The 72,089-nt window shown below is 40.0% G+C and overlaps 1 protein-coding gene across 1 annotated transcript; it reads left to right on the top strand.

Moving 5' to 3' along the window:
* Window positions 1-7,414: 7,414 nt before the first annotated feature.
* Window positions 7,415-42,565, top strand: DISP1 (dispatched RND transporter family member 1; the record flags this gene model as incomplete). The annotated part of the gene is made up of 7 exons (XM_081997220.1): window positions 7,415-8,002; window positions 26,503-26,532; window positions 29,389-29,512; window positions 30,768-30,895; window positions 31,330-31,427; window positions 33,423-33,520; window positions 38,921-42,565. Exons 1-7 carry the CDS (start codon window positions 7,497-7,499, stop codon window positions 42,563-42,565), a joined length of 4,629 nt encoding a protein of 1,542 aa, XP_081853346.1. The 5' UTR covers window positions 7,415-7,496.
* Between the last annotated feature and the right edge of the window lie 29,524 nt (window positions 42,566-72,089).

The raw sequence follows: 72,089 nt of genomic DNA on the forward strand, positions 1-72,089 counted from the left end.
CGTTCAGAAAGCGGGAGGACGTAGGTTTAACAGACTAGTGTGTACCTTCAGTTTATTTACACGAAAACGCCGCTTTGTAATGCAAGTAGACTCCTGGGCTTGTAAAAGACTACAGCTGGGTAGAAATGCCGGAGAGCTTAAAACAGGACCCTGCTACCGCTGAAGAGCCTGGTGAGAAAGGAAAACACCCCCCCCCCCCCCGACTCGACTGCCAGCTATTTCAACAGATGTGCTGTTATAAAAATGGTATATGTGTCTTCTCCTTTGGCCTTTGTAAGCGCAGCTCAGCAAATGGGAGACTTAAAACTGATGTACGCTTCAGAAATGAAGCAGAAAAAAAAAATCGGTTCTTGCATATTTAGCTTTCAAAGACAATTATTGTTGGACTGCTGGTGTAAAACTGCTTTGCTATATTTTCTGTAGCTAAATGCAAAGAATGCTCTGCGTTTATCGAATTGGTGCGACCGCTGGTCTATACCTGCTCGATGTGCCCTGGCATTCTCACCGGGTGTTTTGCTTGCTTAATATACAGTAGGTATAAAATTATGTTAGTGTTTCTATTAAAATATGAAGAAAAAATGCTATTATTAGAAATAGATCCTTTAAAGATGTTCAAATACAGCTTTTAAGTTTGGACAGAAAACAAAAAAACTGCTTTTAAACAGATGGCCGAGAGGTTTCTTAACGTCTTACATGACACTAACATAGTTAGGATGATGGTAGGAATAGCTGGAGGTGTGTCCTAAAAGTGTTGCTTTTGTGTCTCTTTACAGCTGAAGTAATTTAAATCTTAATTCCACAGGACAATGAAGTAAAGACCTGTAGAACTTTCAATGCAGGTAATTCCTTTTACATCCAGAAAGAGACATATTTTGGTTTTCCCCACTCCGTGTAAGCAGGATTAGAGCTATTGTGGATCAGAGTATTTAAATTACAAAACCTTAAATGTCTTTCATATGGTAATGGAAAGTCAGTAAGTTGTGTAAATAAGATTTAGTGTGATGACAGTGTCCCGGTTGTAAGCAGCGTTTGGGTTTTTTTTTAACAGCTTTCTATGCTTTTAAACTGTGCTGAGCTATACCTGCTTTCCAGAACGATGCCCTTTTTTTTTTTTTTTTCTTGAAGGAATATGTTCTATTCTCATCATTTCTGTTTGTAGCTCTAGCTCTTTCCAAAACTCTGAGTATTTGAAGTTTTTTTGGCTTTTCTTGATACTTTTTTTTTCCATTTCCCCTACATATGTATGCTTATCTATTTTTTAAAATAAAATGTTAGGATCATACAAAACTTCTGCAAGAGAATTTTCAGGGCTCCTTGTTGTTTGTCTATAGTTTAATTATATTTATTATGAATTCTGACTCTAAAAAGACTATGTAGTTAAAGCACTGCAATTGATTTCTTCAGTCAAAGCCCTGCAAATGATTTCTGCAAATGGACTGCTGTTGTTTTACTGTTTGTGCCAGCAGAAGTAACTTTAGCTTAAAAGCAAACCAAAATCTGTTTCTGAAGGTCTGGAGAATACTCTTTTTTCCCACCCTTTGCAGTCTTTCCCAGGTCCCTCACCCCACAGCTGCTGCTGGTGGGTCAGTTCATGTGCCAGCTTGGCAACCCTGGCTCGCTAGTGCCCGTCTGTGGCATGAGCTGTGGTCCTGGCACGGTGAGATCTGGAAAATCCCTGTCACAGGAATTGCAATTCCCGAGCCAGCCTGCGACGCAGGAAATGAAGTCATGGTGCTTCACGTTCAGGACGGGACAGCTTCTCAGCCTCTGGGGCTGTGGAGAGTGATGGAGGAGCTACAAAATGGAGGAGGGGAAAATTTCCCATCTGAAAATCTCTTCTGCTTCATAATTGTCTTCTAACTACTACTGTATGGTAGAAGTACTTAGATTGCTGAAAATCTGCTCGTTAACAGGAAGACATTAATTGAGAAAATGGGTATTTATAGACTGTGCAGAAAATAAACTGATTGTAATGGAATTTCTCAAAAATAGGAGCTACGTTGTACCAATGCTCAAAGTGAAGCAGTTACACTAACAAGTATATCACCTAAACCGGTGTGCTGATAAAATAAGAATTAGCGAATCTTCCTGAAGATGAAATATATATATTTAAAATATACATTAAATACCTGAAAAAGAATTGGAAAGGACAGGGAAGGCTTGTTCTAGTAAGTGTCTATATTTCGTATAGTGAAAGCTTTTCAGGGAAGACCTAGTGGTTAACAGCTGAAATGGAAAAGCAAGAATCGGGGTATTGAGAGAAACCAAGCACTGCATATGAACGCATAGGAGTAAGAGCTAGAGAATTTGAAAAATGTCTAGCTGAGAGCCAAAATGGAGATCAGCCACCATGAAACATTAAAAAGCTGTTTGACTTGCTAAAGACCATTGCAATGATAGATAAGTAGAAGTCTCCCATAAAACCTGGTATCAAACACCAGGCACCACCTGTTACCCCTGTAAGCACTGAGAAAAAGCAAAGATGCAAAGAATTTTGGTGATGTGAAGGAGGAGAAAACCCTCCTTAAGAGCGGCTGTGCACTGGCTGGCACAGCAAACGAAGTCTGGAGGGGAATTAACTGAGTTTGAGACCATGTAACCCATTTGCCACATTGAAAAACTTTAGTGTCTTAAGGGACTACAAGACCATTATAATATTTCATCTGGAAGGAGACTTAATGGGTAGCACTGGGATTGTTAAATGTTGCTTATTTCAAGAATGCGCTACTTTTCAAATTCAACTGTTTTAGATGAACTTTTGACAAGAAAAGACATTTTTTGTTACTTCAGACATCATGTTCATCTCAGAACCATGATGCTTTGTAGCTTACAGGTCTGCAAGGTCCAGAAAACCTGGACTGGTTCAGCTGGCTGAGTGGCGTGAGGCTGACTACAGCTGAAAGGCTTTCGATAATTTTTAAATGAAACCTGAGTTTTGTCCTACCTTAAATGAAAAATGTAAAGTCTTATAACCCGCTTAGTTTATAACCAGCTTTTAGTTTTAGTGCAAGGTACAGATTTTTGTGATTTTTTTTTTTTTCTTATATGGTTAAAACAACCCTCAACAGTTAGCTGTCGTCTTCTAAAGATCTATAAATTATCTATACTAATATACTAGGTTATACTAAATTTCCACTACATCATTCCCTCTTGAATTTGCACTTCTATCATTCTCCATTGCAAGCATTATGAGTCCAGATGGGATTTGTTGAACCAATGTTTTTTTAAGTCTGTTTGGTTTGTTGTTTTTTTTCTTTTTTTAAAGAAACTTTAAAGCAAAGAAAAATTCTTTCAGTTGCAGCCAAAGGAACAGGTGAACTTAATCCAAGTCTAGAAAGAACACGCTAGTTGGGGAACACCAAATCCTACATAATTTCAGTGTGGTACAGCATTGCTTTATTTCCTGAAGGGCTTGCAATGCAGATGGCAGATGTCTGCTGGGTAAGCTGTGTTCATTGTTAGCTCCACAAATAATAGAGGGATTACTCCATAAAACTGTCACTAAGTAACATCGCCTCTTGCAGACCGTGGTACTTTCCAGATATGACACTCTTGCAAGCTGTTGTTTTGAGCTGCATGGCTAAAGTGTTTTCTTAGCAGTTACTGTTATCAGGTGTGCAGTAATTAAAGATAATTCTAGTTTTCTTTCCTTAGCAGTCCAGCCAGCATAATTTCTAAATAGATGTTAATGTTTAAAATACCATGTGTCCAGCTAGAGAAGTGGGATACCCAAGTGCGATGTATTAGATGTGTAGGTTAATACTTTTTCTAATTGTATTTAATCTTCTGTTAAGTAGGGCTCTCTGTGTTAAAACCTGTGTTATCTACCATCTCATTATTCAGAATACCTGTCCACTGCTTCAAAGATGTCAGATGTAAATTGGAGTAAGTCTGAGAACCCCACTGTGTTGGAGAATACCAAATCCTAAAGCGTTCTGAGGAATGCAGCAAAAATAAACTTTCAGCATTGAAAGAATTCAGAATTCTCAAAGATTGCGTTTTAAAAAATGCTTATTTTTAGATTTTTTTTTTTTTCCATGACGAACAGGTTCTTTGATTTCCCATGTCCATGTGTTGTTAAAATCTTACTGTGCTTTTACTGGTTGCATTTTAACTGGCTTACTTGTGCATCCTCTAAAGGAGAGATTCTCAGTTAACTGTCTCCTTGGGCCATTACTGTATTTCTCAGTGAGTTCCCAGTCACTGCAGTTGTGGCAGAGGAGACAAAATGCAGCAGAGAGATAGGAGTATAATCTAAGAACGTGTTTTGGTGTGGCAGCTGCAGGTGAAGTTTTGCTGTCAATGGAGTTGCAGTGGCTTGTATAGAGCATGACACAGATCAAGTACTATAGTACATGATTTTTAATACCCTCAAACATGAGTGAAACAGAACTCGGTTAACATTAGACTTGATATCAACCATCTTAGGTTTGTTTAAAAAAAGAAAAGGTACCAAACCAAATGAAAATGTACAGCCCGACTCATACTCTAGAGAATTGGTTTGAGTCCCAGTTCTTCTTAGCTGTGACTGGATCAAATGCTTAATCAGACGGCTACCTTAAGCATGCAGAGTAGTTTTGCTTACTTTAATATGGCATTGAAAGAACTTCAAGGTAAGCAGGTGCTTCCATTGCCTTGCTCAAAGACTCTGTGAAAATGGACAGAACCCAATAGTTTCTCAAGTCTTAGGAAGAAAGAAAGAATCAGCTTGAACTGTTAACATTTTTATAGCTCGAAATAGTTCATGAATAGCCTGTTCATCAGGAGAACAAAGACACAATTACATGTTGTGGTACCGATGAGTATGTTCTTTGGCTTTTCTTTGAACTCACTAGTTTCTCAAAGAGTCCTTCTGAAGATTGTGTTTAAACTGAGGGACATGCAGGTAGATATTACATCTGTTGAAAATAAAGCATTTTATCTTTGATCATATTAAACAGAGGCTGTTGAGCTGTCTGGAACAAAATTTATAACTCCCATCTTGGTGTTCACAAGAGGCACGGATCCACTGAAGGTCCCAAGCGTGTGTGTCTGTGCTGGGCTTGCCCGGCTTCCGTGGGTGTGAGCTGGCTTGCATCTCTGTCTGGCACGTGTGTGCCTTGCGCATAAATGCTTGCTTTCCTTTATAAAAGTGATTTGAAACAGCTACTGAAAACTATGTCGTGTTATCTCAATTGCTGCATGCTGCAGATGTCGTGGGTTTAAAGCAAAAGGATGGTGCATCTGTCTTTAAGAGCTGGATATTTGCAGTATCTCCATACCTTATTTTTAATTATAATGGTAGTCTGCAGAACTGTGACTTCGATCAGTGTACGGCAGCCTCAGGTGATGATATGGATCTCTCAGTCTAACTTAGAAACAGAAATGTAACGGCATCACTGTGCGGCCTATATCTTATGTGAGTGAATGTGAAAATAAGCAGCCAGAAATTCCTAAAATGCTGCCAGACGACTCGAGAAGAGCTTTCTTCACCTTGATGCCCAGCTCTCGCTCTGTCCACTTCAGCAGGCTTTGAAGCTGCTTAACCTGACTGTTCAAACACAGTGGTATTTCACATAACTAATATATCTCTTCAGACCGAAACGAAGTTTAGCCAACCACTTGAAGTTACTCTCGGTGCTCAGTGGAAAGTCCTCCATGGGCTCGACTTGCCTGGGCTAGGGGAGGGGTACCCGGCAGGAATGTGTGGAATTGGAGGCTGGAAAAAATATCCTCATCAAGCAGCATATTCTCCGGTTCTGAGCGGTTATCTAAATGAAAGTGACTTCCCAGGGCATCTGGCTGTGCACATGATCTAGAACAAATAGCAGAGGATTAATTTTCGTTTCAGAAGTGAAAGATTTAGCTATGTCTAGGGGAGATGCTGCGTGGGGGGGCTGCCGGGGGTAGCATTCCACTCTGCAAAGCACTTTTTGCTCAGAATTAGCATTCAGGCAATTAAATAGCTCAGCTGGCTGGGTAGGCTTAGCTGTCTGAGCACTCAGCAAAGGTATTGGGGAAGAAAAGGAGTCAGAAACTTCCTTGCTTATCTGTCTTAATCTGGATGTTTTGTCTTTGTGCAAAGTTCAGCGTCTGTAATGCAAGCCTTGCAATTTGGACTTGGAATGTTGTTGATGAAATTCAGTATTAAAAAGGTAACATGAAGTTAGCCAAAGCAGTTGTAATTAACTGATTCTGTTTTTCAAGCTAGTGTTGATTTATTCTTCTAAATACTACATAATTAGTGTGTGTTCTTCCTCGTTCTCCTTTCTCCTCCTCCCTCCTCCCCATGTAATTTGGGAAACAAATTCTTATCTAAGTGTGATGTTTGACCTTTCCTGTTATTTACCAAAATAATCATCTCCAACTTATTTTCAAAGCTTATTAAAACACGATTATAGTTAACATGGGAGAAACTGGCTGCTGCAAGCATCTCGGACAAGTTTTGATTTTGAGCCAAGCTCCTCAGTCACCTTTTCAGTGTTAATAGTTTTCACTTATTTACATTTTGCTTGAAAAAGATAAGACTTTAGAAGAAAACCTTTAACATCCTTTACTTACAGCACAGTGCATTTCTTAACTGCCTTTGGAATACATGTTACTCGGAAGCATGATCTTCTCAATCAGCATTAATTGAATCCTGGGATTATCTTTTTTTTTTAAGCTTGGGAAAAACATGTGGTTGTATTCTATCTTAGAATCAGAATCATAGAATCATTTAGGTTGGAAAAGACCTGTAAGATCATTGAGTCCAACCATTAATCTAGCACTGCCAAGTCCACCGCTAAACCATGTCCCTAAGCACCACATGTACATGTCTTTTAAATACCTCCAGGGTATCTTTTTAGTATGCATAACGGTTCATTTTGAGCTTTTGCTAAAGACCTAGTCTACCATCCAGAAATGTTGACAGATGTCTGCTGAAGTGTCTTGATCTATTTAAGTAAGGCATTTTAAAAGAATTTATTAAAAAATAAAAATATGCCTAATTATCAGTAGAAATTGGAGATAGGAGATTACTGAAACCAGCACATTAATGATTATTAAACAATCTCTACTGCGTGGTCCTGTCTCCTGCTGGATTTCAAAGCACACAGCAGATTGCAGTGCAAGGTGTGAATGGTATACAGTTTATACCGAAATCTCTTTTCATAAACAGTGGCTATTACTTAGTCTCATGCAAAATTATCTTCTTCCTGTCCATCTCAACCATTACTTGTTAGCTGTGCCCCAGAGGCTGTCAAATGTCTATTCATTTGACTTATATTTTGGTTTAATCACTGAGAGTTTATGTAACTTCACTCTTCTTGTTGAACAAGTGAAAGTCCTTCAAAACACTCCTGACACTGTGTGTGACTCCTTTCCATTTCCCTGTGTTGTGAAAGATGAAGATGAGAGAGGAGCTTTACTCATTTTTATCTATAGTTATTTATGAGCATCTGAAAACACCGCAGCTCTGTAAACTTTGCTTTATTTGTTTCTTCAGGAACATCGCGTATCCATCAAGAACGTGGAGCATGGCTATGAGCAACGTCAGTGACTCTGTGGTTCTGAGCAATGGCAGCATCTTGTCAAATGCTACTGGCCCAGCTATCGTTGCAGCTAATGAAGGAGATGTTGCGGTCCAACAACTCCCAGTGAAGGAAACGCCAAGAACAAAAGCGAGTCCAAATGGCTGCCTGCAACTTAATGGTACAATCAAACCATCCTTTCTGCCTTTAGACAACCAAAGAACTCAGCAGATGTTGTCGCAATGCTGCCACCTTTGTCCATACCATCATTCCTTAAGTAGCCATAATAACAAGCAAGAATGTCATTCAGTGGTTGGCAGCTCAGCACCATCTCCTATGACTTCGTGCTGCATGCAGCCGCATACTGAGTATTCAGCATCTATTTGCCAAAAACACACCCCCATATATCAGCCTGCCTGCTGTCTTCAGCCCTCCCCATCCTTCTGCCTTCACCATCAGTGGCCTGACCATTTTCAGCATCAGCCTGTGCAGCAACATATAGCCAGGATAAGGTAAGTGGATTGCATTGTTGGTTCTCAGTATGAGTAACCTTTTCCATAATTATTTCATTTTCTTAGAAAAGCAGAAAATCAAAAAGGAAGATGACAAACTATGACAAACTAATTGTAAACTTCTGAGCGTATCAGGGTGGGACAAATATGTAATGTGGAAAAAGTCAAAGTGAATAAAGATTTTTTTCCTTAAGGTGAAAGCAGATGAAAATAAAGATAATAATACAAAGTGCAATTCAGCTTTCCCATGCCAGTTATTCCTCTTACAAATGGAAAAAAATCTTAGTTGTTGGAACTGCTTACAACCAGACATGTTTTTTCCACCCCATACTTGTTTAAATGTTAAGTAAAGATGAAAACTTTCATGTAATTTTGTATGCAAAGGTATGCAAGAGGTTGAGCAATTACAGAATCAGTCAGTCATACTTTTCAAACTGTCAAAATGGGTGCACTAATTTCACTGGGGGTTTTTTTGCTGTGCAGCAGGACTGTTAAATTTCATCTGTATTCCATAGTCTTGAGGGAAGGAACAAATGTGGGTCTTTGTTCTTACTCTAGAAAAAAGAACAGTGCAAAGTTCTTCCAGATATGGTATAATAACATTTTCCATAGCACTTCACAAATAAAAAGACTTTGTTTGAACTGCTTTAATGAGGATCTTGTGCTAAGATGCTTTTTTTCATCTTGCATTTCCTCACTATGGTGTACATTTGTACATAAATGTACGTAACCTATAAATAATGATTTATGGTAAATGTTCATCTTACTGTTAGCAGTCAAAGTCTAAATTGGAGAGATATGGATTTGATGGGTGGACTGTTCAGTAGATGAGGAGTTGGTGGGATGGTTGCACCCAACCAGTTGGTTGAATGGTCGCATGGTAGCGGTCAATGGCTGAATGTCCAGATGAAGATTGGTGTCCCTCAGGGGTCCATGTTGGGACCAGTACTGTTTAATATCTTCATCAATGACATAGACAGTGGGATCAAGAGTGCATCCTCAGCAAGTTTGCAGATGACACCAAGCTGAGTGATGAGGCTGACACGCCTGAGGGACAGGCTGCCAGTCAGGGGGACCTGAACGAGCTCGAGGAATGGGCCCCTGTGAACCTCATGAGATTCAACAAGGCCAATTGCAGAGCCCTGCACCTGTGTCGGGGCAACCCCCAGTATTGATACAGGCTGGAGGATGAATGAATCGAGAGCAGCCCTGCCGAGAAGGACTTGAGGGTACTGGTGGATGAAAAGCTGGACATGAGCTGGCAACGTGCACTCACAGCCCAGAAGGCCAACCCTATCCTGGGCTGCATCAACAGCAGTGTGGCCAGCAGGTCGAGGGAGGGGATTCTGCCCCTCTGCTCCGCTCTGGTGAGACCCCACCTGGAGTCCTGTGTCCAGCTCTGGAGCATTCAGCACAGGAAAGACATGGACCTGTTGGAGCGGGTCCAGAGGAACGCCTCCAAAATGCTCAGAGGGATGGAACACCTCTCCTATGAAGAAAGGCTGAGAGAGTTGAGTTTGTTCAGCCTGGAGAAGAGAAGGCTCTGGGGAGACCTTATTTGCGGCCTTCCAGTACTTAAAGGAGGCTTCTAAGAAAGATGGGGACAGACGTTTTAGCGGGGCCTGTTGTGATAGGACAAGGGTTAATGGTTTTAAACCAAAAGAGGGCAGATTCAGGTTAGCTCTAAGGAAGAAAGTTTTCACAATGAGGGTGGTGAAACACTGGCTCAGGTTGCCCAGAGAGGTGGGAGATGCCCCATCCCTGGCAACGTTCAAGGTCAGGCTGGACGGGGCTCTGAGCAACCTTATGTAGTTGAAGATGTCCCTGCTCACTGCAGGGGGGTTGGACTGGATGACCTATAGAGGTCCCTTCCAACCCAAACCATTTCATGATTCTATGAAAGTAAGGATACAATCTGACCTTTAAAGCATCTGTAGTTATTAACTCAACTATCTACATTAGCATACTCTACATATCCCTATGAAACAGTTACTGGTTTTGTTTCTGGACTTATAGCTAAGGTAATTGAATTTTCTCAGTAAGAATATGCTTGCAATGTACCTCATAGCTCAGCAAATTAAATGAGTCTATCTTCTAAAAGCCACCTACCTTCTGGATGCTGTTACCTGGCCTTTTAGCTCTAAATATGTGGTTAATAGGACTTGGGTCCCATGCCACGCTGGGGAACTGGACCTCTTTTGTATACATTTTAACTCCTTAAACTGGCCATGGCTGCATTAATGGACAATGCTCACATTTAACAGTTATCACTTGTGTTACTGGCATGGAACTAAAGACTTCTTTTCTCTTTGAATAGTCTACAAGGTGTGTTTAACGTTACAGCCTCCTGTTGCATTGTGAATCTAGTTTTTCGTACTGTGAGGCCGTTGCCGATCAAGACATGCTGGTAGTCCGTAAAAACAGGGAGCAACTGGATGCAGCCTTGCAGGTGAATGGTTACATGCTCAGGAAGAAGCAGGCTGGCTTGTTGGTAATTACTTTGCAGTGCTAAAGAGAATGGAGGATAACTGTGTGTTCAGTTTTGACATGCTCAGGTAACGTTCCGTACGCAGGCGAGTAACACGCTTATGTGTGTGATATCTCTAGGCGATCTTTGTTCCATGCTCTAATTTTGTTATATTTTGAGCCTATAATCTGCACAATAGCTTCTTCTCCAGATATTTTTCTTAGAAGGATAATTGGAAATCATCCAGCTTTATAATATATGCATATTTTAACAGAGTTATTTAAAATGCAGTTTCTCATACGTTACATTAATTAAATTCAGTGTGTAGTCCAACTAGCTTTCATTTTGATTCTTTGTATTTTTAAAAATTGCTTTCAAATATTATATTTTTAAGTTTAAGCAGCGGAAAAATGTGATTAGGTAGAGGAAGGTGAACACTCTTTGCAAACTGTATCGCTAAGGCTTACAGCTCTGGGCAGGTAACCAATTGTTTCGGCACAGGTTTTGTCAGGTTTTGAAGCCCAAGGCTTAACATTTGTCAGTGACCTAATATTAAAGGAATGTGGCTCTGGTATATCATTGCAGATTGGAGTGTATAAAGAAGACAGATTGAAATAATGCCACATTTGTCCTATCCTCTTAAAGCTGGATGGATCTGGAATTTTGTAGTGTATTCAGCTTTGAAGTTTAAACTAAATTACGTGGAAATGTCATCTCTACACCATAACTTGAATGTTTGTGCAACTAGTGATTTTTTTTTAGATCACTGAAAAAGACTTTTAGCATAAAAGAAAATATTTTTAGTGGTTGGTGGTTTACAATGTGATTGTGGCAAAAGATTCTATTGTAAAAGTAGGTAAAATAGGTCAACTGTTGTTTGTGATGATACTGATGATTTTTTAGATATTTTTCTGAGGTTGGAAGATCTTGAGCAAAGTTTTTTTGTGTTATTTTGTGCACATATTTAAGATGTAATTCATTCAAATGCGTTCATACCTCGTTTTTTAGTGGGCATAATATCTTGACTGCACAAACACTCCCTGGGAAATTCCAGCTGTCTCTCCACATGAGAATGCAATTGTTCAGGGACCTGATTTACTTTCTGACAAAACGGTTTCTAAACTTAAACCGTGTGGAGCATGGTATGATTAGTTCTTCTTTTCCGGAACTATTGCCAGATATTTTCTCCACCCTGCCCCTTTGGAGGGCTTGTGTTGAAGTAACGCTTTTAGTCTGAATGCACTTATGTATCTCACAAAACCTGTGGGGCTTAGAGCCACTGGAAGGTGGGTGGTTATTGCCCCTCCTTTGCTACCATCTGCTTCTGTAATCATCAGCAGCCTTCAGCGAGTAGGCAGTAGAAATGAGGGAGAGGAACCAAGCAAGGCTGTTAATCTGAAGAAGTGGAAGAAGCATGAAGACTGATGCTTGACAGCTGGAAGCACCGAGTTAGGAGTCACTAGGGAAGAGTAAACCTATGCAGCCCAGCAGCATGCTTAGTGGGATGAGAGGAGGGTAAAATAAATAACGAAGGGTTGCGTATTCGAGCAGAACCAAACACTGCAGTAAAGAAATGGAAAACCAGAAAACTCTTAAAATTGTTTCCGGTATTTTTCAAAATCTATTATTTATATAGGAGCATGTGCATGTAAAATAGGAGCAGAAGAGGAAGAATATGCAAAGATTATTCAGTATGTCATCTCAGGGCTGTGGAAAGCATCTGGTAACAGTGCTGTGTATGGCTGTTGTCTCCGGTACCAAATTGAATTGCTTCCCTCAAATTTGTATGTGAACTTTTTAATGGGAAAACACCAGTTGAAAACTACCTGTATGCTTGCTAATCTTGATGCCAACTCTTGTGGCATTATCTCTCTTCTTGTTATCTACAATTTAAAAAACTTAGGTCTATGGACTCAGAGACAACAAGGTAGGGGAGAAGAGGTTGGGGAGCTGCGAAAGAACTGATGGCAATGCTGATAAGAAAACTGCTCCAAATGCCAGTGCCTGTAGTACTTGCTGTTCTGCAATATTGTACCGATAAATTCATACAAGTACTCTTTGCTTGGAGTACACCTGCTGTATATCACCTACCATCACTACCTACCTAGCCAGACCAGGTATCTGCAGGGCATTCAGCCCCCTGAGCTGGAAGACAGGGATGGAGAGCACAATAAACTCCGCATAATCCAGCAGGAAGCAGTCAAGGACATGTTAAGCCACCTGGACACCCACAAGTCTATGGGGCCTGATGGAATCCACCCAAGAGTACTGAGAGAGCTGGCGGAGGAGCTTGCCAAGCCACTCTCCATCATTTATCAGCAGTCCTGGTTAACAGGGGAGGTCCCAGAAGACTGGAGGCTTGCCAGTGTGACACCCATCTACAAGAAAGGCCAGAAGGAGGATCCTGGGAACTACAGGCCTGTCAGCCTGACCTCTGTTCCAGGGAAGGTCATGGAGCGGTTCATCTTGAGAGTGCTCACAGGGCATGTGCAGGACAACCAAGGGATCAGGCCCAGCCAGCACAGGTTCATGAAAGGCAGGTCCTGCTTGACCAACTTGATCTCCTTCTATGACCAGGGGTGATCTGTCTAGTGGATGAGGGGAAGGCTGTGGATGTTGTCTACCTGGGCTTTAGTAAAGCCTTTGACAGCGTCTCCCACAGCATTCTCCTGGAGAAACTGTCGGCTCGTGGCTTAGACAGGTTTACTCTTCGCTGGGTAAAGAACTGGCTGGACAGCTGAGCTCAGAGAGTTGTGATGAATGGTATTAAATCCAGCTGGCGGCTGGTTACAAGTGGTGTTCCCCAGGGCTCGGTTCTGGGGCCGGTCTTCGGTATCTTATTGATCTGGATGAGGGGATTGAGTGCTCCCTCAGTAAATTTGCAGACAACACCAAGTTGGGTGGGAGTGTTGATCTGCTGGAGGGTAGGAGGGCTCTGCAGAGGGACCTGGACAGGCTGGATCGATGGGCAGAGGTCAACTGTATGAGGTTTAATAAGGCCAAGTGCAGGGTCCTGCACTTGAGTCACAACAACCCCACGCAACGCTACAGGCTTGGGGAGGAGTGGCTGGAGAGCTGCCTGGCGGAAAGGGACCTGGGGGTGCTGGTTGACAGCCGGCTGAACATGAGCCGGCAGTGTGCCCAGGTGGCCAAGAGGCCAACAGCGTCCTGGTCTGTATCAGCAATAGTATGGCCAGCAGGAGCAGGGAAGTGATTGTGCCCCTGGACTCGGCACTGGTGAGGCCGCACCTTGAATACTGTGTTCAGTTTTGGGCCCCTCACTATAAGAAGGACACTGAGGTGCTGGAGCGTGTCCAGAGAAGGGCAACGAAGCTGGTGAGGGGTCTGGAGCACAAGTCCTTATGAAGAGCGGCTGAGGGAACTGGGGTTTAGTCTGGAGAAGAGGAGGCTGAGGGGAGACCTTCTCGCTCTCTACAACTGCCTGAAAGGGAGTTGTGGTGACGAGGGTGTTGGTGTCTTCTCCCAAGTAACCAGGTATAGGACGAGAGGAAATGGCCTCAAGTTGCGCCAGGGAAGGTTTAGATTGGATATTAGGAAAAATTTCTTCACTGAGAGGCTGGTCAGGCATTGGAACAGGCTGCCCAGGGAGGTGGTGGAGTCACCATGACTGGAAGCGTTCAAAAAATGTGTGGACATGGCACTTTGGGATATGGTTTAGTGGGCATGGTGGTGTGGATTAATGGTTGGACTTGATGATCTCAAAGGTCTTTTCCAACCTTAATGATTCTGTGATTGCTTACATTTCAAGACTCTACGTATCTGCTTTAGCCAAAAGCATTAACAGTAAAGAGAACTGTTCTGAAAAGTATCTGAATTATGTCTGGTAAAAAAAAACAAAAACAAAAAAACAGGCTAAAAGGTCATGTGGGATGATCTCTCTATGATCATGCAGTCGTCTCAAGCTAGAACAGGAAAATAACATCAGTTTCAAGCCTCACAGAATCATTAGTTTGGCTAAGATTTAAGACTTTGGGATGTATGCAAATCGCTCCACATCCCCCACCAGCCTAGTTTTGGAGGCTTTAGCTCCCAAAGCTTAGTTAGTTTGAATTGCTGGATTCAAAGTTTTTGCTTGCTATACCAATTTATATTCTAAACAAGGCAAAAAACATAGTACTTCAGAGTCAGGAAACTGGTAAAGCATTAATGTCTTTAGACTTAGTGTACCTCTTCCTTCCCGTTAGATTTAAGCCTTCTTTTGAACTGTTTTGCCATTGCAGATTTATGTGACGGTTCTGGGATTCCAAGTTCTGCTGTATCTCAGAGAGTTCTGTGCCACACAGTTTTAACAGTATTGCAGACATATTTGAATGCTTACACTGTAATTAATCCTTTAAAAAGGAGATCTATAAAAATTAAAAAGCTGTGAAGTGAGGATGGAACATCATAGCTGCCTCTTACTCATTTTATATTTTCCTTCTAGTTACTTGGTATAAAGATTAGAAGGAGAAAGAAATAAAAAGCTCTTGTTTTTTGAAAAAGCGAGGGAGTGTTTGCCAAATACCAATCTTAATAACAAGACTTTGTTATGAAACAGCTCCCTGCTTGATTCCAGGAAAAGCATAATTGTTATCTACTGCATTCTGTGTGGCTTGCAGAGCTGATTATATGTATACATGTATATACAATATTTTCAAATACTCTCATTTCAGCAACATGAACTGTTCACAAGAACTCCTGCATGGAGTGTTTTTAAGTATTTTCCACCTATCTAAAACATTTTCCGTTTTGAAGATTGCTAGCTTCTGCTGTATTTGATGGATTAAAAGATACTTTTGTTTTCCCTTTTTATATGAAATGTGTACTAAAGTCTTTTGTACAAAATACATATCCTGTGTTATAGATTAATAACAGACTTATTCCCTTCCCCTCGGAAGATTAAAAATAGACCTCTTTAAAAATAATCCTTTAGGCCAAATTTTTGAGGGTTGTTTCTGCAACTTTTTGTCAACCTTTAGCAACTGCAAAGCCAAAGCTGCTACCATCAGTTCATTCAGCCTTGCAAATATCTTGATTTGTGCTGTAGATCAGGAGTTCCTGTGTGTTGCTAATTTGTATGGAAAAAATACAAATTCTGGCTCTATTCTCATTTAAGCCATTTATTCCATGCTAAAATAGGAATTCTTTATCCAGTGCTTTCCCAGAACGAAGAGGCTGGAGGCACATGGGAACCACAAACTCCATGCTGCCTTTCATGTCGCAGCGTTAACAGCCTGGTGGCATACTTGGGGATTTTAATGCAGTTGAGGAACGGAAAGGGACTGTGTAGCATTCTTGTGCATCCTTCTGAATCTGAGCCCAAATGTGGGATTCTCTGTTGTGCATGTGTGGAGGAAGAGCTCTCCCTGTGACCAAACAAATGAACTGGTTCTTTTTCTTTCTTGGAAATAGTTTTTCATGGCAGTCAATAATTTGAGCTGTGCTGTCTCATTTTTGCTCATTTTACTCATTTTTTACTTTTAGTCTTACATTATTCCTGAGTGTGATACCTTAAGAGGTTTATTCTGGTTTTATTAATTCATTTACTCTTTGCATGATAATTATTGTGCATTGGTGGCTGTGCAAACATGTTGCACTTTCTATTAGTCTTGCACAGAGCTGAAAGCAAAGGGCTGACACACAGAGACAGGAATTCAAATAAAAAATGCCATTTATAATTCAATGGCTGACCAAATTAAAAATAACATGCCTAGAAAAATAGTAAATGCACTTTTTTAAAAAAAAAAAATCTCATTCATTAGGCAATCCAAGGGATTTTTGCAGGCTTTTAATTGTACTAATTAAGCAATAGTATTTGTCTAGACTCCAGATTGCTTTGAAGCAAGCATTTTTGCATTAGGAAAGAGAGACTTGGAAGGTTCCCGCTCTGGTCTGAGTGCAGCTGAGTACCACCCTGGCCGTATTTTGACCTTTTGTCTCTGCCACTTACAGACTCCAGGTTCTGTGTGTGCTTGAAGATGAATTTCCCGTGCCCTGTATCCCTCACCTTTCCTTGAACAACAGAAGAGCTAGTACTTAACTAGCAATCTGCTGGGACTTCGAACTGCAGTCTTCAGAAGGCATAAAGCTGATAATGTGAGGGAAATGGTAAAAAACATGAGCCCTTTCTTTTGTACTAAATTGAGTGGAAAACCACAGCGTCAGCTGTGTTCATTCTTGAAAAGGACTCATCAGTGTGTTTTTTGAGATGACTTTTAAAACTGAGCATTTGTGTACACCTATTTAGGAAAAAAAAAAAATCACGTGGCAGAAAAGCCAAAATGACGGCAGTTTGTTGGAATGCTTTGATTGTGTATAGTTGTTCTCATCCACTTTTAATTTAATAGTAGCTTGTGATCAGGTTCAAGTGTGAAACAAGACAGCACGAGACAACAGAGAGCAAAAGGCTAAACTAAATCAGTGACCTGATTTTCAGCACTCTTAAAGAGATGGGATTTGAAAGATTTCGGTATTCCTACTTCTTAAAAATTTTCAGTCTTCCTTATGTGGGGGGAAAGTGCAGAATGAGGAACATTGACTTTGAAAAGCTCTTTGTAAGTTGCCGTAATTATTTTCGTCTTGAGCTTCTTCCAAAATCACTTGTCCTTCCTCTCTGATGATATTTCAATGTTGTCTTCATCTCCTAGTAAGTAATAATTGATGTGCATGCTTTTAAGTAGTCAGTGGTGCTTGAACAGTAAAACAAAACAAAAAAACCCAAGCACATTGCAAGAGGGAAATACAGAGGGTCCCTGACTTTGGCATTAATTTTGCTACACTCAGATTGCTATGAGATTTCTGCCCAGGATATCTGCTGAATAAAGAAATCTCTTAAAGCCTTGACTATCAATGCAAAATAGAAAGGAGATGGTACCACTGAGAGATCAGTACAGGTAAGGGAAGTTACAGGTGGAAATCCTGATCACGTTTCAGAAAGCCTGGCCCTCTCTTTGTAAATTAGTTGTGGGGTATTTTTTAAAATAAAATACTAAATAGATGAATGTGCTGGACTAGAAAAGCTTACGTATATTGATTCTCCTTCTTTTCCAGTATTTTCTTTGATGCTGATGGGACGTCTTTCCACAAAATTCTTGTGTTACATTTCCAGTGTGTAGGATGTTTAGTTCATTCAGTCAAGTGGATGAACTTTTGCTAACTTTTTGCTGAACAGTTTTGATTATATTGAATTTGTTTTATAGTCTGTTTAATCTTCCAGTGCTTTTGGGGGATCTTAGCTACAATACTGAAAACCTTTAAATGTTCAGTAAATACTCCAGTTTTTGTTTGCTTCGCACTGAACAGACAAAAGAAATTTAATCTCGGAGGTACAAAAGGTGATGTTGCATTATGTATGTATAGTTTTTCATCTATGTCAGCATAAGCTAAAGCGCCTTCTTTGTGTAATTACCTAGTAAATTCTTGTAAATCTTTTAATTGTGTTGAATATACACTTGTTTTGTATCATTTTAAAATGACATTCTAAGTGACTAAATTCACAGACATTGGAACAGCAGCTCAATGCTGAAGTGTATGTTCGAAGTGAAATACTTTGCTAAATTTAGAACAAAATTGCTTAAGTAACAGTGCTTTCATTTGCTGCAAGGGATTAAATATGTAGAAAGATAAAAAACTGTCTCTTGTCCCCATAGTCAGTCTAACAATTTGGAGAAACTGTAAGGGCTTGTAGTCTTATCTTCAAAAATGCTCTCTGGTCAAAGGAAGCTTTCTGAGAGCAAAACTGAACCCCTGATGACTTACAAATTCTTGCATCTGCACAGGAAGGAAGGCTGAAGTATATACTAGCTGAAGTGTGATATATGACAGTCTGAAGTCTTCCTACTCCAAAGTCAAACTTACATATGCTTAATGTCAATCATTAATGTCTATAAGAACATGGATTTCAGCCTTCGTGGAGAAATAACTTGATAAAAATAGGTGTTCTTGTACATCTCTTTCATTCTCTTTGGTATCATGGGATGGAGTTTTTCTTGTGTGTATGTTGTGATTTCTTGGGTCATGTTAATTTCCTGTCTGTCAGAGAAAGACAAGGTGTGACCATGACCTTGCATTGCTCCATTCAACTGGGAAGTGTAATAAAAACAGCTTTGAAATAAAATATTTCTAAGGGAGGAACTTTTTGCCAGTAAAAATGCTGAAAACCACTCTAGTCATCATTTAAATCCCAGAACATATCTATTAATTTCACTGTAATTACCGAGAAAAGAAGAAAGACTAATGGTTTTAGACTTGTGAAGGATCTTGAAATAATATTAGTCTGCTCCAAATTAGCTGTTGGCTTGTTTTCAAATAATGATTCATGGTGGTATTTTACTAAGCCTTTTTTATTGTCTTGAATAGTTCAGAACTTCTGTTTAACTTGCCAAGCAGTACTACATGTGTCCTGCCCTTAGTGCTTCAGAAGTTAAAGGAATATATATATATATCTTCAATTAAACATTTTGAAGAAGCATATACTTTAAGTTATGTATAAACTTTGCCATTTAAAGCTGGGGCAATCCTGTTTAACTATGTTTGATGGCAGTTTTCTTATTGACAGTTTGAGAACTGTGTTTAAGAGTGGCTACACTCATTAGAGCTAAGTTTAGGGAAAGAAGACTATAAGAAAAATATTTTTATGGTGTATATTACTTGGCTCCTTCATATGCTGTCAGATTTTCCTACAGAGAAGCTGATTTACTTCCTGTTCAAGACAAGTGAACCAAGCAGATGCTATTAAGGAAAAGAGACAGCTCTCCTAGCAGTTGATAATATTTAGTCAGTTGTTGAAGATGAAAGAGGGAAGGCATTAAAAGTCAGCATTGCAAAAACGAGGTTCTAAGGAACTGTAAACTGAAGAGTCTATAAGTAAATCCTGGGCACCTGCATGTATACTATCTATATGGAGAAGTGAGGAAAAGGCAAGGGGGAACCAAACCCCAAACCTTGAAGATGTTTATAGGAGCATTTCAGTTTCAAGTAATCTGTATGCTATAAATTAATAGAAGTTTTAATTTTAGCATATAATGAATCGTATTGGGATACTAAACTTATCAAAATAACTTCCAAATTAATATATATAGATATATGTATAGGATGTCAATATTATTGCATTGGTCTTTTCCCATCTCTGTTGACTTGATGGAAACATATTTTCCTGCCTATGTTGGCGTGAGCCAGATGTTTGTGATTGGGGGATGTCAAAACTACCTGATCCTTTTTCCAAGTAGGTTAATAACGTTTAATATTGATTTCATAGCAGAAAGGAACTGAGCAAAACCTTGGCTTAGTTAAGTGTATAGGGTTTGCCACTGATGTTTAAGGAATCTTGTTTTACCCAGTGTGCAGTAGGTCAATAAGGCATACACTTTTATGCTAAATTTAAATCAGGTAGAGCAAGAATCACTGAGACACTGATTTTATTGTTGTTAACACCTTCCTTAACATTGCCCTTCTGGAAGGAAAGCAATTGTATTTGCTCATACTTGCTGTGAACATAGAGCAGATCCTCATCTGGAACCAAAGAGGTAGCTAAGAATACAGGAAGAGCAGACAAGAACCTGTATAAAGCTTGGTATCTCAACTATAAACATGTGAATTGACATCTATAATAGAAACACCAAATAACTACTACGAAGACTTTCATTTTGCTTAATTTCATGCATAAGAATAGTCTTAGCGGAAATAATTCATAAGTATAAGGTTAAGCAAAGCTGCAACATTGAGATTTCACAGTTTTTAATGGGATGAAATAGCAGTTAGTTTCAGATCATCTCACCCTGATAATCTAGAGATAAAAAAATAAAATCCTTTTAGATTGTTCCTTGACATTTGATGTGGGAGAGAACAAGAAAATTCTTTGTGTTTTTCTTGCTTCCGGTAAAACCTTAAAAAAAGCAACTTTTCAGAAAACTGAATGTCATCCTTACAACATCCTTCTGCTGTGGGTTGTCCTGTTCTTCCTTTATAGATGTAAATAAGTAAAGCTAAGTGCAGACAAATACAATAAACACTACATATGTAAAAAACATCTAGATAGAGTTCATTATTAGAATCAAGGAAAGCTCTACACATCATAGCAAAAAACTAAATTGGGCGGCTTGTAGAAAGTTTTTTGGCAACTTAATCTGTTGGATTTGTTGCCTGAGTGATTGTAGTGATTGTTAAAATGATAAAGCACGTAGGTGTTGCATTTGATATAGCAGCAAGAGCTAGCTTGGTATTTAAGAGCAATTCACGTTGTTCTCATGGGTCAATAACGTTCTGAAAACACAAGGATTTTCTTCCTCTGCTGGGATTTAGTTTGTATTTTATGTTCTAATGGAAGGTGTACGATATGATGCATATTTCATTCTATCCTGCAGGGATTTAGCTTATCCTTGAGTGTAATAATGACAAAAAGCTATGTTTTATCGCTTCTTGTAACCAGATCTACCAACAAAGGGAATAGCTTCCCTCTGGCAAACTAAAGGATTGAGGTTAAACACCTCATAATCCTTGGACAGGGGAGTCTTTATGTTGTTGTTTGGAGGTGTTTTTTTTTTTTCCAGTAAGTTCAGCTATTTATTGTAACTTAACATTTTTTACTCAAGTGAATCTTTAAGCAAAAGGCAAGAGTGCAAAATTAGCTTTTCTGCTATTGGCTTTTTAATGATTAATTTTTTGGTATTGCTGTGTTTAGACACCTGTAGTTTACAACGTGCTTCAGAAAGAAGATATAGTTTGTGCCCCGAAGAGTACACTGTATCACAAATACGCTATGCACTTTTATGGATGTGATGTTATTTGTATCAAGAGAAATAATGCATCCTTTTTATGAATACCCACATGAGGAAGTAGAATTAATATCATGTGAAGCAGTCAGTGTCTGTCCATACTGCCAGAAACTGAAGGTGTTACAGATCTACCGCAATGTCTACAATTTTCATTTATTCTGGATCCCGTTCTGCTGGAGCAGTTGTGTGATTGCTCCTGCTGCTGCTGTCTGCAGTACTATTAGTGATCATTTACAGCCCTGGAACAACTACTTTGTGAAAAAAAGCCATAAGCTATACACTTATTTTCAAAATTCTGTGCCATTCAGCACCAAAATGAAGGAGACCAGCCTCTTGACCAATTAGTTTTCTCTGAACGATTGTTTGGAAAATAGGGCGTTTCCTAATCTGTCAAGTTTCTGTCATTCTGACCATTTCTGTGCTACACTCGCGCCTGGGTTTGAGCCTTGAAATTAGCGTTGGCTGTCACTGTTCGTATTCAGACGTCCCCGGGCATGGGGGACTTGCCGGATTTGCTGAAGTCATTTATCAGAAGTCAGTACTTGTTCATCTGAGACCAGTTTCTGCGGTGAAGTAGGAAGAGTGGTGGCACAGACTGGTGCGTCTTTCTGCAACGCTTCTACTCCATTCAGCTGGGGGTTCGTAATGAACAGCTTGGTGGCAGGCGATGGTCTGAAGAAGAGCGATGCTTCCTCGGCGAGTGCCGGTTCCAGCTGGGAGGTGGTACCTTTCAGCCAAGGCTGGAAGCTGCCTTTGCTACAGCAAAGCACCAGAATCAGCTGGATATTGCTGCCGGGAGCGCAGCTTTCTGCTTCCCTTAGCCGCTCTCTCCCAGGAACGAAACAGAGGAGAAGCACCCGTACTGGCAGTTTGGGATTTATCCGTGATGCTCTTTGTTGTTTCCTTACACCTTAGAAGGGGCGTGACAATCCCAGGCACTGCCTCTGTGCCCCACGCCAGGGTGGTAGCCCCACAGGCATTAATTTTAGCTCAAAGTCTAACTGTTTTGTTGTTCCTTCAAGGAAAAAAGGGGAAAAGCCCTTCTGCATCTCAGCTCTGATCTCTACATCTGCACACTGTGAAACAGAGATTAATTGCATCTAAGTGGCCTGAAATAAATCAGAAATCAGATGTTTAGCCGGGGCAATATCCAGAATTATAATAGGACTTTAAAATGTTTTAGAAAGGTATTGTTTGGATAAGTTAGTACAAACGTATGTTTTGGAATGTATTGATGCTTTTTAGTTGGTATTAAAAAACCAGTTATTATCAATGTAGGCAGCAATGTTCCTGTTCAAAATCATACTAATATCTCTTTCAACCTTTTAGGTTATTGATAGATGCTAAGACTTTTTTTAAATGCTGGTTGCTCCACGACAGGTAGAAAAAACTCTTCAAAATATGCTTCAAAACACAGCCCATTTTGCTAATTTTTGATTTCATGGCTACCTTCTGCAGGGTTTCTTGCACCTGCTGAGGAAGCAGCTAGCATTGCTTCCTCGTGGTGTGAGGCAAAGGTGGTTACTTAAATTGATACCTTTCTCACAACTGAGGTTTGTGAAGAAAAAGATCGCAAAAGAATATCGTGGTATATCTAGGTACTTTTATTGTCCTCTGACACGTTCGGGTTTGTATTCCCCTGAAATGCATTAGATTAATAAAACAAATGCACTACAAAAACAGTAAACCATCCATAATTTTATTATTAAGTGTTAAATTCATTTGGAAGGGTCCCATGCTGAGGAACACGCTTGTGAGACATTGCTTTGTGCCACGTAATGGTCCGGTAACATGAAGGTTATAGAACTAGATTTAGTAAGATTTTATGATTTCCAAAAGCTTGCTCTTCATTGTGGTTCTTGAAACGAGGACCAAACTCCCCTCTCTGTTATACTCATGGCCAGCCTGTTAACTTCCATGAGAGAACTCATTCAGTGCTGTAACTGAAAGGCACCTTTGGCTTCGTTGAGAACCCGACGGCAGGACGTGCCCGAGTGGCACAGTGTGTTCCCCTTCGCAAAGCGAGGGCACTAGTCGTCGTCTTTCTCGGATTGAGAAAAATGTAAAACAATAGTATTTTTTTAACACATGTGAACCGCCCCTATTCAGGTTGGTATGTACACAAAGGTACAAATGTTTTGTGTTACCTCACTGTTCAAAATATGGGTGGAAATGCTGAGGGTAAGTGCTTATTTATCTGGAGAGGTGAATATTAGAGCTGTAGTAGTCCAGTCCAAACTGGTGCCCTGATCTGTCCTCCTGATGCTCTTGTTAGTTCCTACAGTAAACTCCTGGATGTTATTGCAATGCTTTTTAAAAACACCATTCCCCCGTTTCACTGTGTTGCACAGAAGGATGCTGGTCAAACAAATACGTTTGATGTTGAGAAACCTTTAGGGTTTTTAACCGCTCTAGCTATCCTTCCTTTATGTGGTTCCTAATTGCGTGGTGCTCAGTTTACGCCATTAGGAAAGGACAGGATGAAGCAAAGCATCTGTTGAATAGGGGCTGAGACTTGCAGTAAATGGTGGTAGAATAAAGCCTGTCCTTTTCTTCCCCCTTCCCTTCTTCCCCCTTGGTGCACGGTATGTATTAGATTTTAATCAGTGACTGTAATTTATGTAATAACTTGGTTGTGCTAGTTCCGTCACAAACAACTGTGATTGTCACTTTCCACTATCAAACTTGTGAGAACTAAGTACAGAGGTAATTTAATACACAGATCAGTTTGGCTTTTGTCCCAGCACAATTATGGAATTCACCGTTTCTTTCTCATGAAAACTGATGAGGATTTTTTTTTTCCTGTCTAGACTTTTTTTTTTTTGAGCTTAGTGGCGTTATTTAAACTGGCTAAATGGAAGTATAATAGTTCAAAAATTAGACACAGCAGTGTTAATTAAGTGGGAAATATCTGCTTTTGCCATGCATTTCTGTATTTTAGAGCATAACTAAAGAATTTTGGGGGCATAGTTTTCAGGGATAACTTTTCCTATTGACTGATATAATAGAGTCATCACAACAGCTGCAAGGGATTGGTTACACTGCTGGAATTCAGCCGGGCGTACACAGGTTTTTTTAATGCATGCTTTTCGAAACAAAACAGTTTGATAGCAGGTGTGACCTTTAACCCTCCCTAACTTTGAAGAACTTAATCATCATCATTTGTTCAGCACTGAATATATTTTGCAGGTGGAGGAAACAGAGGGAAATGTAGTTTGGGTTTGATGGGAAAGGGGGAGGATGAGGAAGGGTCGTGTTGGTATTTTTACCTCTTTTGTGTAAACCAAATTAGCTTCAGTTAATTTTTGAAAGTTCTATCTAAGCAAATTTTATGTTCTGTTAAGAAAATCTGTTTTGACATATGGTTACAGAGACATAAATGAAAGACGGGTTAAAGTTTGAAGAGAGATTTAAAATGTGCACGTCTACTAAGATTTTGCATGCAGAAGAGGCTGAGACAGCTGTGGAAGGGGTGAATATACAAGAAGATACACCGAGAAGGCGCCCAGAACGATATCAGTTACATGGTGGTCCTTCCCAACAAATGTTTGTCTCACCTTTTTGAGGACAGATGATTCTGTGGCAGCTCTGTACCTCACTGTCCGAGCAAACCCTTGTATTTGGGGGCTTGTGTAGTGATGTGGACATGGCTCGCTGGATGAACCGGCTAACCCTTTGTAGAGTCGTGGAGATCACAGTAAGGATCGTCTGAGGATACAGAAGGCAATTTTATCTGCCAATGTAAACCTGAATTGTCGTTATATTAATATAATGTCGTTATATTAATATAATGTCGTTATATTAATATAATGTCGTTATATTAATATAATGTCATTATATGTTAATCAGTATAAACCTGAATTACAATAGCCTGTACTAGTTGTTGTCCTTGGGTGGCTGTTGGTTGTGCCAAGTAGTTGTATGGTATTGTTGCTCATGGTGAGGTGCATTATGGCACAGACAAGAATGGAACTCGCTTTCACAAGTGACTGAACATTCAGAAATGCAAATCTTTGCCAAAAAAAGCTAGGAATACATGTTTGAATCACCATATTAACATTTAACACGTGTGGATTTATGTTCTCTAATCTGTAAAGCCAAGAGTCAATGCTGCAATTACAAAAATCTGTCACCTGTGTAGCTTTGTCCCCGTTTTCATACAGGCGCGGAAGCACGCATTCAGTTTGCACTCTCCGTTGGTGCTGAGTTAGTTGATAAAAAGACTTGTCTGTTTAAGCATTTCTCTTAACACGGAGTCCTGTTACTACTAATTTCAGATTCAAGTTTAGTGAGTTCTGTCTTCAGTGCCTACTTTCTTCTTTCTGTCTAGCCTTAGCTGAGAAAAGTTGGTTTTGTGGTTGAGGCTGTAGATAGGATGGCAAGAAGTCCCCTGAGCCTGCCACAACTTCTTTTCAGCCTCGGGCAACTTACTGTTGCAAAATCATTTCAGAAATGAGTTTATTTGGGTTTCTGTACTTTTTAGCTGCTGCTGAGTCTGTTGTTCTTGTGGTCGTACTAGAAGTTTTTTGCATTACATGTAAAATTGAGTATGGTCAGTACCTCCAACAGTCAGATTTGTGCATTTTGGACTACAGTCAGAAGGTTGATGACTTTTCATAACTTTTTGTGGCTGGATTTAACAGAAAATCCTTGTCTCTGTGTTTCCTCAATCCTTGAGTTGCTGCAACTGCAGATTGGTTATTATGCTTTTCTCCTCCAGCTTCCTCATGGCTGCTAGGAGCAATTTTTACTACTATGTGCAACCTACGGGCATGTCCCAGTTAGCAGCTCTACTGCTTTGTAGGGTTGGAGCGTTTCCAGGCAGCAGTGAATTACAGCTGATACAAATTTGTTTTATACAATTTTTACTTCTTATAACAGTTAAATTGAAATGGATTTATATTTCTTGAGGAAATAAATATATAAGCTTTATATTTCTTGATGCAATATTCCATCGTAATTACATTTATGTGCTGTATTGCTTGAGACACATCATGAATGAAGATGAAGAGTAATCCCCCAAATCCCCAAAATTCTACTTTTGAAAACCCATCTGTCTTTGTAGCTGTAATTATTCTCTGAATGACTTGTTTGCAAAGACTCAGTTGAATATGATTGTATGCCTTTTAAAATTATTCATATTCTAAATAGTTGATTTTTGCTATTTATTTGCTTATCCATGTATGGGAAGAATTAAACAAATTGGCACATGTATGTATATTTCATATATTTTCAATTACTCTCTTTTTCTGTCCTTCCAGGCCAGCCAGACCATTCAAGTTACCAAAAAGGTAAGGTCTGATACTGTCACATGTGAGGTTTGCAGAATCATAAAGGCACTAGATGAGGTGATGGCAAAGCTTTTATTCCCGACACAATGCAAGAGTAAGGGATGTTCAAGGAAAATAGTAGGCAATCAAATTAAAACAGATTTTAAAAAAAAAAAAAGGTTGTTTTTTTTACGCAGTAGGTGGTGAATTTCTGAAATTGCCACGGGAGATTGTGGAGGCAGATAGCCTCAGCAAGTTGAAACGACCTTTAGAAGAATTGATCTGCAGTGGGTCTCTAAGTAAACACTGAAGGAGGGAGCCAGGGACATGCTCTTTAACATCCCTAATCACACACCTGTGAATCCTGGGGGAGCAGGAATGGGATAGACCATGGAAAGTGGCCAAAGCCACGTGCTCTGTTCATGGAGAGACGAGTAGTCTCTCCATAAACACGGGGCCAGAATTTTAAAATCTGTGCAGATTTCAGTGTTCCTTGTCAGATATTTTTACAGCATTTTCAGGCAAGTGGTCATTTACATAGAATCTAAGTGAGGGCAGTGGCTTGCTTTTCACAGAGAGAATAAAAAGTAACTAAACTCTTTTAGTGGCTTTTTAACGGGTGAAAAATAAAATAACTGCCATCTGTTTAGCCACTTATGGTGGGTTGGGATCGGGGCTGGCTCTAGGCAACTTGGTTGGAGACAGAGCCCTCAGCAGCAGCAAATGATGCTCAGATAAATAAAATTAAAACATAGCTTGCTTAGTCCTTTGTGATCTTCTAGCCCAGGGCAGCTTTGCTTATCTGAATTTCAGTATGTGATACAAGAAACAGGACAAATTTGCAGGTGTAAACAAGCACTGCTTGCTGTACATGGCTTATTAACTTGTTAAACACTTCACCTAGGACACCGTTTCTTTTAGAGCTGGTGACTGAAGAATTTAACCATTTTAAGAGCTGCTCAAGTGAGAATGGAAGTGTTTTTTTTTTACGTGTCAAAGCGGTAAACCTGGCACTAGTGATGAATTGGAAAATAAAACTTTTGGGTATCATTTTTATGACTTCAGAGCAAATGCCTATAATAGCCAGTCAATCTAGCTTGGTGTTTATGAAAACACTTAGTCCTATAAATAGGAAAATTCTATTAAGTCATTTACTTCCCTTCACTTCTACTTTGTACAATTGGTCATTTGGCAAGCTGCCCCTTTGTGATTCACTTTAATAAAAACTTGCACTTCAGATTGCTTTTCAAGCTTTTGCTAATTAACCTCTTGTGTGAGAATGTAAGAATTATTCCACATTTACCTAATGGGAAATTGAGATACGCCCAGCGCTTTGGACTTCCTTGCTCCTTAAAGCTGTACTTAGACCCCTGACCATACCTATTTCCACATGCTACGGAAAGTCAGCAATAAGCTTGCTCACTGCTGTTGATTTTACAGTTGGAAAACTGGGAAGCTGTTGCTGGGGTGAGGAGCTGGGCAATACCTCCCTTCTCTAGCCATGGGACAGAAAATTTCTGTGGAGCCAGTAATTGAGTTGTGATTAGATCATGAGTTGCCCTGAAAACGAAAAAGAACCATAATTTTTTAAGACAATATAAATATGTAAAGAGAGCACTCTGCTATCAACTTTCATCTTCCGTTGCATGTTAAGGAGGAAATAAGAGTATAGACCTTCTTGATCAATATTTAGCGTGTACAGAGACAATTGGTACAGAATGATTCATAGTGTTTCATTTTTTTTTCTAATGCCTTTTAAACTTTATGGAACTTTCTGTACTCTCAGTGCTCCCAAGATTAGACAATGTTGCCCTTGAAACATAAACTCTATGAATTCAAGTGTATACTGTGAGAAAAATTATTAAGATGATTTCTGTGTTTCGTTTTCTTTTCTCATACTTTTCTGCCTATTTAACAAAAATAATTTATTAGAATGATGAAAATTAGATTTGCGTATAAAAATTCTTGCACTTTTAAAATGTAGAATGAACTAGGAGTTCCAAGGATAAGTGTTACAGTGGAAGACTAAACAATTAATGCTGATTATTTTATGTATCATGTTGCAACTCCCTTGCACCTTTGATTTTACAACGAATTTTATGAATCATTAGTATATAGGGTTTGAGTATTTCTTTTTAAATGTAGAGGAAATGTTCTCTTTTGGGTTCTACTTCAAAATTGATTTCTCCTCCCTGATACTTTTCTTTAAAAAAATTAAGCTTTCAAGGCAGAAACCGTGATGTTTTCTATCATTAAATTTTTAACAAAACATCTGTTTTTCTAGTGGTCCCCAACCATGGATAATATCCATGCCAAAAGTTAAGTATAAAGTTAAGAAGAAAGTATTTATATTAAAAAAATAGTGTTTAGTCTTAAACAACAGTTTTCACTTCACATATGCTTTTATATTGCATTTTTTTAATGTAAAAGCATTTCATGTAAATTATTGCTATGACAGTTTTAAATACTGAATATGTACTAAACAACCAAAGTATCTATTTCAGTAGCCCATAGTTAATCTCCTCTGTAGCGGCACAAAGAGAATCTAAGATACAGCCTGCGTTTTTGTCAGAATCCTGGGGGAAAAAATAATAGTCTGATATGAAAAGCCTTTCTATATAAGAATAGAAAGTTTCAGTAGGGAGATTTGATAGAAAGCGGGGGTGTTTTTTGTTTTCTTACTTTAAAAAAAAAAAAAAGTGTGGAAATAAAATGTTTCCGAGTGGGTTTCCACCTATGTGTGATAGCTAACTTAATTTCACATAAAAGAAAGAAAACAGGTCAGTGTTTCAACATGGTTCTTTAGAGAAGTATGGATTAATTTTGTGTGTAACTTTTTTTTCTGTAACATCTTTTTCTCTGCTCCCGTCCATGTAGCTATGCTGCGCTGATAGCCGACTGGCCTGTGGTGGTCCTGGGCATGTGTACTGTGTTAATAGTGGTGTGTGCGCTGGTTGGAATATTAGTTCCAGATCTTCCAGATTTCTCTGATCCATTGCTGGTAGGTAAATATTAATCATTAATTAATTGTACTGTCAAATAAGTATTTTTGGTTTGCTGGTTTTTCAGTGATGCAAGTACAGCAATTGATATATTCCTCGTAAATTGAGATCTGCCCAGAGGAAAAACTGACTCTGAATGTGCCTAGAAAGGTTCCCTGAACTATGAATCTGTTAGGGCATCAGTTTCCAGAGAGATTCAATTGGGAGTAAGCTTGCAGAAGCAAGTTGTGTCTAATGACTTCACAAAAGGAATGAGGTGGTAAAGAGCCTTGTAATTCCTCTAATTAAAAAAAAAAATAAATAAATCTTGACATTAGAGCAGCTAACGGTGATAGAAAGATGCTGTTTCCATCAGAGAGTGTTATCCACTAGTTGAAATTCCTTCTGCATTTTGCTATTGACAGCTCATATGTCCTTTAACAGAACTGCTGTACATTGAATAATGTAAATTCATCCCGGTTTTAGATGTACAGCAGAGTACAACACAGACCATACGTTCTACATCAGGTTTCAAAGAGTGAGGGCCAGGATCTATTAAAGGAAAGGGGATTCTAAGTGCCTTCTGGGGATGAAATGATATCCATATTGAAAGACTGAAAGTAATTTTTATCAGATTCTATTAAATACTGTGCTCATTTCTTACTTTTCATGAGCTGTCTTCGCCATGAGTAGCTTTCATGACTTCTATTGAAAATTTTGTATTTAGTTATTATCCTCAAATAAAAAGATACTATAAGTTCCTGTAAGTTATTGTTATTTATATTATAGTAGCATATACCTGTACATACCCATATGAATTGGACATTTCTTGAAAATAGCCAAGTTATTAAAATTGTTTCAGTCACTTTCAAGATTATTTAAAGATTTGCCTTATTCTTGGAGAAACAGAGAAGATATACTTGACTGTTTTTTAATCATATTTAATCAGTAAAGAGTGATAATTGAGATACAGAAAAGGACTTTGTAGAACACCCTTGCTCTGAAAATGAAGTGTTGAACACTTGATAGACTAAATCATCATCACTTCTCAGGGAGAGAAGTAGTACATGCAAGAATTCTTAATCCCTTGTCACTCTATACAGTTGGTCATTATTTTGTCTGACCTGTCATAAAGCATTTTACCTTTAAAAGTAGATACCTGGGGAAACTGTGCTTCATAATGAAAACTATCCATCACTTTGATCATGTTTCCACTTTCCTGTTTGAGCTAAAGAATGAAAAGTATTAATGGAATTTTGTAATGCTCTGTCTTAGGGTTTTGAACCAAGAGGGACGGCCATAGGACAGAGATTGGTCACGTGGAACAACATGGTGAAAAACACGGGGTACAAAGCCACGCTAGCAAACTATCCTTTCAAATATGCAGATGAGCAAGCTAAAAGGTATGTATTAAAAATACATTTTATTTTATTGGGTTTTTTATGTGTGTACATAGCACTTATTCTAATACCCTCCAAAGTTAATGTATATACTGCCACCGATTTCATATAAATATTTAATCTGGTCTTGTACAGTTCTTAAGGACTTTCACATAGAACTACGTATTTCCCACCACAAGCTCTTTAAAAGAATGTATCATGTTAGTTATCTCTTTGAATTGTGGGTGGTTTCAGTACTGGTCTCAGTGTAGTTTCCTTTGAAGTCTATAATAACAAAAAATTCAACAAATGTTTCATTTTTTTAATACCAAAGTCAAGTTGGTAAAAATATGTGGTTTTTTAATATGTAAGAGCTATTAAGATGTGTGGCTTGTTTGGATACTCCTTTTAACAATCTCCTTTTTTAAGGTAAGGTAAAACTGTTTACTGTGTTTTAGTCATCAAGATGACAGATGGTCAGATGATCACTACGAAAGAGAGAAGAGGCAAGCGGACTGGAACTTCCACAAGGATACCTTTTTCTGTGATATTCCAAGTAAGCGGAGAAATGCTGCAAGGAAGGCTAAAAACTTCTGCCAGTTGAATGATTTCTGAGCTCTTCTGTATGCTTTATTAGCAAAATATTTTTTGCTTGGTATATTCACAATAAGCACCTTCTCTCTGCATGCAGAAGTCTTTGAAGAAATTGGGCTGAAATGCTGTGTTCTATTGGCTCTTCCTCAGAAGCAACTGTGTTTACTTAAAGTGCTTCCTTTAAGTGGTGCCGCTTCCTGTACAGATTTGTATTAGTTATTGGAAATGCTGATCATTGTAAAAGCAGTGTTTTGTGTATGACTATAGAGGTAACACTTAATTCACCCTAGGGAAGAGTTGTGTTTTATCTGTGCCACTAACGTACCTGTAAAAAAAATGTAAATCAAAATGCTTTTCCTGTATATGTCCTAAAAGACATACACAGGTCATACCTTGTCCAGAATTTAGGGGTTTGTTTCGGAGGTAAAAAAAAAAAACCCGCCACAAAAACTACATACACAAAACCCACACAAAACACACCCCTCAAAGAAACAAAAATAAATAAATAAATAAAACCAAAATCAAAACCCACCTTGAAGTACTGAAGACTTACAAAGCTGTCTAAGTTAAACTAGAGGACAGAAAAGACAAAGAAGTCTTTACTGACTTTTTACAAGGCACACTGCAAAACTGTGATAAGTCCTGTTCTGGCAGAGAGCGTGCATTAGCAGATGTAGATCTCGCCTTTATTCATATAATGACCTGGGCTCTTTTGCAGCCACTTCAATATGTGAGGACTGATAACAGAGCACAAAAACATAATTGTGAAATTATTTGTTTATATTACTTGATCTGAGAATGCAATGACCAGTAAAAACCAGGGTGGAAGACAGCTTTTTTTTTTTTTTTATTACAGTATGGTCTTACATCTAAGTGAGAGGATGTGAGCAAGGTCGTCATTTCTGTTCCTAGGAGCAGAACCAAATTAGACTGAGCAGATCTCGCATAAGGACGAGGAAATGTACTCGAAACTCTACTGAGCATTAACTGCAGCTTGAAGCAGAATTAACTCCTCTTATCCTACCCGCTGTTTCTGCGTAGTCTCATTCTTTCCACTGCTGTTTCTGCATAGTCTCACTTGTGGCAGTCATGAAGGAATTGTGCTTCTATGGGAAAGTTTGCCAGTCCGTTATGTAGAGAAAACAGCTGATTTCCTCTTGAGCCACATTTGTCATTCCTGGTCTCTTTCTTTGTCTGCTTCAGGATCAACAGATTTCAGTTTCTTTGATCCTAAGGCACGGTCAGAGATCGTAAAGCGCTGCCCCTGAGTCTTTTCATTACAGTCTTGTGAAAGGCAAAAACTCTGCCCGTTCACAGCAGTGGGAAAAGTGCAGCCTTTTGGGCTTTGGAATATTGTAATTAACGTCATAATGTTTCATAACCCGAAGTACCATATGGCAATACGCAGTACCATATATTTGTGCTGGTATATATGTTTCCCTTGTTAGCTATGCATAAAGAATTCTTAAAAATGGCCTCAAGGATATCACAACAATTTCCACTGCAGTCATTTGCTTCTAAAGCAAAAACATTCTTGTAGAAACAGCTTTATAATTATTATTTATATTCCCAAATGACTTACTAAATCAGCCTTTGATTACTGTTATGTGTGCACTGCCATTATGCTGTGCCAAGAATTTAATAGTTTGCTGATTAGATCTTTTGATTTTTATTTGTTTGTCATATTTCAGAAGATAGTTTGCTTGAATAGAAGTGTGTAGAGCTTCTAAGTGGTATATAATATTGAAGATGCTGTATTTACTATAAGCAGTTTAAGGAAACTGAAACTTTAATGTGGACTGAATCTTACAGATAAACAGCTCATCTTGAAAAGGGAGGTGGATTCCCATGACCTGACAAAGATTTCATCTGCATCATTGGAATGGTGGGATTTTGTCTCAGTCTTTGATACCAGACACACCCAAATAATCCATAAACTCCCCTCCTGTAATTTCAGGTGATCGCTATTCACGAGTGGTGTTTACATCAACAGAAGGAGAGAATTTATGGAATTTGAATGCAATTAAGTCAATGTGCAATGTAGATAACTTGAGGGTAAGTAAAGATGGCATTTAATTTTTTAACTTGCGTATATGAAGCATGTATTTGAAACTTTGTTTTGCTGCCCGTTGCCATCCAGTAGCATGTGAGAGGACTCACATTGGTCGCATCCTTTTCAAATAGTCAGCATGCAGACGAAGTTAAAAAACAACTTTCAGTTTGTACAATTAGATTATATAGAGGAATTTGGTTTTGCTACTAATACTGGCCAGAATGGGGTGGAGGAGGGTTGCTTCAGAAGTTTTTTCACAGAAAGGACTATCTTAGCTTTTGCTGTGTGTTTCCTCTTAGGATCTTATTCCATGGATTTTTGTTCTTGTTTTCTACCAAATAATTACTTTTCTTTTTGCTTTTTCACCTTTAGGTGAACTGGCTGCATCCTCATAGCGCATGCAGTTTTCTCTGACAGTCAGTGGGTCACTCAGATATTTTATTTTTTTAATCTTTTTTTTTTTGTCATAAGAGAATAGGTTGGCAGATGGACATCAAAGGAACATAGTTACAGTAGGTAGAAATAGACCCCAATTAATAAGACGGTCAGAGTAATATTAATATTCTCTTTAAAACTGGGAAAATGAAAGGAGACATTTTGGCCTTGTCTGTCTGGCCCCTTTGTAATTTTTCTTGGCTTTCCTTCTACTCAATACCTTGCATAGTCAAAATAACCATTGCAATAGCCAGCTTCAGAGGCTGCCATAGCTTCTTTTACATGTGTTAGAAGATAATTTAGCACTCGGAAATCAATGTCCGCTTTTAGCTGATGGAAGTTAACTGACAAAGGCTAAAATAAAGTAGGCATTCAGGTGGTACATTTGTAAAATATAAGCTTGTCACTTGCTGGACATGAATACATTTTTTCCTTTGAACTGCTGAGTAGCCGTAATTTTTTGTGTACTGGTGACTTTGTATGAAAATAAAGCAGTATGTTTTTCTTCTATGAATAATAATCCATTTATTTACAAATTTTTCTCCTCCAAAACAAAAATAATCATAAATAATCAACATCATACTACACCACATTTATTTCATGAGGAATATTTTCATTATTAGATTTGTTTATCATTGCCTTTTAGACAACTGTATGAATTTAGCGAATTCCCAAACTGTTTTCCCTAAACAGCTGGCATTTGCTTGCTTAAAACATTGAGTAGTGAAACACTGTGTAATGAATCTCCTTTGGCAGGCTGCATTTTGTCCTTGTTGACCTCTGTTGGTGTAAGTGGTTTTTGTTCTCATGTGCTCATGAAACGTTCCTTACTTCCCCATCAGAGATTATTGCACCAACAGGATGGCTCATGTGATTACCCTTTATCTTATATATTATATAATTACATCGCATTATTATAGAATTATTTAATATATAATGAATGTGTTATATATTCATATTATTTATATATTTGGCCATATTATTTATTTGTATTCTTCATCTAGTATATATTTATAATTCTATAATTATTATAATTCTCTTATAGTTAAATCTTGTATCTTATATAATTATCATATATACTATTTTTTTGGTCAAACATTGGAACAGGCTGCCCAGGGAGGTGGTGGAGTCACCGTCACTGGAAGCTGTTCAAAAACTGTGTAGACATGGCACTTCGGGACATGGTTTAGTGGGCATGGTGGTGTTGGGTTGGTGGTTGGACGTGATGATCTTAAAGGTCTTTTCCAACCTTAATGATTCTGTGATCTTTTTCAATGAGAATGAGCTAGGTGAGCTAAGTACAGTATTTAAACTAACCCAGCTCAGTTTTGAATGAACTGAGTTAGGGAATAATCGTATCACCAGTTCAGTCAGGAGATACAGTGGAGAATCACCTTTTACAAGGGTAAAAATTGAGAATTAGAGAGGAGATGCTAATCTGTGCATTTAACTGTAGAAGCTTAGTCACACAGACAGCTAATGCAGGTAAATCCCAGGTAGTATAGATCATTGCAAAGCAATGAAGTCTGAATAAAAAAAGAAAAATATTTCTGTATCACAGAATAGAGACACTTTTAATTACCCCTGAAGAATAATCTTTGTAATAGCTTCATTATTCCTGAGGCATTTTTCTTTTTTTTCTTCCCTGTATGCACACTTTGATAATAATGCATTTTTTCAAATATTGCTTTACTTTCTGAGTGAGGATGAAACTACTTCAAAAAAACAAGCACCACACATCTTTTATCCATAAAAATAGCTGCTCTTTGAAATAAGAACACTTAGAAAATTAAATGTTGGCTACTTCAGCTACACCCACAGTTGTGTAGATATTTATAAAGGATATTGTTGCAGGTAGTGTTTCTATGGATTTTTTTGTAATTCAGGTATTTACTTAAGAATATAGTAATCAAACATCTCAGTTGAGCAGAACGACAGTGCATTGTGATAGCACATGTTAGTAGATGAAACAAACTGATATCGTTAGGTTTTGCAATTATTGCTGGTCTCTATATATAAACTTACAATAAAAATTAGATAGTCAGGGCTCAGAAAGGGCTGAGTGAAATGAATGTTCATTAATTATAATTTTTTTCAATTCTTGTTACTTACAAGTAACGTGTCTAAACCATTTTAACACTTTCTAACAATTTCTAAGCACTTCTAACACTTCTTAGAACTCATGTAAGTGCTGCGATATGCCCCACTTCTGAGTGCTACTTTCTGCTGGCAGCCAGTCCCTAGAGAATGCTGACTTGCGCCGCAGCTATCGGAAGGAATTGATGCCTTCGGTGACCTTCTCTTCTGGCTGCGGTTATTTTTGTTGTTGAATTCATGCTTGTTTTAGGGCCACAATTCTGTTGAAGTAAGCGGCAAAGCTTTCTGTATTCAAAGACAGGAAAATCAGACGCTATCTTCTGGAAATGCAAATCTTGGAATTTACGTATTTTGATGATGATAAGCAGGATTTCAGCACCAACTAGTATTTGCTTTAGTATGAGCTAACAATATATCCCCTATGTGTTAATTTATTCCCATTTGCTTGTAACTACTTTAACTATATGTTTTACTGACACTTAGGGGCTCCATCCTGCAGCTGCTCAGCATATGCTAATCCTATAACCTTTCTGGAAACATTATATAGAGAATAACTATAGGAGGTGTTCTAATTTTTTACGGCTTGGATAAGAATAGCCCTTTCTTTCCCCTGTTAATTGCAGAATGCTTTCCCTGTAAACCATAAAGGGTTATTTTATGAACTTCAAAGACTGTACGTGATCTCCTCAGACCGCTTCCCCAAAACCGTGTATTTGTGGTCCTCAGTCGCTGCCTAGATCCTCTTTGGGCAGATCTGCCCACCGGCGCAGCGTGTGCGCGGGTCGCACAGCTTAGTTCCCTGGCTTGTTCCAAAATAAATGAAAATGTTGCCAGTGGCAGACCGAGTCTGGCAACAGCAAAATGGCCTTTTCAGTTCCTTTGGATCACCAACAAAGCCCAATGCTACGATATGTTAACATTTTACGTAGTATTTTAATGAGCCATCCAGAACTGAATTTTGTGTTTTAATTTCTGATTTCCAGCTGCCAGCTCATGTTACTTTATCTTTGGCAGCAGTTCCTTCACCAGTGAATGTTTATGGCCTGCAGCAAGTGTTGAAGAACAGCATATAAACCTCATTGTCCCATCCCGAACTTGAATACGTAGAGAACTCAATACAATCCTTTCCTCCCAATTTGCCTATTATTTCCTCATAGGATTAACCTGGAGATGTGCCATGAAAAATACAGATATGCTATTCCAGTGCTTCCTTTTATTTAGCAGGTTGTTCAGTTTTTCCTGAGCCTGCATGTGTGAGTGTTTTTATCTGGAAACAATCAAATGTGAATTATCCTGGTTTTTTGGAATGCCAGTTTGTTATTGTTCAGAAACTGGTTGACAAAATTAAGTCCATATTAAAGCTTTTATAACTGCCATGAGAATCCCCAAGTGCAGGGGTTTTCGTCTGCATTATAAAGGATTGCTAATAATAAACCTGTGCAATTTTGTTAAAAAAAAAAAAAGGCAAAGTGGAATATTTCAGACCACCTAAATTTAAAACATACATGGATAATGGTTTCATGGTGGAATCCTGTAAACTCTTAATCATATGGCTTTATTAATGTGAGTGTATTAATATGTGTTTGTTCTGTGTAACTGAAATTTTACATGTATCTATATATTTGAAGGATTAATTCTATTTTGTCACATATAACAAGCCAGAAGTTCTGGCTTTTAAGACTTATATTCCCTGTGCTCTATCAAGATTGAGTTTTCCCAGCTTGAGAAAATTTCCCTGATCTAACCTTGTTACTTAAGAGCTTGAGTTCTATTTAATAGATAACTTTCAATTTTGCCTATGGCGATTATGGCAGTTTAGCTAAGTCGTGCTCTTACTGGCTTCAACTAAATCTGGAATATTCTTGAAGTGAAAGAAGAGTATCCACGCAAAGGGTTAACACTTACTTAGCTGAGGAGATTCCTCAACCAAAATGGTTAAAATTGCTATCATTTTTGTAAAGCTCTGGTAGGAGTTCCTAGGTTTTGGGCAGTGACTTGAGCCCACAACAGCAGTCCTCCCCCGTGACCCAGCCCTGTGCCCTCTCTGCCCTCGCCACTGGCGTCTCCTTGTCCCCGTGACTTCTCTGGCCTTGGCTGTCGCTGCATCTTCCTCCACTCCGCTCCCAAGTCAACTCTTGGGACTTCGTCCCACGGTGGGTGCAGCGTTGGGCGGCACGACTGCTGTCTCTCTGCAGGAGGACTTAATTTGGGGTGCTTCATGCCCCAGTGGAACCATCTTGCGCTTGTGCCTTGGAAAGCCGGCATGACTCGGGGGCACGCAGGGTCTGGGTGGCAGGCTGACCTGGCTGGGGGAAATGTCCATTCGCTGTAGGAGTGCCTAAAAAAGACTCATGCAGTGAGGGTTGTAGAAGAGAGGTCAGATGATGGAAGTTGTTGTAAGGCTGTCACATCCTTCCTTTCTGCATGGTAAGTCCCTGCCTCTCCTAGGAACTTCAGTACCTGATTCCAAGCAGAATGAAACTTCGTTGATGTGTGGATGATTGTTTATTTTCAGGAGTACAGCATGAGATAATAGAAGAGAGTGAACAGTCCTCACTCTGGGGGGGGGGGGGGAACAAACCTCCTCAGTGCATCTTCAGACAATAGAATTACAATATTCTTAACGCTGCTGCCACTTTCATGCCACTGTTACAAGTCAGTATACTGAGTTACTGCTGGTTTAGTCTGCTGCATGTAAGAGGATGCTGATCAAAAACAAAGTTTGTGGAAATAAGGGTTTAAAACGTTAACACAGAAAGGACTGTAAGCTGAATTTTCATCACTTTGGGATTTTTTTTGTGGGTGAGTGTTTCTACTAATTCAGACTACTACTTTAAACTGGATTTTTTGCCCTGCCTGTCTTTATACAGATCAGATCCCATTCTCAGTTTGGCGATCTCTGCCAGAGAGCCACTGCTGCTTCGTGCTGTCCCAGCTGGACACTGGGCAACTATATTGCTATTCTAAACAACAGGTCATCATGTCAAAAAATTGTGGAACGCGATGTCTCTCACACCCTAAAGCTGCTTCGCACATGTGCCAAATACTACTACAACGGAACCCTGGGGCCGGACTGCTGGGATATGAATGCCAAAAGGAAGGACCAACTCAAGTGTACAAACGTGCCTCGCAAATGTACCAAGTACAACGCTGTTTACCAGATCCTTCACTACCTAGTGGACAAGGATTTTCTAAGCCCAAAGACAGCTGACTATGTCTTACCAGCTTTAAAATACAGCATGCTCTTCTCTCCGACCGAGAAAGGGGAAAGCATGATGAGTATTTACCTAGATAACTTTGAAAACTGGAACGCTTCTGATGGTGTAACAACCATCACAGGGATTGAGTTTGGAATAAAACATAGATTGTTTCAAGATTACCTGTTGATGGATACTGTGTATCCTGCCATAGCCATCGTAATTGTTTTATTAGTTATGTGTGTATACACAAAGTCCATGTTTATCACACTGATGACTATGTTTGCAATAATTAGTTCTTTGATTATTTCTTATTTTCTCTATCGGGTAGTATTTAATTTTGAGTTCTTTCCATTCATGAATCTCACTGCATTGATTATTCTTGTTGGGATTGGAGCAGATGATGCTTTTGTCTTATGTGACGTATGGAACTACACAAAATTTGATAAACCTCATGCTGGAACCTCTGAGACAGTGAGCATCACATTGCAGCATGCTGCTCTTTCCATGTTTGTCACAAGTTTTACTACCGCTGCTGCCTTCTATGCTAATTATGTCAGCAATATCACAGCGATCAGGTGTTTCGGTGTTTATGCTGGCACTGCCATTTTGGTGAACTATGTTTTAATGGTTACATGGCTACCTGCTGTAGTTGTATTACATGAACGATATCTTCTCAATATTTTCAGTTGCTTTAAGAAACCTCAGCAGAGGGTATACAGCAACAAAAACTGCTGGACAGTGTTGTGCCAAATGTTCCACAAGATTATTTTTGCAGTCTCAGAAGCATCCAGGATATTTTTTGAAAAAGTTTTGCCATGTATTGTTATCAAATTTCGATATATTTGGCTTTTCTGGTTCCTTGCCTTAACAATTGGTGGAGCGTATATTGTGTGTGTAAATCCAAAGATGAAATTGCCATCATTGGAGCTCTCTGAGTTTCAGGTCTTTAGGTCTTCTCACCCATTTGAACGATACGATGCAGAATACAAAAAGCTTTTTATGTTTGAACGTGTCCACCATGGAGAGGAGCTCCACATGCCAATTACAGTAATCTGGGGTGTCACACCTGAGGATAATGGTGACCCTTTAAATCCTAAAAGTAAAGGAAAGCTACAACTAGATAGCAGTTTTAATATCGCTAGCCCAGCTTCACAGGTTTGGATTTTACGTTTCTGTCAGAAGTTAAGAAATCAAACGTTTTATTATCAGACTGAAGAACAAGATTTCACGAGCTGCTTTATTGAAACATTTAAGCAGTGGATGGAAAATCAAGACTGTGATGAGCCATCTCTTTATCCCTGCTGCAGCCACTGGAGCTTTCCATACAAACAAGAAGTTTTTGAATTGTGTATCAAGAGAGCTATAATGGAGCTAGAAAGAAGCACAGGGTATCATTTAGACAGTAAAACCCCAGGGCCTCGCTTTGATCTAAATGACACCATCAGGGCAGTGGTGTTGGAGTTCCAAAGCACCTACCTCTTCACACTGGCTTATGAGAAAATGCATCAGTTCTACAAAGAGGTGGACTCGTGGATATCAAGTGAGCTTAGTTCTGCTCCTGAAGGTCTTAGCAATGGTTGGTTTGTGAGTAACCTTGAATTTTATGATCTTCAGGACAGTCTTTCTGATGGTACTCTGATTGCCATGGGTCTTTCAGTTGCTGTTGCATTTAGCGTAATGCTTCTTACAACTTGGAATATAATTATAAGCCTTTATGCAATAGTTTCAATAGCTGGAACTATTTTCGTCACTGTAGGTTCTCTGGTTCTTCTTGGATGGGAGCTAAATGTGTTAGAATCTGTCACTATTTCAGTGGCTGTTGGCTTATCTGTAGACTTTGCTGTTCATTATGGAGTGGCTTATCGCTTAGCGCCTGACCCTGACCGAGAGGGAAAAGTCATTTTTTCTTTAAGCCGTATGGGTTCTGCTATTGCAATGGCTGCATTGACTACTTTTGTAGCTGGAGCAATGATGATGCCCTCTACAGTGTTGGCATACACGCAGCTTGGCACTTTTATGATGCTTATAATGTGCATTAGTTGGGCTTTTGCAACGTTCTTCTTCCAGTGCATGTGCCGATGCCTTGGACCCCAGGGCACTTGTGGCCAGATCCCGCTACCAAAAAAATTGCAGTGTACTGCCTTTGCTCAGACCTTTTCAGGAGCCCAAGGAGGCAGAGGTCAAAATAAATCGCATCCTGTTAGCAAATATCAGCTGGACTCCCGAAGTCAAAAACCAGAAATGGAGCATGAGCACTATGAGCTTGAGCCTCTGGCATCACAAACCGGTATCTGTAACCCTGCAGAGAAAGTGACTTATGAAGAAACTCATATCTGCTCAGAGCTCTTCAGCAGCAGGCCCCAAAACACATGCATGCCTATGCATTCAGCCTATAATAGTGAGGTGAGTAAAAGCATAAAAAACGTTGCTAGTTCAGCTATGCTACAGACGTCTGTTGACCAACATACCATGTGCCCAGTTTTCTCTCAGAACAGGCAGTGTAGCTGTCCCGATGCATATAAGCAAGTGGCAGTGAAGTGGAGTCCACACTCATGTCAACAGTTAAGTGATACCTTCTGTTACCAGTGTTCCCCTTCACCAGGAACTGTACAGATCCAAAGCTCTGTAGCTCCTATAAATGCTTTACAGCAGACCGCCGACGGTTACGTGCACCCAGTCCAGCATGTCCTCCACTGCAGTTGCCTTCAAGGAAGGCTCAAAAGAACGATGACGCAGAACACTCTGCCTAAAAATTTTTTCCTCCAGTCAGTGCAGCAGTTTCAGGCACATCAGAGAATAAATAGGACAGATCCACATGCTCATCAAAACCCAGAGGAAAACGTAAGAACTGTTCCAAAGATGATGAGCTCCTCACAGTTTCTCTGCCGAAACGCAGGACCTCTCCTAGTGCATTGCTCTGAATATGAGAACAGTGTATCAAATAACCAAAAGGGATTCTGTCAGCAGACAGACAAGTGTGTTGAAATGGGTGGTACAGAAGCGAACGGGGTTGAAAGCAAGAAAGCCTCTCTGTCAAAGCAGAAAAAGAAAGCTGAGAGCAAGATAGATCAGCGTTCTTTGCAGCATGACCGGGTTTTGAAGCCTGACCAAAATGATAAAAAACATCTGCTGAATAGGTCAGTGAGAGAGGCTCGCTATGAGTGTTGCCGCGAAAATTCACACTGTTGTAGCAAGGCTATCACAGTGAAGTGCAATTCTGTTGACTGTCAAATGCCAAACATCGAAGCCAATGTGCCTCCTATGTTAATGCGCCCAGAGCTTTCCAATGAAAGTTTGTTAATAAAAACACTATAATAAATCTTTCATTTGGCAATCCTGTGTTTTTCTTTTAAAAATAAGTTTAAAACACTAAAAAGGAAAGTCCTGGATAAATATGAATTATGATTTGCATTTTGGAATGAAAAATGTATTTTATAGAACAGTAACATTTATACATTTCATAAAGCCATTACATGTAGTAAAACCTGATGTTTTCCAGAATGTTGTTTGGCTTTTTTTTTTTTGCTGTAACTCTTAAACTGGATTATGCTTAATTTAGTTTTTGTCCCAGGGCATTAGAATTTTAATTCTTCTTATAAAGCATCTCAAGAAATAAAGCGTAGCGAGGAGACTCTCCCTGTTCTGAAGCCAGGGCTTGCAAGATTGGTAACGTTTGGGGCGGATGGAGATTGCCACATTTTCTCAGTACGTCATTTACCTTTGTCCTGCTGCTGCCTTGGCAGGCTTGCGTGCGCCTTGAAACAGCGGCAGGACTATAACTGGGTTCACTCGGGATTGTCTGAAAGGCCAGCTCTGCAGGGTAGCCTGTTTTGGGAATATTTTTAACCCTTTATCCAAGAAAAGGTCTTGGAGGTCAACAGCACTTGCACTGCCGTTGTTGCATATCTGTGTATATAGTGCAGTAAAAGATTTAAACTGCCTTTTCTGGCAGTTACTGTACAGTCTCACCATTCAATACCAGAGGATACAGGTGGAAGCAATAGTAAGTGAACATTATTTACTTCTCAGTGATGACAAGAAAAGTATAATTCATGTGTATGACGTATACATATGTAATCGGGAGTTACAAAATCGGGCATGAAGTGCCTTGCAATACTGAACTTTCTCCCACAAAGTATGGAAATTAAAAGTAAATCTACTGTGGAGAAAGGCATAGTTAATGCACATGTTCTAGACTTATTGTCAATAGTATCAGATTAAATCAATTCAAAAGGCTCAAATACATAAATTAAAATATTGTGCTCTGAGTTTTCTTAGAGAAGTTCCATGGTGTAGTTACAAATACTGAACTAAACCACGTAACCAAGACATTGGTTTTCAGACATTCTATGTGTGTAACTACAGAGATTAGCCCAATGACAGCTATGGTTTGGTCATGAGAATACTTGGCAGTCTCATCATTCAGGGAGAGCGGATTTGAGAGCTGGAACTGTGTAGTATATCAGAATTGATATGCACCTTAATGACAAATCTCTCTTCATTTAATCACTTGGTTACGCTGATGATGTTGAGTTACTTTACACAAAGAACGGAAGGTGGATTTCACGGGCCGATGTGGTATCATGTACTTGGTGTGTTATGAACCACTGGAGGAAAAGCCTGGCTTTTTCTGTTCTAATGTTCATGTTGAAGGGATGTGGAAGATCAGTATCGTATGACAAACCACTTTGGTTTCTCTGGGAGTAGTGATGTTAGTGCTTGTATATCCCAGCGTCTGGAACAGAATAAGAGGGTGAGCTCTACAGAAAAAGCTAAAATGGTTTTACATGGTTTCAGAAGAGTAGCATTCTTTCTTAGATAGAAAATAAAACTCACTTTTAGTCCTTTTAAGACTCATAACTCAGTTTAGAGCCAGACTGTTTCTACTTCGAGGATTTTCTGTGCACTGTAGAGGCCATTAATTATAAAGAGCTAAGACTTGCAGTGCTAGCAATCTAAAGAAACGAAAAGGGGTAAGAAACAAACTGTGCTGTTGCTGTTGCTATGGTCCATCTCTCTTCCTGACCACCGCACCTGCCTGAGTGCCATTTCTGTGAGGGTTGTGTGTAACACGCTAAGCAATAAATCGTGCCTGAAATGAAAACAATGTTATGATAGTTTAACTGACCTGCGGTCAGACCTTGCCAGAGCAGTGTGTAATGCTTATGTAGTACCTGTCACATCAGCTGTCGTTCACGGAGAGACATGGGCCTTGGGGAAGGTCCCCAGCTAATGCATCTACAGAACATAGGACATTTTGAACTGGTGAACTCAAAATCGAGGTTTTTTCTAAGCCAGCTTTTCACAACTGCATTCTGTGTAAGGAAACCCCTTCTGACTGCTTATATTAATAACTGCCTTTATAATGGTGAGGTAAGCGATAAAGATTAATGTTGTATTTTCATTGAGGTTTATATGTTCTTAAAGGCTGATATGGGGCAGATAAGGAGTTGTGATGTAATATACTCCTAGAAAAGATTAAAATGAGCTAATGTACATGGCTAGCGAAGAGTATCACTCTTGTATTCGCCTTTTGTGACTTTGCCATTTTCTCCCTGCTAACTGCTCTGTTCTTTCCAAATCACTTAGCTGGACAAGGAGTCATCATTGAAATAGCCAAGTTTAATATTTATGTATATAGCACCACTTTTGTGTGTGTGCAGCATCTCTGTCAATTCATGCATAGACTTTAAAATCCAAACCCATATAACTCCTGGGGAGTGGAAGAGAATAGGAATTGGTTCCAGTGACAGTTGAAGGCTGATGAGGCTGTGCATTACCCTATCCCCAGAGAACTCATGAGAGAAACAATTAAATATTAATAATTAAGTTTTTACAGGCTACTAGGTGCAAGCGAGGAGAGGTGGGATCCTGTTCCACTCCACGAAATCTTAACAAGGACAATGACATCCTACTGAGCACCTAAGAGTTGCCGGTGATTGCCGAGTCCCAAGGGAGGCTGATGAGCCTAGAATACCCTAATTTCCATTAACTATTTGCTGAGGTCCTCCCTTGCACTGGCATCGCGTAGTGAATCTGGAGGGTAAGAGCCCTACCGCTGGCACTGGCTAGTGCTTCTTCCATGAAGTGACGTGGTCCTGGCTTTAGAAGTTGTAGAGCTTCATTTCCATGGATGATCCATGCTGGGGTATTTACCCACTTGGGCAGGGTATTTGATAATTGTTCTGGAAGAGATGACATGTAGCTCGGGACATGACAGATGAGCTTTCTGCCCTTTCAAAGTCTAGGGAAGACTTTACTGTAACTTGTACGTGCAGCGAGTCTTTAAGGTTGACACCTCTTTGATTATCCAAGGGAGGAAAGAGAGACTTTGTGGGAAGCCGGTGATCTGTCTGTGGCTCTGAAGTTGCTAGTACGCTTTCTTCAGTAATAAAGAATACAAACACAAATCTTCCTGGGAGTGAGACTTGCATCTGAGACCAAGTCTCTCAAATTTACCTCACCCAGGAAAAAGAAAAAATGTATTTACCATATTAGATACCTTAGTTGTCTGTACTGTCTTTAGGGTCTGTGTTTTTTAGATTACAATCACATTTATAGGTAATTCAGTGATTAGTTTAAGAAAATATGGTACAATAAATTATGGTAAGTCCTTTAAAATATTACACCAGGCGCAATATATAGTCACTCTGAATGCAGCTACCTCCTACAAAGTATTGGTAGCTGGTTTAGTAATCTAAAGGGTTTTTTTAAGTTTCTATTTCATTGTTCGTGTTTTTAAAGCAAATTAAAATCCATCTTTTTACAATCATCTGCAATCAGTTTAATTTGATTTTTTTTAACTAATGTGGAAGAATTGCTTTGAAATGCTTTGGCCTGGGAACACTTCTAATTTTTCCAGGTGGGGCCCTGGCAGTCAGTCCAAGAGAGCTCTAAAAATACAGGTTGACAAATGACAAAAATTTTAGCACTGTAAGAAATGTCAAACATGATCAAAATTGAATATATTTTATTTATATAGAGATTATTATACTACTTAATATAGGTAGCAGATGGGTGAGTCAGGCCAAAATCACACTGACTTCATTGAACTGGACCTTAAATTTTTTCCACATGCTGGCAAGCTATATTAAATTTTACTTCTGCCAATAGTATCTGAAGTGCCTATACATCTAGCATTTGATTTACAGTGGTGAGTTGGGACACCATACTACTATGTATTGTGTATTCCCACAGCGTGAAAAAGCACTTGCCTTTGCAAAAAAATCTCGGTCTATATCAGTATGAGAGACTGCAAAGAAAGGCAATAGCTTCTCTGAGTTCCTAACCGATCTCCACAGACTCCTGAATTTGGATCTACTATCACTATCGCAGAACTACCCTCACTTTAGTGTTGTTGTCCTTTGCTTATTCTGTACGTAGTACCGGTCTGGCATCAGTCATTCTGCCTCTGTATATCTCACCGGTTCACTCACTTTATCAGAATAAGGTCTCTGAGGTGTGGAGAGCCTGTAAAATAGATTGTGCACAGCTTAGAGAGGCTGAAGTTTTTACGTACCATCGTGCTATAACTTCTGAATACTAAGTGGTCTTACACACCGAGGACTCTGACTTTGCTCTTTCCCTGTATTTGGCATCTTGTATTTAGACTGTTTTTTCTAAGGTGTCCATTTTAGAAAGTTGCATGGACTCAGGTGCCTCCTGGAGACATGTAATTTTCAGTTGATTCCTGAAATGTATTAAAACTAATATGTTCAACTTGGATTTGGATTCCATTTTTTAGGTTTTGATAAATGTCAGTTTACCTGCAAATGGATAGACATATTCCAGAGAAGCAGCTGGTTTGTTGCTTTTATTTAAATTCTGTTAGTTAAAAATGTATGTTGAGTCTAGTTCCCAAACCATTAAAGTTAATTAAAAAAGTTAATCTTAAAAGGAGAGGGATAACACTTGTTCCCTTGCTGCAGGCTGGCCACAATGAAGGTAATGTTAGAAGCTGAACTCTTCCAGCAATGAATCTTTAGAGCAGGTAGGATGGCTTTGCTTTGAGGCCTAAGCAAACTTTCTTAAACCCATGTAAAGCCTAAACCAAAATTGTCCGTAGGTTCGTGAGCTGCGTTTCGGTCTAGATAAGCAGCCTGTGTGGTGGGAGGGGAACTGGCTGCACCCAGAGGGTGGTGGGAAATAGCTCCTTTCCAAACTGGCAGCCTGCCGCAAGTGAGAAGTCCCCCAGGGATCGATATTGGGCCCAACGTTGTTTAATATCGTCATAAGTGATCTGGATGATGGGATCAAGCGTACCCTGATGAAGTTTGCCAGCGATACCAAACTGAGTGGGAAGTGAACACCTGGAAGGCAGAGCCACCCTGGAGGAAGACCTGGATAGGCTGAACGAGTGGGCTAACAAGAACATTATGAAGTTCAACAAAGACAAGTATAAGGACTTGCACCTGGGAAAACATAATCCATGAGTGCAGCACGGGCTGGGATCTACCCGGCTGGGGAGCAGCTCTGTGGAAAGGGACCCGGGGGCCCTGGTGGACAGCAAGCTCCATGTGAGTGAGCAGTGCCTGTGCTGCTGCGGCAAAGCAAGCCAACAGGATGCTGGGTTGCATCAACAAGGGCATCACCAGCAGAGATAAAGAAGTCATTATCCCACTCTACTCAGCGCTTGCCAAGTCACACCTGGAATACGGTGTTTGGTTTTGGACCCGCTATACAAAAAAGATGCAGACGGGCTGGAGAGAGGCTGGAGAAGGGCCACAAAGATGATCAAAGGAGTGGGAAGCCTGCCATGTGAGGAAAGGCTGAGAGAACTGGGTTTGTTCAGCCTTGAGAAGTAGGCCTAATTAAGGGAGACCTTATCACCATGTTCCAGTGTTTAAAGGGTGGCTCCAGTATTTAAAGACTAAAGAAGAAGATTATTAACTTTTTACAAGAAGTCACATGGAAAAGATGAGGGGTAACGGGTACAAGTTACTTCTGGGGATATTCCGATTGGATACAAGAGGAAAAATTTTCACATTAAGAACAATCCACCATTGGAATAATCTCCCCAGGGAACTGCTGGATTCCCCAACATTGGACACTTTTAAGATTCAGCTGGACCATCTTGTCCACACCATGTTTTTTGCCGAGAAAGGTTGGACCAAATGATCCTTGAGGTCCCTTCCAACCTGTTATTCTATGATTCTCTGATTATCCTAATAGGAATTCTAGCACATTTCTCTGTGGCTTAGGAAAGGAGCAGTTTATTCATAACTGACTCCTTAGTAATGCTGACTATATTACAGTGCCGTGATCCTCAGAAAACAGTATGACCTAAAATATAAACCGACTAATGTCAGAACCTTAAAAATTTGACCTAAGCTATCTCTTCTGCATATAATGGTATTCCGTAATAGGAAATGTCATAGTTTAAATCTTAAGATGGATGATGTGCTAAGATTATTACTGAGTTTACATATATTTGTAGTGATTTTCAGGACAAATGAATGACCAGTGAGGACAGCTTGGCTTGGGGTGACTAAAAGGTGACACCTCTGGTTGTCTGCCCTCACCCAACCTTAGCAGCAGGTTGCCTGAAATCACCTTGCTATAATGGCAGCATTCGGGGCAATAACTGCATCAGCAACCTCTTCTCCCCTTCTCTCACCGGTGAAGTTCTTAATTTTGTAATAAGAAAACCTGTGTGTTGCAAGTTGGGAGAAAAGTCAGCTCTCGCTTTAATGGTATAAAACAAAAATAAGTTAACTGGAGTTAACTCAGTGCAGTATCACAACTGATGAATTCTTGGCTTTCATAAAAATTCCTAGTATGCTTTAGTGTTTGGCCCTAACTCCATTTTCTAAGAGAGATGTTTACATGTAAAAACAGAACCCATGGATGTCCTTAGAGTCCAGGTAAAAACGAACAGAAATGGGCAACTGAAGGCACAGGAACTCAGTACTGAAAAGATTCACAGATCAGAAAGATGGATTTAGCAGTGCTTTGAGTTCTGTTGGTGCCATCCTGCAGTACAAAACTAGATACTGTCTTGCACTTTTTCTTACAAAAAATAGTATCTTTAAATATATATATTTTTAAATCTGTGTTTCTAAAATTTATCTTTTCAATATCTATTTTTATAATATACGATAGTATTGTCCCAAATATTTTCCAAGCGATCTGATAAGGCTGAACATCAAACATTTTTCCTAATATATGCTCCTTCTAATCTGACAAAACTTGAATTCACAGCTGTCATAGCAGCAAGGCTGTCCAAGACCCTTGTTCACCCCTTCTTCTATTCTGTATTCTTAGGGCTCTGTCTCATCTGACTCTTAAGTTTTTGGGCTTTTCTTAGTTGCCCTAATAGATTGATTTCTTTCCTGACGTAGTACTGAATCGGTGAAGTGCCAAAGGTAGCTCATTTTGACATTAATATACACTAAAGGTAACCAATTTTCTCTCTATTTCATGTATTCATAAAACTGCATATAGCAGGCCACCTTCTCCTTTTGTTGATTCCCATTTTTCTTGAGTTTCTGAAACACAGCTTGTGTCATTGTGTAGCATAATCTCTTTGATCCTTTCTTATTGGAGAGGCTTTATTTACATTTGGAGAGTATAACATGTCAGCTTTTTGACAGTTCACAGCAGTATTACACTACTAAATAGGGCAGAAATAGAGAGTACTGTGTTACACTGACACTAGTTCGAACACTTCTAGCAGTAGGTAGTTACGTGAGTTGGAGGTGTTTTATTTGGCATAGCACTGAAAGAGTGTAATCTTCATAATGACGGGCATTATGAATTTTGTAACATAAATGACAGATAATGACTTACCTTCTTTTGTGTAGCATTATCTTCACGCAAAGAAAAGGAATTCAGCAAGTATTCTGCAAAACAACATAAAATTGAAAAATGCTAGGATTACAGTGGCTAGCCATGAGGTGAGCTCTGCTACTTTCTCAGTTCTAGAAGGACTTTTTAAACTGCCTAGCTTAATATGTCCCAGGTGAATAACACGCTGTTGTTGAATGAGAAGTCAACAAACTGTCCTCTGACGTCTCTAGACAGTATCACTTTCCAGAGAAGTTTGAATATGTGAAATAACAGCACTGGGGAAAGATACCTTACCAAAATAAGGTGTTGTAATGAAAACCATCACTCAAGTGTTATTCAATCTGGCATTTTCATCATTTGCAGCTGAGAAGCAATATGGGACTTGAGCTAATATATTTTAACTGCAAGATACTCAAGCCCCTACGCAAGAATTTGAGACAGCTCAGTGGGTGCACTGGATAACTTAGATATATAACCTTCAATTAGTCTAGTTAAGACAGAGTGGGGAGAGGGAGAGAGAGGTACCCCAAATCTTTATTTGCATTGAAATACTCTTGTGTACGATACAGAGGGAGTAAATGTCTTGAAAATGCGTGTAAACCACAGTACTTGAGACTGCAATAACTTTTATGATCTCAGAGTAATAAGCATTAAAGAGAGTTGCAAACAATAGCATGCAAAAGGTGATTGATGTTTAATTAGGGAATTGTAAGTATGCATTTAAAATCAGTGGTATTTAAAAAGGACGCATTCCATGAACCTGCAATAAATGTTGGTACTTGTTCTAGATGACCAATAACTTAGTACATCCAAAGAGTTTTTAGTGCTATAACTTTGATATACTCCACTTGGCATCTATTACACAGGTTCACAGGCACATCAGTGCAGCAAATCTGGCTGTCATCAGTCAGGACTTTGGATGGAGACTGAACTGCCTCCTGGATGAGCAGCTCAAAACGGAGACCGTCTGTAATAGCAGAAATGAGTATGCCCGTTGGCTTTTGCCAGGTACTGGTTTGTAATGGGCAACGGAGGAGGGAGGTCGAGATCTGTACTTCTGTTCGTCCCTTGAACACAGAAGCCGATGACTTTGACCAGCATAGATGTTTCAAAATTCGAAAGGCGAACAAAGTCCTTGTGATGCTGCGTACACGGAGCTGAAACTGTGTGCATGTGCTTGGATTCTTTGGTGTTCCAAATACATGCTCGGATTGTTGTAGCTAAGAAGTTACTGACATTCAAACTGCTTGTTTAATTTTTCACTTTGCCCTGGTTAAGTGTAAAAAGCGCCTGATCTGTTTCTGTTTTGGCACTCTCAAATAAATACTACGCTCTTAGGTTTAGATTAATATTTATTTTAAATATATAAAATCTAGAATAATATGCCCCGGTCTTAAACTCTTATTATTATAAACTGTTGTTTAATGTTACCATTACTTCAGTATTTTTATAAAGGGTCCAGCACTGTAGGGACATATAAACTGTTTTCATTTACCATTTTTAGTACTACATGATGCCTTTGAAATAATAAATTAAAAATGCTAGGCCTGGATGCATGGATGATTCAGAGTACCTACAGCTAGCTAGCTAGTTCTCCTCACGGTCAGAGAACTAGGCAAGGTATAATAGTGGGTCTTATTCAAGATCTGTGTCTGGGAACATACACTTAAAAAGCAGGAGACACACAATGGCATAATTGCAGCCCCTCCGAACCGGTTGGCCCCTTGCAGCATGAAACCAGCTCTTGTCCTTCAGGATTCATGTTCCGCAAGGAAACCAGAGCTGAGCTGGAAAGGAGAACTTGAAGACAGAAGAAAGGTGGAGGTAGTCTTGAAAGGAGTGTTGTGAAAAGGGCAAGCTAGGCGTGAGGCATGTGTATACAGACTCGCTAGCAGTGAAGTGCATTGGGCTTTTGTTCTACTGTTAGAGGTCAAGTGTTTTGTCTTTTTTTTCCCCCCGGTTGTTTGAATCGGTTTTAAAGCTAGCTGTGAAGTCATCCAAAGTCATCGGCTTCTGTGTTCAAGGGACAAACAGAAGTACCGATCTCGACCTCCCTCCTCCGTTGCCCGTAACAAACCAGTACCTGGCAAAAGCCAACGGGCATACTCACAGTCTGCTATTGCAGACGGTCTCCGTGAGGGACCTCAAGCAGCAGAGCAGGTGTGATGGCTTACGCAGCAGGGGGGAACTGGGCCATGCAATCCCCCAGGATTAGTCTCCAGTCATAAGAACCCTCAGCAATTTATCTTCCTGATATTAGCTCTAAATTTGCCTTTTGTCCATTGTCATTGTGCTACTCTGCAAGTTATCCCCTCTCTTTTGGACAACTGAGAACGGCCCTCCTGGTGCTTGGCGTTCCTCAAGTCCTTGCAGTCGCTGCTGCGTGGGAAGAGGCCCTGCTGAGGAAGGAGCCCCTGCTGCTAGTGGAGGGCCTCGTTGGAGCCCGTTGTCATCAGTGGAGGAGAGCTGGCGGGATTCTTTTATTTAGGTGGCCTTGCCCCAAAGACAGCTATTGTTTGTATTGTAACCTCCCCTGCCACCTGGGGACTGGGAACGGGGCAGGGGCAGCGTGAGTTTCTGACGTGGCCTGTAAATCTCAGGGCTGTGGATTTAAACCTGTTTTGTCTTCTGACTATGCAAGAGCTCGGAAATCATCTTGACATCTAACATTTGCTGTCTCACTCCTGTTTTTTGATATACTTTAGCCTGAAAAGCCTGATTGATGTGAAACCCTGCTGGAGTCTTCAGCTTTCACACTTGCTCTGGTTTCACGTTGTGGTATTTTAAGATTAGGAGAGCAAAGATTCATGTCAGATGTTGCTGCTAGTGCCTTCCCCCTTCCCTCCACCAAAGTCCACGCTGTCTGGAAATGGGTCCACCCTTCCTTAGGAAACCGAGATGGCGAGGAAGCCACAGCCTCTTCGTGGTTTTACATTTAGATGTGCCTGACTGAATGTAGATTTACTCAAAGCTACCACAGCTCTAAGATTGGTTTTATTTTTACTTCAAAGGATCTGAAGTCGTATCTCAGTGTATCGAACTAGCCACAGCTCTTGTTTGTAACCTCTCCTAGAGCGGGAGATGAAATGGGGAAAAAACCTGGAACTGTGTCAAAAGACTCAGACTTTCCATCCCTTCTCTGTAGGACAGTGGCTGATCTGTAATCGATGATCTGAACTGAAAATTTGGCTCCCAGCTGCCAAGTTTGGCCATATACTGAATTAGTGAGATCTGAGAGCTCCAGCCTGCGTGGCTATGGATGCAGCACACAATAAGTATGCCAGTACCTAGAGCTGACTGCTGTCACTAAGAAAAAGCATGTGCATCCTGGGCACGAAGGATGTGTCCTGCCTGAAACATCTGTCGTCACTGCAGAAAACCTCCAAATCAAATGTGGGACAGGAAGCTACTGACTGTGTAAGAGCAATCTGAGATGTACTCCCACTGTCTTCTTCAGACATCCAATCCAGGTGCAACCTTCTGGAAGCACCTGTGTCTCTTCCCAGTGACTTGAGGTAGCAAGCTTGGCAAAGGGGCTACTTCACTTCCATGAACCTTTTTATTTGACCAGGCAAAGGAAAGCGTTGACAGCCGTACCTGAGATATTTGCCCTGTTCCCCTTAGCCACCAAAGGAACCAAGCTGGGACAACGCAAGCTCTAGCCTGGCTTATTTATCCTGCCTTCAACACACAAGCTACCACACGTTTCTCTGTGCCATGGCCTGCAATAGGAAATTAAGCCATAAGTCAACGTTGACTGCTGTTGGAAGTCATCCTGTACAATAGCCTTTACTACCTGCCTTTTAGGGACAGAGCACTTCCTTTTCTGGGTAACTGGTTACCCATTTCATAATAGGGTAGAATCAGTGGTTACGGTAGTCCCTGAGCCCAGTGCTCTGAGCCCAGCTCTTGTCTCTTGTCTTCCCCATGCTGATGCTTTAAATCCAGTTCATCTTCTTGCTAAGAGCCATGAGCTGTGTGCTGGCTTGGGAAAGCTTAATTCAGTTGACTAATCTATTGTTCCCATTTGTTTGTTTGTGTGGGTTTTAACAGGAAAAGGCGTGGGGTTTAGTCTATGAAAGCAGGCAGCACTCACCCAGGACACCTGGTAATACTTCTTTGTGTGCAATATGCATATTAATCAAAAGGTTGTAAATCTTGTGTGTTTTTTGTAAAGTAAAATACTGGTTTTCCAGTTCAGAGTCTTCCAGTATGTAAATACTAGAGGCTAGGAAATATAGATGATCTGCTCTTGTCCTTACAGTTTTCTTGCACGTCTCTGTACTTAAACATAGGAGCCATCATTTGATTTTGTTTTTGAACAAACCCTCTCTGACCCTGGAATTTACGGTCATCCTTTCTTGTAAGAAGAAAAGAAGTGAGTAATTTCCAGTGGGAAACAGTTTTTCTGGTAAAGTTCTAGCATCATGTAAGTTTGTGTATAAAAATACAAAATAAATAACCAGGCATAAACTCAGATTTTTTTAGAGGTTATATCTGGTCATAAAGGTTGAGGCTGTTAAAAAAAAAAAAAATCATCTTGTTCTTACAGTATTTACTTACTGTGTTTAGGCCAGCTGAAGCTTTGAGACACATCAGCATACTTTACTTGAGGAAGCTCAGGTTTACATTAGTTTCTAAAAATGTAATCTCTCACTTCCAGCTTTCTAAGAAAGCTTGGCCTTTCTTCCCTTACACAGGATCTGGCCACATTATGCCAAGTCAGTCATCACCTCCAGATTGTGTTACTGTGATTTGATGTATCTAAAGCTGGGTTTGAAGATGATGCACAGATTTCAGTGGGGACAGCATATGATTACCTGCCTGCCTTCTCCATGCTTCAGGCCACAGTGGGCATCTAAAGCCTACTCTTTGCTGCTTCCCATTTAGTTTCAATACCAATTTACGGCACTGATTTAGTTTTCAAATCAATAAATGGATCAAGCTTGAGCCATGTTAGAAGATTAATATTAATCTGTATATGACTGTGGCTGCTGCATTCTTGTATGACCACACCAGACACACAACCCAGATATACCCATTCTCTTGACAATTGACAAGGAAAAACCTCTCAAAAGATATTAGATTAATCTGGAATCGGAACTCCCTGAGGAAGCACTTCAGAGCTTCCGTAGAAAACCTTTTTATACTTGGGTACTTAAATTGAGAACTTCATTCTTGTATCTCTAAATCTTCGCCCACCTGCCCTTTGTCTAATAAATTATTTAGCCCAATAAATGTTGACCTTCAAGAAGGAAGAAGACACTGCCAGGCACTACATGGTATCTGCCTGATTTCTGCAATATTACATGGTATCTGCCTGATTTGCGCAATATTGGCGCATCCAATTTTTAGTTCTGTATTGCTTCTGCAGCCTTTTGTGGATGTTCCAGGATTTACAGATAAATATAAGGTCAACCCTGTAAGGCAAGGATATTACCAGAGAAGAACAGATACAACAAGTAGGGAATCGCAGGTTATTAATATACATATTAACTACTCCTGATTCAGAATTTGCAAAGCTCCAGGAGAAGGCACTGTCTCATAAATCATCTCTCTACTGTGATTGTGTGATTATTCTTATTAAAAATGATGTATGAAATAAAAAGAAAAGCTTAATGCTCAAATTATGGGTTAAATCTACAGCACTGGCAGACAGATAAATCTTTCTTCTGCTTGGTAAATAAAGCAGAGACAGAACTAGCTGCTCAGAGGAGTATTTAACATTGACTGAACAAGGAATAAAAGGGACAGATGTAGAGACTAGCTGGGCCTGAGTTGTACATGTACCTCTGAGAGTGTGTATTACTCCCTTGTTGAGTAGTGGACTTTAGTGCGTTAGAGTTGAGTTAGGAAGAACTGCCAGACTTAGCGAAGGCAGTTGACCTTGCAGGATTAGATCACTGGATTAGAACAACTAGAATTAAACGGTGTGTACAGAACTGTAATACGGGTCCTCGGTGGATATGCAGACAATATGCTGTGAAGTAACTGTAGTACCTTAACAGACGCTCATTGACGTGTTGGCATGAAATGCAGCAAACAGCCATATGTGGCGCATCTGCAGCATTTCAAGAGGAAAGCCAAAACTCCTTTATTACCTTGGTCTGGATTGGTACCGCGTCTGTTTTTTGTACTGCTGTAGGAATTTTTGAGGTGAGTCAGTTGTCTGGTGAAGTGTTTTCTTTCCAGTGCTTCCAGTTGTGGCTGTTTCAAAAAAGGTTCAAATGCTCACGGTGTTCCCGTTGTAATTACATTGAAGTGTTGTGAGGGTGGAGAAGCTATTTTTTCTTGACCTCAGCTGGCAATCAGTTTGTCCCCTTGAAGCATGACAGTTCATATCTTCAGACATTTTTCATTAGCTAGTGTAATATTAGATACTATTCTTATTTGTACAAATGTCTAATCCATCTTTTGTTCTCCGAGCTGGCTCTGCCAGAGGATATCCGAGCTGGAGAGAGATGAAGAACAAGGAAGACAGTGTACTGATGCGGCGTGACTGATGTTACAGGGAATGCATAACAGTAATTGCAGGTTTTTCCTGCCCTAGTTTCCTCTTCCTGTTGGTACTGAAGTTAATGAGGATTTTAAATAATTCTTCAATATTGTGTTTGTATAATAATTATTGATATTATGAACAATGAAGGCTTTAAACATGCAACGTACTGACATGCCATCAGGAAATTTGAAGCGTTGTTGCTGGGGGGGGGGTCACACAAAATATCAGTGCAAACAATATTTGTTCAAGTGAGGCAGGAAGTCAAAACCTTCCCCGAGCCTTTATAGTTCAAGAATTTGTTCTAAATTTTGCCAAGAGAGCAACTTGTCTAAGAAAGTTTCTGGAGTAAATCAAAGTCCTTGTTGCCCTTAGGGCCTCACTGAGATGCTCTTCTCAGATATTAGCTGCATCGAGAGATGAAAATAAGTGTGTCTTTCTGAGTGATTGCTGTTCTACCTTGTCTTTCCAGCAGCCTGGAGAGAATTAACAGAATCACAGTCCTGGAATGAGTGTGGAGCTGTCAGAAAGCTCAGTATTTGGGAGGCCCAAGCTTTAAGTGACAACCTCAGAACACGGCTGGACTAGAACATTCTTAAGGAAAACACAAATAAAAGAAATTCAGCCATTTAAAGAAATAAACCCTGTTTATCAGCCCTGGAAATTACTGTCTTTAGCTGTGTCTGGCCATGGATTGGCCGTAGCAAGTGCTAGTTTTGTTCTGCTTGCCATTCCGCGAAGGACCCTAGGCAGGAATAAGAAACAATGAGTCCTGTACTCCTGTAAATCTTGCCTTTAAAATGAGAAGCTGGAGAGAGAATAAGAAATAAACAATTATGTTATGCACCTAGTTTTCAAACTGATGCCCAGTGATACCTGAATCCAGAGGGTCAGACCTCCAGGATTATTGTTTGTTTAAACTGTTATTACTACGATTTTATTCAAGTACAGTTTGGAAAACCTTGAAATGTCAGAAATGCTTTGTAAAATTCAGACTGTTATTTTAGGGCTTGTGAAGTAATGATGGTAGGAAAATGATCTTTAATTTTTTTTTTTTTAATTTTGAAGGCCTTTGTATACAGCGTAAACACCTTATTAATTCAAAATATTTCACCAGCACTTGTACGGAGACGTCGAGGTTTCTTTGTGGCTGCTTGACATTTTCTTTTTCTCTCTCTCTCTGAATCTTTTTATTTTGCCACTGAAAAAGTGAAAGAAGAGGAAAAGTGATAAAGGAAATCAACCAAACAAAAAAGACAAAACTGAAGCTTCTTTAATCCAGGGTTTCATTTTTTTAGGAAGATGATTCTGATAATAAGATTTTTGCTGGAAATTAATATTTTAAATGTTTCCTGAAATGAAAAAAAAAAAAACAAACCTCAATCTGATAAGGAGGTCTAGTTTTGTTTAAGAACTTTGATCTCTTTCCTGCCCCTGGCCTTTGTGCAGCTTTGTCTCTTCTTTGTATAAATCACAGGCTGGTCTTTTCACTCCAATTTGGGAAGAATGTCAGGTATGCCTGTGTCAAATTGCCCACATAACCTTCAGTGCTTTAAGGCACACACTGACATTAAGTTGTCTCCGTGTGACAGTGTCTAAGGTATCTGGTTTAGCTCTGTCACCTCAAGGTAAAGTCACCTTCTGCACTGAGTTTTTCACTGACTTGATTAAAATCAGTATTTGCCCAGACGTCTCAGCTCTGCCACGTGTGCCTAACAGCATGGCAACACAAGACCCCACAGCCAGAGGCCACAGATTAAATCCAGCTCCAGTGAAGTCTGAACGCCTGTTAATTTTAGCACCGTAGGGTTTGAAGAAAAATGCCTTTCTTTTTCCCATGTTGCTGAACTTTCTATGTGGAGATGCCTGGATCTCCAGTATCCTTCACCTTCTCTCCTTCTTTTCTCTCAGGAAAAGTTGCGTCTTCTTTCAAGTGCTGGCATCCCCACAGCCTACCAGTGCTTAAAAAAATCAGAGATGACTCTGTGGTTTCAGTGAGGTTATTTGGGCAGCTTTGATTCTCATTCAGGTGTTCATACAGTGTTGTGCCAATTCCCCTGTTGTATACCTTAATTTCTGTTTGCATTTTCCGTCTCTTCTCATCTCAAATTAGTCTATACCGGTAATACTTAGTTCTGCTTCTTTGCTTATTTCCATGTCTCACACAGAAACTGTTTATGATATTTTGCTTAGCAAAAGTACTTGGAAATTAGGGGCATTATAAGAATAACGGTGCAGTGCAATGACTTTTTAAAATCTAAACCAAACCTCCCTCCCTATGAAACAAAAGCTTTTACAAGTTGAAAAGAAGCAGGTCATCCAGACCATACAGTCAAACTGCTATCACAGAAAATTGCGTGTATTCCCCACTGAGGTGTTCGGTGTGTCCACTCACTCCTTGCACAAAAACTGAGTTCAGTGACTAAGTTGAGCAAAAATTAAATCATTTGAAAATTCTTTCAAAAGATGTTGGATGGTCCAAGAGGTGGTTAAAGCAAGAAACATAGGGATTGTGATTCCGGCCCAGGTCCTGGCTTTTCCACTGACTTGTACTATTTAGTTTCTCTATGCTCTCAAGTCTGAGTAGTGGGAATGATAATGCTGGTAATTCAGAGAACTGAGGAAAGTTTACAAAGTACTCTGAAACTGCAGACTGCTGTTATATAGCACCAATTATCAACAGTTCACCCAGATGTTCCTAATCTCCTACTGAAAGGGACTACCTAATTAACTGAAAGCAACCTACCAAAAATCCCAAACTGAAAAATCGCATCACCTCTTAACACAGATGGGATGATATGGCCATGAACGAATGGAGAGGAAATGTGCAGAGATGTGAGCAGAACTTCATCTTGTCATTGCACAGTTCTGAAGAAAAAGAACTTTTTGTTGTCTTCATCTTTTTCTTTTCTTCTGGTTCCAGAGCCAGAAGGACTGAGAGTGGGTCTTCACTGCATCTTTGCATTTGTCTTCTGTTGGAACACAGATTCAAACCAATATCATGGGGGGGGTGGGGGGGGTCCTGTATGAATTCTTTAATGATTCCCCAGAAATCTGTAGCTGATTCCATTTCACACCTCGCACCCTGTGGCTCTTCAAGATCTCCATCTAGTGTTGTCATACTTGGAGATACATGTTAGCTTAGCGTCATCCCATATGTCAAATATTGCTTGGAAATGAGAGAGAAATCACTGGGCAGGTGTGACTTCTTCCACATGATACTACTGCTATATAAAAAGAAATTATAGATGCTGAAAAACTTCTGTGACTTAACTGTTCTCCCAAGGTATTGGCACTTAACCATCCTGTGAATCCACTTTGTCCTAGGTCAGTTGTATATGCACTTGGGTTTTGGAAATAGTTCTGGTTTGTGACACATGCAAATGGAGTGGAAGTCAAAGAAACCATATAATCCAAATATGGTACTTGAAACTCAAAGAATTTTGCCTTTAAAGTGTCCTTGATTGATTACCCAGTTCTTCCTGTTCCAATAATAGCTTCTCTGATTCTTTCTCCGAAAAATGAAATCACATTATGAAATTACATTAGTGTGCGTTGAGAGAGTACCACTTAGCTGGTCTGACATTTTATATATTGATTGAGACACTGAGAGACAAGAAAGTCATGATTTATAACAGTACAGTGAAAAACTGAGAAACAGATGAGGTAAGGTCACAAAACATGAGTGGCAAATGGGAACTGAGAGCACCCAGCTCCTGCAAAGCGAGCGCCTGACGGGGCTGCTCTGTGATGGTAAGGAAAGATATGAGGGGGTTCTTGTTCCTCAAACCAAGTTTGGTGTACTTTGCTGTTTTATTTTGGATTGTAGTCTTACCAACCTGTACGGAACAAAAACTACTGATAGTAAGAATATATAGTAATATCTAATCCAGAAGTTCTTATTTATAGGTCTCAAAAATGCTGCAGAAAGGTAAAGCAATAGAGATGTCCCAAGGTAATTACCTAGCGGGTTGGTGGGGGAGCCAAGACAGCCCCCAGCACTCATGAACCCCAGTCCAGAGGTCTGTCCGTCTGGCTGAATTGCCTCTAATCATGAGAGCAAGGAAGGGTGATGTCAGGTTTGTGTTGTCATCCACAGTTTGAAATAGCTGGGCAAGCTACATTTAACTTGAACTGGTTTGTGTGGCATGTTTGGCTTTGTAAGCCTGCCAGCCTTGGCCACTAGGGAAGAGCACAGAGTATCTTTTAGGGGATGTTTTTTTTAAAAACAAGATTTTTGTTTTAATTGCTATTTACACGTTCCACCCTTTGCCCTTTTTCAGCTGCAGGGAGATCTTGTTCTATTTTAAAAGCTAGGGCAGGAACTTGAGGCTAGAGACTGCAGCCAAATCAAACAGGAATCTCACCGACCTAATAGAGGGTTGGCTGATAATAAAGGCTATCTTCCCAAGCCTTTAAAGCTCCACTCTTCCAAAGACACTCCCTTATCTGAAGCCTCTGGCTTCCCATGAGAGGGTATAAACATCTCCCTCTGCGGCAAGGTACCCTTTGACATTAAGAGGAAAGTACAACGCAAGATAAGTTGAAGAGGCTTTTATGTCTAATCTCAGTAAGCATTCAGAGGCTGTGAATGTCTTTTCATCCCGAGTTGTTGAGGTTTGTTTTGGTTTTTTGGCTGGGAACACATTTTGCTTGGAGTTTTATTACATCCCTCATGGCTTGCTTTTTTTTTTTTTTTTTTTTTTTAGCTGAGCTGTCAGTGCAGTACTTGTTTAGTCAAGACTTGTGTGTTTACTTGGCATCTTCAGTATACAAAACTAGTGCTGTTTGTATGGCTTCCATGCAGCCAATGCTGCTAATATTTTAAGGTTCTGACTAATGCGGATTGAGGGTAAATGTTTTCTTACTTTAACATTGTACCTTACTCACAGGAGCAAGTTTTGATGGCTTTTTTTCATTGGCAGAGGTTTCAATTTTGTCAATTCACTGCTATTCCTCATTAGAGGGTTGGTTTTTTTAAGAGGTGGCAAAGTTTAAATTTTTTTTTCATAGCTGTTGGGATCCCGTCAGTGAACAGCTCATAGAAAGCCCATCTCACTTTCATACAAATGCATTAGTATATCCATCTGTTTGCTGAAGGCAAGACCCTGACACGCTCTCTGTAATAATAATCTCCTCGTCCAGGAGTGCCGGGCTCCGATGTGCTCTCTGGGACCTGTTCACGGATCCTTGTTTCATGTCCCTTCCCAGCCCTTGCATCCCAGCCACCCTGCTCCTGGCTGAAGCCGAGCAAATGGGCTCTCATTCAGAGCCTGGCATAAGCAGCCCCATTGCTGTCCATAAGGACTGATGTGGAAGGATGAGAGGTGCTTCGTGCCCACCCAGGGCTGTACGCTTTGCTTCTGCTGCACCTCAGACTGTCTGGTTGGGAAGATACTGGAATTGACCTTTCCCTCCCAGCAGCAGTGCCAAAGGCCTCTCTCTTCGGCTCGCTGGGAGCTAATTAGAGGGAAAACAAAGACATTTTAGCATAAGATTTACCCCTGTGGCTTAGCAGCAGTGGTGAGCATCCATGGGGGCTTTACTCAAAGGCTCTCTTGAACCTCCTCCTCCTATCCCGTGAATGAAGACTGGGAGTCCCTCACATGTTCCCGGTAACCACCACAGGCCCTCCACACAGGGTGTTCCCCCATGTTCCAACCACCCTTCAACTATCTTCATTTCTTTCAAAAGGAAAGTGTCGTTTGAGGCTCATGATGTGAAGTTGTTTTTAGATAAAGCACACGTACTCAGCTACCATAATTAACCTTCCATTTTAAAACCTCCGTTTTTAGATCAGCTCCCTACGGGCTAATTTTTCTGTTTGCAGGAATGCGTGAGTGATGCACACATGCTCTGCCGGGATACTTTACCTGTTCATTAAGTTTGATTAGATAGCATTTGTACTCTACCATCTAAGAGTGCGCCACTTTCTGATATAATTGGTGTTCCTCCAATTAGGATAAATGGCTGTTTCATTACTTTTAAGTGGGTCATTAAAGTGCCATTCCTGTCTCAAGCCTCTGGACCTGACAAGGGTACCTGCACACTCCTTTTCACAAAGTCATATCTAATTTCCAAAGGCTAATGGAGAAGGTAATGTACCAGGGCAGATGTTGCTCCTGACTCCTACTGAGAGCAGTTCCTGGGTAGCTGATTTTCCTGTGTGCTTGATGCTCTGATTTACCGATGAAACGGAAGTACCGATTTGCTAAGCCTGGAGTCATCAAAAAGTGGGAATTCCTTCAAATGCATATTGATAAGCTTCTGTTACTGTATGAATTCCTGTTGTGAGTGTGGAAGTGTGTGGTTGTCACAGGGAAAACACAAAGCTTGTGCCTTATCAAGAGCAATCCTTGCATCTTTGTTTTCTCATCCCTACATTCATCCACAAAGACGTCTTCTCTCTGAGGGTCATGCTGTTTGCTTGTAACCTGGATGTAGCAGCCCTTTCTATTTCTCAAAAAGGCCTTGCAGTTCCTAAGTCATTAGATACTGCAATGCTATAAACACCATTTTCTGAGAATTGGAGGGCAGATTTCTGGCCCACATCAGAAAATTGTGACTCATATTTTGGGAAAGGATAGAGACATCTTTTTTGCAAGGGAGATTTGAAAGCAGTGAGTCACCATGGTGGTCCCTTTCTGTAACTTCTCCATTTTAGATGTGGAATTCATAGACAAGTGCATATTTTAAAAATGCTTAAGGCCACATCTGCAGGAGAATAATCTTGATCATTTTGGATGCTGTAAGTGAGAAGCTGGTCAAGGGCTGAGATCATCTGATTCTCCCCATAAAGATGTAATACTGTTTTAAATATTTCCCAAGAAGAGCTAAGATTTTGGAAAATAAAGGTTACTTCTTTCTGTGGGATTAATCTACTCAAGATGTAGTAAAAATGCCTTTTTTTTTTTTTAACTAAAAGATTTATGGAACTCCCTGGGTGTCTTTCTATTGATGAAACTGGGTCAGATCTTAGATTGCTTAAAATGTAAAAACGCCATTTGTTTTTCTCTGCATTTTTTGTTTTTCTCTAGTTTTCTCTGATTTTGAGGCTCTTCTGTTTTCTTCTGCCTTGTGGTCCCCGGTTCTCCTTTTACCACGACATAATTGTGTAAGATTTCTTCTCCCCAGTTCATCCAGCTTACAACCATCTAGATATTTCTCAGACTCCCATCTCAGATGACTCATCAAAGCCAAAACACCCATTAATCAGTCACCATCTTACCGATTAGGTTTATTCCTAGTAAGTATATTAGTACTGAAGCCAAAATTGTTCAAAAATGTTTTTCCCATCCTCCTCAAAGTCAGCGGCTATAGGGCAGGCGGGCTGCAACCATTATCCTCTCCAACCACTTCTCAGTGGGTAGATCGAAACATGCAGAGTAGTCACAAAAGGCAAGTGGGAACTAGGCAGGAGGGATTAGGTCTTGAGGAATTTTATTTAATTAACCTTCCTGCTAAAGCAATCACATCTCACTTCTCGGACTCTTACCCTGCTAGGTCATGTTTTCTCTATCAAACTGTGAAGTAACACACAGAATTATATAGCCTTCTTGGCATCTTTGATTTAAAAAAAACAATAATTTTGAAGTGACATGAAAGTAGAAATAGATGGAGTATGAAAATATTTACTACTGCATAAACAGTTATCAGTCTGTCAAAAATCTATGCAGCTGTTGGATCTCTGTGGGAGGCAAGCCTGACTCTCACACCTTGAGCCACTTGTGACAAAGGTTTGCATTGATCCCAGATGCTACTTTGAAAACTGAGGCTTTCTTCAGCCTTTGCAGAGAGTCAGAATAAATGCAACAGCTTCTGTCTAAAATCTTCGCTGGTTTTGCTGTGAATGGTGTTTTTGGTGGCTTAGCAGCTTTTAATGAAGATTCTGGCTTCAGATACATGTCCCAGGAGAAGAGTGATATTTTGCAAAGCCAAATTTTGGTGACTAAGGCATGAAGCACATTGTGATAGCTCATCAGGCATTATTAATGCCTGTATCCTGGAGCTCTAAAGATGAGGGTCTGGCCAAAGGTTCATAGGTTCAGGCAGGATGTGCTGCTTTGTCATGCCAATGAAATACAGTCAACAGGATATGGGGAGAACTCCAGCCTGAGTGTAAGGGCTACGAAAGGGTCACTGAAAGAAAAGCTGCTTCTTCTATATGTGAAGCACAAGCTGTATCCCTCCAGAACGTCTCCTGCTAAGCTTCTTCTTTCAAAGGGGTAAAGCCGAGGTCAGAGAGCAGTAGGTTATTAAGTTAAAAACTCTGTATTCTGAAGTCATCTGAGAAGTGGCAGAATCTACAGCATGGCAGAAGGAAGTGTGAGGCTTTGCTGAGAAGAGCTGCTGTTGTGCTTTTTCAAGATGTAGGTCTGTTCAGTGGATTTCGTTACCCATTGCTGTGTCTCATGTATGTGCAGTATTGGCCAGTTTCTTGATAAACAGTCTGCCACCAGCGGAGAACACATGTATGAGAGGTGCCACCTTTCTCTGAAAACTGAGAAGGCAGAACAGCCCAGCCATAGCGGTAACTTGCAGCTACCTACTTTGTAAAATATTTTTCTGCAGATATTCCCGATAGGTTCCTAAGTTATAGTGCCAGGCCTCTTTCCAAAAGGCTTACAAATACTGAGTACATGCAAACCCAGTGGAGAGTAACTAAGTGGCAGAAATTACTGTCTACTAAGAACAGTGTCCCTGGTGCTTCTCCCCGAAGTCAGTTGGTGGTGTCTGAGCAGATGTCCCAGGTTGCCTGCTGAATGAGAAGGATAAAGCTGGTAGGGTGGCCACTGCCACCTCCTCATTCCGTTGTTTAAAATTTTGATTTAAGTAGCTTCTTAAGTCTAGCAACCACCACCGTATCAGAAGGATGGACTGTCCCTGGACACCTCTGCTAAAACCGGGCCTGTCTGGTTCCTTCGGCAGCTGCCAGCAAGTATGTTGAAGCTGTGTAGAAAACTGCAGCATCTTATTTGGTTTTCTTCCTCAGGCTTTGTATGACTGGGCAGCCTTTTTATCTTCTGACAATTTTAGGACCATACAGGTATGCTAATGTAGGGGAGTTGTGCAGAGGAAATAGCTATGTGCTTTATAGCGCTGTAACAAGAATAAGATAGTTTAGTTCTGTCCCTTCAGCTAACACCAGATTATCTTATAACCCATCCTCAGACAGGCTAACATTTTCTGTATACGCTGACCCTTCCTCCTCGCAGGGCACAGTACAGGTGGCGGAGCAGCGGATGGGTCCCCAGTGTGTGCATTGCGGTCGGCCAGCGGGAGCCTGGCCTGCCTCCCTCTTCAGGGTTGGGCTGTTGGCCGACTGGGTCAGTCTTCCCCAAAGTATTTACTACAGCTACTCTCAAGCATTTTATAGGCCTTCCTCTTTATCTTTTAGCTTGCAGGTAGCTTGTCCCTCTCCCACAAGGTGTATGGTACACATTCTGATGGCACACATGTGCTGGTGTGGAAATAGTCATGGTGCCAAATCCTCTAAATATTGTAAAATTCCAAGTCTCCTAAAATAGGACGTCTGAGCAAACTTCCTGGGGCTTTTTAAACAGCCTTCTGATGTGTGTGCTGGGGTGTGAGTGGAACTGCGGATTTCTCAAGTGTCAAGGGGGCGAATGCGTGTATACCCGAATGAGAATACTATGAATGAGTCTCTTCAGAGAAGAACACTGATGAAAAGGACACTGTTAGCAAAAAAGACCACAGAAGTATGAGCAAATACTCGAAAGGAAGAACACCCAGGGGGAGTGGGTTCCCACTTTCTAGTGAACCACATTATTTTTTTTCAAAAGTCATGCTAAATAGGAAAGATTTTCCAGTTTTAGCAAAAAAATGAAATAACGTCAGTCCTCAGTGAAAGTTCTTCTGGGTGTGAAGACAAGTGCTAGTGTACTTCTGTGGCCATAGGACAAGTCTATGAATTCCTTTCTTAAGACAGGGAGTAAGTTAAAAAAAGTCAAGCCCTTACCTGTCTTTTGTGTTTACATTGCTCCACCAGCATGGTGTTTAAATGTCTCTCAATTTCAATGTATTTACGATTACAGCACCTTTAGGATAGAGGGCTTGTGCTAATCTTCCCATTAAAAAGATGAAGAAGTGAGGCATGAAGAGGGTGATTTGCACAAGATTCTTCAAAAGTTGAATCTGTCTCCTTTATTTCAGGTTATTGGCCTCTCATGCCATTCTTTACCCTTTCATTTAGTCCCTCCATCTACAATATGAATAGATAGTGAGTTGGCAGGGACAGTGCCCTCTGTAGTAATGCAGCTCCTCTTTCTTCGCACTGCAAACTTCTGCTAGCTCCAGATATAACTTTCTTGCAGCCTTTTTTGTTGGTAGTTCTTTTGCTTCTCTGGGCTCTTCAGCTCTTCCAAATCAGACTACAGATCTTTTGCAACCTCTCTTTTCTTTCATGAAGTGATTTGTTTCCATCTTCAGCTAGGAGAATTGCACAAAAACCAGAAAACAGGGCAGAAAGCTGAATGGGCTTTTATAAAGCCTGTCTCAAATTTTAGGAACAAAAAAGAAATCCTTTCATTATTTAAACTAACCAAACTCTGTCATTCCCAGCTCAAGTCTGTTCTCTGTCACGTCACATTCCAAATTACTCCTGATAAAGAATTGTAAAGACAGAACCGAGTTGAAATACCACTAGCTTTGTATTAACTATCAGCCTACATTTTCCTCCTGCTGGATGTGTCCCTGCAGAGTATCAAGGGATTTTTGCAGAGGTGCTGTGTGTTCTGGATTTCTCTTTGTTCCACATGAGCTTGTGTTTCCCCTTGTGCCACCGAGGTCTGTCAGAGGCAGTAGTGGCTGCTACAGCTGAAGGCTGAGCTGGCATTTTCTTAAGCCATGCCTCTGGCAGGAAAAGTGCAGTCCAGACTTCAGAGACATGAGGAAGGGCTGTGATTAATCCATGAGTTTTCTCAGAAATCTGGGTGGTGAGTATGGTATACGTACCTAGGTAGATGGTTTGTAGATCTTTCCTAACTCGTATTTAATTGCACACACATCCCTGCCATGCAGCATACGTGTCAGCTGTTGTCAGTTCTTACTTGCAGCACTGGACGGTCCTTTCCTGGATGGGTGCAAATCCATTTGCAACAGAAGATGGTCCAAGGGTGTTTGACAATGTGGAACTAGGGACGTTAAAAAAAAAAGTAGTTATAAAACAGCTAAAGTTTGAAATTAAAGAAGCTGACACTGAGGATTGCAAGATGCTTCCAACAGGAGCAGTTGGAATGTATTCACTTTGCAGCCTGAAGGCTATTCTCCCTAGGAAAAGAGTGAGAAATTCAAGGCCTACTTTTCAGGAGTGTTTAATGTTTATGTCAGGAGGGCTGCAGGTGCTAACACTCTTAGAACAAAATAAGTGATTCTCATTTGGCATTTCTCACTGTCCCAAAGGGAAGGCTGGGTGCATGGGCCTGAGGTTTTCCTTTCTGATCAACAGTTGTGGGACTAAATTCCAGAACATCAGAACTTTGGAAAAAAGAGGTTATAGCTGGGATATTTTGTTCATTTCTTATACTTCATACCATTAATTGTCTCACCTTTTTTTTTTCCTTATTCACATTAGATTCTTAGGCTTCATCGTTTTGAAGCAACATATCCAAATGTCTCATTCCAAAGCTTTTACCTGAACATTGATGAATTTTTAGTATCTTAAGAGTTCTCAAAAAAGAGTTCATGTGTTTAAAAATAATTTGCCTTCTTCCTATTCTCCCTACTCCGTTGCTGGCATTCCCACAGGTGCATCTTCACCTGGACTAGGCCATGTGTCCTCCACTTGTTTTTCCTATTGTTCTTAATTTGCAAGCCCTCATCAGAAATGCCGGCCCACGTGGCTACCTGAAAAGTGATTGTAACTCTGAGTGAAATGCCCGGTGAATTCTTGCTCCTATCCTGAATAGGCTCAGATCATCACAAAATGACTGACACTCAAGTTGGCAACTCTCAATGAATCTTCAGCTACCTTCTCCTTCCTGTAAAACTAACTCTGCCCCACATGGGCAAACTCGTAGCACATTAAGTGGAGACCTTACATTGTTTATCAGTTCTGCAGATAAATAGAAGACTTTGGTTTCCAAGATAATAAAAATGCATGTTGTAAAACTCCTACAAAACAGAGCAAACAGATATAAGGATATATCTGTATCAAAGGATAATAGCTTATCCTTTGTCAAACCTGAGTTCCCTTCCCAGTGCTGCCCATGACAAAAGGTACATAACTTCATTCTTTCTGCCTCAATTCTTCTATCTTTAAAGAGAAGATAACAAAATGCATTTATCTTTATAAAGCACTTCCAGTTTCACTATTACAAAGTACCACATGTACCAAATATCTATGTTTTGATACTGCATCTAATCACAATGCTGAAATTGCATTGCCAATTCAATTTTTAGGAATGGCGTCAACAGACTTCATGGCTTGAAGTACGTAGCTTTGGGTGGCGACATGAAAAGGTTACACAGCCTGGTACATGTGTACTGTGTAATGCTGACACAAAAAAACCCCTGCCACATCAAACTGGTGTTTTGTATGAGGATTCTCTGTTTGTTCCATTTTTATAAATCCATTTTTGTAAGAGGCTGGTGAACTGGTAAAGATAAAGATACTCTAAACAGCAGTGTAGCATTTGGGACACACTAAATAAAGTGTGAAGCCTTCTTTGATACTTATTGATGTTTACATACCATGTAATTATTATTATTGAAAATCCCAACTTCCTTTCTTTGAACATAATGTCTAAACAGGAAAAAGCTAACCTTCCTGTTTGGAGAATTGTTAGTTTGAGAAGAAATATATTTTTTCTCTTACTTGCAGTTTTCAAAGATTTTATTTTTAATACAAATGGAAAAGACAAACAATAGGCTATCTAAAAGGAAGGAAAACCGCATGTCTGAAACAAACAGAATCTGCTATGAATAGATAGTCTTTGCGCTATGAAATAATTCATGTCATACCGATATACTGACTTTTGCATATTGGGAAAGGAAATGTAGACTTATTTTTGGCACCCACTACACTGTCTATACACAATACAGAAAGCAAAGTTAAGGTTAGAAAGGCAAGAGAAGCCTCCTGTCAATCTGTACAAACAGCAAGAAGGAATCATGCAGGAGCTGGATTGGCCCAACAGTAATGCCTAGATGTGATGCAAGGTTGACTGACAAGGCTGAATTTAAAATTCCTGGTACCAGCGTGGCATCCAGCATTCTCTGTGGTTCAAGTCAGTGCTCACAGTGGCCTTCTGGGTAAATCTCAGCTTCTAAACTTTGCTTTTGCATCTTTTGTTTAGTTGAAGGAAATACTGGTGGAGCAGCACCTGCAGTTCTCTTCCAGGTATATGGAATCTTTGAGGGCTGCCAGGAGCACCACAGTGAGACTGAAGTCCAAGATGCTGAGCTCATCTTTGTGAGGGACAAAACAGAAAACAGGTAACTAAACGCTACGTATGAAGAAGTGCTTGTACCCAAAAGCAGAACGAGCTGTTTGGCAGCCCAAAGGTGTTGGATACCTTCTCAGAGACTGACAAGCAGCATAATGGAGTAATCACCAGAAGATGCCTTGTGAGGACTACTGATATAAATTTGTTTGCATGGGAAGTTCTTCATATTGTCACACCTCCTTTAGGTTACTTCACTGCAGTCAAGGTTGCAGTTTTGCTGATCCTATTTATCAGCAACAACTAAAAGTACTTGCAAGAATGAAAGAAGATATATGTGATGTAAGATCACTGCCCAGAGCGGGCTGTGGAGTTAGAAAGGCCAGCCTGTCTTTTCTTCACCATCTTCATAAAGATCTTCCTTATTCAAGGCCTAACTAATTTAGGTGTACTTCACAGTTAAGAGGAAGTCCTGAAATACTTGGACTATTTCTTAAAGCCTTGGCTCTTGTATTCATGGACTGCATGAATATCCACCTTATGATCAAGGAGAAAGTGTAAAAATCTGGTTTTACAGAGTCAAATACCAGACATTTATAATTGTTTTCTAATATTTTGGTTTTTTTACACCAGTCTTTTAATTTTGGAAACCTTATTTTACAGAACTGCATGCTTGCTGTTGGCAGTACTGTATAGTGCGAAGATACTTTGCAAACATTTGCTAGTGCTAGTCCGATTTTAATTTAAATCTGTTTACTGTACTAACTAGATCATTATGTTTGGTCATGTTGTAGAGTCAGACCCTAAAGATGTATCTTGTTGCTTGTCTGTCTTTGCTTGCTTGAAGTTTCCACTTCTCATGGAACCCAAGTCCATGCAAGATGGACCTAAGCAAGATGCTTAGACCACCATGGGTACACTTCCTAAGTTTGCTGCTTTCCCAAAGATTTGCATGTGCTGCTTCTGCTCCATTTGCAGCGTCTTCACCACTCATTCCTGCCACTCAGTTATGTATTGCTCTTGTCTGTAAGTATTTTGCCAGGTATGGGCCTTGCTTTGTGATTTAACTGGACTACTGCTATTCACAGTTCCAGCAAGAAGAGAACATGTTAAAGCCATTGTAAAATAATCAGCACCACATGAAATTGAGAAGGTGGGATCCAATAATCTGAAACCCAGATGGTCTCTGGCAGTAAGAAGTAGGAGAGCTGTCATGCCGAAAAAGACACAGAAGTCAGCAAATGAGCTGAGTTAATGATGTGACACCAGAAAATGAAAGGCAGAGTGATTCTGAGCAACATCTGTAGGAGCGTCCCACTCAAGAGATTGAACTCTCTGTAGTGTTATCTATGCTAGTGTTCTCCATATGGGTAGTACAGCTACCGAGGTGGGAGCAAAGATGGATACTAACTGTAAATTAACGAGGTGATAGATCTACCAGCACGTTGAACAGTCTCTCTGAGGAGAGATTAGCAATGTGGATTAGCAAATATAATCGGACAACACTGCCGAGACTAGTATGCACGTCAGATGGCAGGGGGAGGAGAAGCCTGATTTCGCTGTGTGTGAAATAATAATTGTGTAAAGTGTGAAATAATAATTGTGTAAAATATGAAATAATATGTAGGAATATCATTGCCGGCTTCTGTTACCCTCTGTAGGAATATGTCTGTAGAATCTGGGTTCTGGTCCTGGGTGCCTTGATGTCGAGTAGGAGCCAATGCAATCTTTGGACGCTTGACAGGCTGGCTAGCTGTTGCTGTTGAACAAGACTGCCTGCTTGACCAGTTAATGTTTATAATCTATGTTGCAATGGTGGGAATAGGCTTTTACTATTAAATATCTGAGCTGATACCATGTGGCACTGAGTCACTGTCCTCTGCATATTCCCTGTGCTGCTACTGCAAATAAATTCACCGGCTTCCATCTTAATAGCTCACTTCAGAGCCAGTGTCACACTTCACGCCCTATTCTGGACACTCTCCAACAGTTAATGTCTTTCACTGAGGAAGGTGAGTAAAACTGATGAGAGGATCCTTAACTAAAGAGCCATAAAATTCTAATAGAGCAGTAATGTTCCCAGCGAGCCTGAAGGGAATCTGATCAATAGTTACGAGGTTGAGGCTCAATTTATGGCCATAATTCATCAAGC

This window comes from Phaethon aethereus, assembly GCF_964289735.1.
Source record: "Phaethon aethereus genome assembly, chromosome: 3".
In the NCBI taxonomy this organism is placed as follows: domain Eukaryota; kingdom Metazoa; phylum Chordata; class Aves; order Phaethontiformes; family Phaethontidae; genus Phaethon; species Phaethon aethereus.